Source organism: Oncorhynchus kisutch, linkage group LG3 (genome assembly GCF_002021735.2).
Source record: "Oncorhynchus kisutch isolate 150728-3 linkage group LG3, Okis_V2, whole genome shotgun sequence".
Classification (NCBI taxonomy): domain Eukaryota; kingdom Metazoa; phylum Chordata; class Actinopteri; order Salmoniformes; family Salmonidae; genus Oncorhynchus; species Oncorhynchus kisutch.
Genome location: NC_034176.2, coordinates 68,896,391 through 68,968,479, shown reverse-complemented (window position 1 = coordinate 68,968,479; position 72,089 = coordinate 68,896,391).

The following is a 72,089-nucleotide window of genomic DNA, read 5'->3' as shown; positions in this document are numbered from 1 at the left end:
CCTAGTCATATTAGCAACCCATCCTAGTCAAATAAGCAACCCACCCTAGTCATATTAGCAACCCATCCTAGTCAAATAAGCAACCCACCCTAGTCATATTAGCAACCCATCCTAGTCATATTAGCAACTCATCCTAGTCATAACAGCAACCCATCCTAGTCATATCAGCAACCCATCCTGGTCATATTAGCAACCCATCCTTGTCATATCAGCAAACCATTTTAGTCATATTAGCAACCCATCCTATTCATATCAGCAACCCATCCTATTCATATCAACAACCCATCCTAGTCAAATAAGCAACCCACCCTAGTCATATTAGACCCCCATCCTAGTCATATTAGACCCCCATCCTAGTCATATTAGCAACCCATTCTAGTCATATTAACAACCCATTCTAGTCATATTAACAACCCATTCTAGTCATATTAACAACCCATTCTAGTCATATTAGCAACCCATTCTAGTCATATTAGCAACCCATCCTAGTCATATTTGCAACCCAATCTAGTTTTTATATGTTTTTCTTCCTCCTCCTTCTATATTTCTAACCAGATTTTCATCTGTATTACATTTACATCATCTATCAGGTGGTCTGTTTAGAATGTTGCTTTCCCAGGTGCTCTGTTTAGAATGGTGTTTTCCCAGGTGGTCTGTTTAGAACGGTGTTTTCCCAGGTGGTCTGTTTAGAACGTTTTTTCCCCAGGTGGTCTGTTTAGAATGGTGTGTTCCCAGGTGGTCTGTTTAGAATGGTGTTTTCCCCAGGTGCTCTGTTTAGAATGGTGTTTTCCCAGGTGGTCTGTTTAGAATGGTGTTTTCCCCAGGTGCTCTGTTTAGAATGGTGTTTTCCCAGGTGGTCTGTTTAGAATGGTGTTTTCCCAGGTGGTCTGTTTAGAACGCTTTTTTCCCCAGGTGGTCTGTTTAGAATGGTGTTTTCACAGGTGCGCTCTTTAGAATGGTGTTTTCCCAGATGCGTTGTTTAGAATGATGTTTTCTTGGGTGCGCTGTTTAGAATGGTGTTTTCCCAGGTGCGCTCTTTAGAATGGTGTTTTCCCAGATGCGTTGTTTAGAATGATGTTTTCTTGGGTGCGCTGTTTAGAATGGTGTTTTCCCGTGAATTCCATTTGAAAATTACGTTTAATTGGCTGCTTCATTACATGAGTTGCATGTTCTTTTAAGGGCATTACCATTATTTAAGTGTGATTTCTGTCATTTTGAGCACCGTGGTTAGATGCCCTAATGAGTTATACACCCAATTCTTATAGGTCCGGTGAATTTCTAAAAATAGACAGTCACGTTGTCCAATGCCACATTTTCCAAACGGAAACCCTGGTTTAATGATATCATTGAAACACCTATGCGATTGTGCATTGTGCTTTAAAACTAACCCTAACCAAAGATTTCACTGACCATCGAGCTGGAGAGAATCTAATGTTGTAATGTTGAGCTGTGTTCCAGTTCACACACAGTCACACACTCGCATAGAGAGAGGTCCTTGGGCCATTTCCACCATTTACATGTTGAATAATGCACCCCAGCAGATCCATTCATGCATATTTTGACTCCCCTTTTCCCTCTTCCCCGAAACCCAGAATACTCCTTACAAATCAATTAGAGCAGAGCCACAGAGAAACCCTCCACTCCTAGCTAAAATGGCCACCTTTAAATGAGGGGCTTTTACAGTAGCCTGAGATCAAATGATTATAAATGGGGAATCTCTCTGTCCGCTCCACCTCCCATCCTTCCTTCTCGTCTTTATGTTGTATCCTTTTCTCTCTTATATATTTATTTTTAACCAGAGGGGGCATTTGGTCTCCAGGTCATAGAGAGTTCAAATAGAGCATCAGGGATTGTTCACCACTCTGCCTGCTTTCTGAGATGGGTCTGTTATAAGGAGCAGCCAGGGAGAAAGCCCCTTTAATTACACTGATTTATGGAGAACTTTATTGAGCTTATTACACGTGGACCAAGGATAGGAGTTTTCTGGGCGCTAGCTAGCTTGATGCTTAATTTACGTGTTGATTACATGGCAAAGAACGGGAAGCTTGATAAACCAACGTACAGTATCGGATCTCATCCTGTGGGTCTTTCATCTGCAATAATCTGTGCTCAATTAGTGCCAATAAACTCTACCTTCTCCTAGTCCATCACTCTATCACTATTGCACTTCTTCTCCATGACAACAGTAACAATAACATCAGCAACAACAAGAAGAGTTTTTATAGGACTGAATGGTCTTAATTTGTGGTGAATTTACATAGGACCACATTATTGTACAATTCCATCCTAATCTGTTTTACTGCTCTTTTAGGTAGGTTTGCAGGCGCTGCATATTTTTCTAGCAGATGCCCCGGACCATCGTCTTTTTCACACAAACACAGCCTAATGGTAGTACTTTTAATGCAATGTACTATAATGTCTCTGAGCTGCAAAGTAAGTCTTTAAATCTCACACAATTATATAGGACTCATTATGCAATTCAGCACAGGGGTAATGCTCCAACTTTGTCAAGATAAAACATTGATCTCCACTACCGCTCTGAGGTATAAACACATGCTATGTTCCCCTGGTCCTGCCTCAAACTATTAAGGTGGAGAGACTCAGAGGCATAGTTAAAGGACAACTGTGGAATTTTAGACATCAGCAGAAAAAGTATTCTTCATGGAAAAGAGGGCTGGTGTGTTGTTTGAATTATCATGATGGTTACTCTCTAAATCAGGGTTGGCCCTCCTTGGGCCCAAGGCTTGAGAGAGATGATGGAGCTTTTCCACTTGTGGCCATGTTTGTAGCTACCCACTGAGAAGACATGAAGATATTCTCATGCCTTTGATATAGGGCAAGAGTATTAATAGATAGAACCATACCTCTGAAACGTATGTATCAACCGGGAGGAGAAGAGGCTTTGCACCATTACGCCTACAGAGGCTCTTTGATCCCATAATAGTTTTCAGATGCTCCAATCATTTTCTGAAATTGAAATAACACTTAATATTGTGCTACGCATACACATTAAACCATTCAAATTAAATTTATATGTAAAAAATCCATATTTTTTGGTGTTCCTTTTGTTACACATTTTTACAGTGTATTTTCTCAGACAGGTAGTCATTTTTGATTATATTATTATTTTACGAAAGTATACATGTGAAACATAACAAGAGTTGTCTCAACAATATGTGGTTCAAAAAGCCCAGGGTGAGAGTTGGTTAATACAAGAACTGAATCCATTTCAACAATATTGTAGGATAGGTTCTAATCTCCATTGGTATAAGCAGGACCGCTCTGGCTGAGTTTGGCTTAATTGGTTTGGAGGCTCCTGGCCAGGCACACGGTGCATACGTCACATTACAGACATATACTACAGTATGTGCACTGGGGCATACAACTCTCTGATTGGATGCTGATGAGTACATCCATATGTGTTTTCCTCTCCTCTGTATTTAATTGAGTTGGCAGAACAGGCCTGGAATGACAACAGATATGAAACACATTCCATCCAGACAGCTACCAGAATGGGTTGAGTTTTATGAAATGGCATCTCTAACAATTTTTTTCCCTTTTAGGGCTAAAAACATTGGTTCATTTCCTTCCTACATGGATGAGTTCCTCAATTTTACGCCAATCTACGAAGGTAATGCCATGCTGTTTAGACTGCTCAGCTTTCAATATTATTTGCATTATTTACACACACACACACACACACATACACACACACACGCACACACACACATAGAGCGATAGAGAGAGGAGAGGAGAGGAGAGAATGAAATGTTGAAATTACATTGGAATCTACCCCCTGCTCCAGGTAATTACCCAGAGTTCTTAGCCCCGGCCTGATGATGAGAAGTGCTCATGTTTATGCACACAGAGGAGATTATGCATTCACAACAGTCAGACCACCGCTGCCGCCCCACTTCCTCACTCTGTAATTAGAAAAGGATTAGGCCACCCGCTAAAATGAAAAGAGAACCTTATTTTTAACCATATCCTGCAGCGAACAATATTGTCCATATTAATGTGTGACGTGCTTGTCTGGTGGCCTCTCCTTTTGGTGGGAATGTATGGCTAGTGACTAAATTAGTAATGATTTGTACGTTTTTCTCAGAAAAGATTTAGGTTGTACATCAGAAAGAAATGTCCCTTTCGAATACGACAACTTCAAGGAGACAGAACGAGAGTTTAGAAAAACCGAGTTCTAGAAGAAGTCAGACGGAGCTGGAGGCGATGAGAGAAGGAGAGGTGAATTAATCAAGCTGACAAAGAGAGAAGGCCCTGTGCTGACCCCTCCATGGTGTCCTCACTCCCCATTACCCTCGGAGAGCCACGCGCTCCGGAATGTCACTAATTAAGGATCAGCGGTTCACACGATTGCAGGGGATTGAGAGATGTTAGTCACTGTATCCATCCCTCCCTTATTCATTGTAATAACTCACTTCTGACACGCCCACGAACAAAGGTGGAAATCCTAATGAGTGTCTATTGATGTCTTTGCTTTGACCTCGTTTAAATTGCTGGACGTCTATGGATGGTGATGATGGCCTATCACTGCTAGAGAGGTGGAGAGACACATGCACTGTGTCTCTCATTAGTCAAAGGTTTTGAGTAAACCCTGAGTACAGTTACTTAAAGTGATTTTGTAGTCATTACTCAAAAGATAGAGTCACAGTGACTCTGTAATAGGTCCATATTTGAGTTGTATCAGCTTGTATAAGCCACACCTCCAATAAAAATTCCCAGTGTGCCTTGCCTTTTTGAGTGAAATGTAGAGTTATCACCCATGACAGTATTTGTTGGTGACAGAGACACAGTTGTTAAATTCCTTCATTTTCAGTCATGTGGCCTTCACCAAGTGAGTTCCTAGACGAATGTTATCATTATAATTAAATTCCGTATCTCATGAGGCCTTATTTTGAGGCCTAGCTTTATCAAAGTACAGTGGCCTGAAACTCATGGTTTACAGGACACATCAGGCTTGGCCATTAGGGCTGAAAAATTACAGTAACTTTCCCAGAATTCCCAAAATTCCCAACCAAGAGTTCTGGAAACCCTGGGAAATTTACCTGAATTTTGCAACCCTACCTGCATGTCACATTATGCTGGTTTGCAAAGTTAAGTGTAATTCCTATTGGAATCCAGACAGATTTATCCAACAGTTGATTTTTATTCACCCGCAACCTGCATTGACTACCTATGCCATTTAAACTGGAACAACCAGTTCTGTAATTAAATCATTGGAATAGTTTAGAAGAATTTATGTTGTTTATTTTTGTCTAGCATAAGATTAATCAATCAATCACTTAATGTATATGCAAAAGCTCAGATACGCACAGATCAAAACATCTACCTGCAGTAGAGGATGCTGGGAAATTAGATAATTTATTATAACTTTTTTTAAATTAGATGTGACTTCTCATTTAGTTTTGAATTAGTACCGCATAAACATTTGAAGTAATAATGATAATTTCATTGACTTTGAGATCAACTTACTGGAAATATTTGAGTTGATAATGCCTTAGGGTTTACAATAGAATACATGTGTTTGTGTGCAGATTAATACCAATTCAGATGTCTTTTTACAATTATTTTCCTTTGTTATGGTTATATTTACACGTACGTTGCAATTATTAAGAAATCACTGAGGGTGTGCTGTACTGTATTGTTGTAAACTGAACGCTTTACTACACCTAACAACACATGTTACACATTAAAATGTTGTAATATAAGATGTTGCCATTTGTAGCCTCGGGCACATGCAGGCACGCATGTGCACACACACACACACACACACACACACACACACACACACACACACACACACACACGAACACACACATGCACACACACATGCACACACACACACACACACACACACACGAACACACACACGCACATGAGTACACACACATATTCATAATAGAGGGCGACAATAAAAGGCTGTAATCCATCTGCTGCTTATGGAACCATGAAGAGGTCAGGGTCATATACTAGAAGAGGCTGCCATTGGAACAGCCTCCAACAGGAAATGGATTTGTCTCACAGATTCTAATACATGCAGCACAATCCCATGTGTCTGCTGTGGGGGTCCGACACTAGAATGACACTGGAGATGGCAGCACAGGACCTGCAGACCCACCTGACCAGATGATAAATGATAACAGGTAAAGAATAGATGAACAGAGGAGGGAAGGTAGACAGTTGTTGTCTACAAGAGTGGCTGGATCATACAAAACATTTTTTTTAAAGACAAAACAATTGTCTCTCCCTATTTACAGTATCATCACACCATTGCTGTAATCATCATTTTGGGGATTTTGATAATTTTCGCTCTTTGACTATTCTCTGTTCTCACTCTCCTTTTCACTACAATAAACTAGGACTACAGTAGCCCTCTCGGACAATGAGAGAAGGTGAAGCTCTAATGGCATATAAACGAGAGACCAACACATATTTTCCTCATTAAGGTACAGGAATAAATGCGTCAAAGCATGAAATTAGCAACACACCTGCACCTCGAAACAACCTGATTTGCAAACGAATGATCCGTGCAGAGCGCTAGAAATGCTGATGATTAGAATAATAGGCGGGTTTTGCCTTATTGCGTTTCCAAGGCGATTCTATTCCATAGTGTGAAATTATGTTTTTTGTAATTAGTCCTCCTCTACCTTTCTACTGTTGTTGGACTAGCCTACTCTATACTGTAATGTTAATTCACTGGTCATTTGCAAAATAGTGTTGATTCTCTTTACCTCAAATGGTAAGGTAATTGGGAGTTGTCCAATTCACAGGAATGCAAGGTGCACAGTATGTCCATTGTCTATTTTTGCCATGAACTACATTTCAGTGACCAATAAGATTCTTCAGTTTTCTATTGAGCTTGAATCAAGTTAATGTCAGCCTGAAATAATATTTGACCATATCAAAATGATACAAGTTTTGAAGCAATGATGCTATAATTACGTTTTTGGTTAATTTACTAAGAGCTGTGGTTCTTACTGTAGCCCTTCTGGAGAGTCCCTCTCCAGAACCCCATAATGCTCTGAGATGTGATATTATCGCTGAGGGAGACTCCTGCTGCATTAGAGCGAGAGCGAGGGTGAGGGAGCAGGCCTTAGTTCTTCCCACAATAAGGAAAAGTCACACTACAGACACAAACAATAACCACACTTCCTCCTCACCGGTGCCCCGATGCACCCAAATGTAGAAAAATGATGGGGGGTGACGCTCACCACTGCATTACTTTTGAGTTACGGGGCCATTTGCAATTCAAAGTGTGCAGAATGCTGACCACACCACTACCACCTCCATAGGCCCACTGAGGCAAATAAGGCTGGGGCAATTTGCAGCCCCCGACGCTCTGAAACGCACTTTTGGGCCACGTCATGTAAAAATATGATAAATATCTAAACTAATGAGGTCAAATTTGGTTTTCTGAAAACAAAAATAGAGGTGTGAGGCAAGACTTAACTTCATACGCCAAGGTTGCCATTAACTTGCTTTGATAGTGTTGGCCTTGAGGCCATGGCTACACAAATTATGTATTTGTAAATCAATTATTATTTTTACATATCTGAGGAAATATTGGACAGCACCTAATAATAATTCAAGCTAAAGCAAAGTGAATGATTGATTACTCATTGTATTATTTTTTATCGGTGAGGAGAGGACCGAATCTTGATGATTTGCAAGCACACCTGCTTGGGAGTAAAATGAGCAAAAATAAAACTAAAACAAAAAACACAGAAAGCTTGAGTTTCTTGAATCATGATCGGACATTATCCCGAAAACATAATCTCATCCGAAACATTAATCAAATAGTCAGACTCCTGTGCAGCCATATGGAGGAGCAGCATGTGAAGTGAGTCCAAACTTGCTGATCCTCAGTAACTGGGCCCAATTAAGTGTACCGGCTGCATCCAGCACATCAGGCTGCGCTCCAGCCAGAGAAGCACTAGTACAGTATTTCTCCCAGCACTGTGCCCAGTCAAAAACAGGAGCACTCCCCTAGACTCTGATTAATGATGGAGCTGTAGCACTACCAGAGAGGATTCAGGAGGTGATGGGAGAGGGAAGGGCAAAGGGGAATCAGACGGAACTTTAGGGGTTATCTGGTTATTATGGGCCTGAAAGTTATTGCTACCTGTTAAATAGACAAGTGTTATATGAACCAAGGGGCCATTTGACATTTGATTGTGGTTAGAAAGATATGATTCATATCAGATTGTCAAGATGAAATAAAACAGAACATGTTATTAACGACAGCAAGAATGAATACAAATGTGGAAAATAGGAACTTTTACTGATATATTGGCCAATTTAATAACTGATACAATTATACTGTACTCACTTATTTGGGATAATCACTCATCACAAAAGAAAGCTGATGGCTAATAATCACAAAGATGCTATCAGTGGTGTTCTTATTACCACGTCCACAATGGTTCACATGGGTGTGATCTACCCTCAGCTGGGGGTTGACATGCAGTACTTTAAAGCCATGTCTATTAAATACACCTGTATAACCACATTCTGAATAGTACCCTGAGGACCTTGAACATTTTAATACTGGTCATTAATAGAGCTGGAGCCTCAAGTAATGGAGGAGACATAATGAAACATCCCTAGTGCACAACACTTTACTAAGAACTTCCCTCACAAACCGCTCTTTCATGTGTTAATGTGGAGGGATTGTACAATATTAAAAGAAACGACTAACAATGTGTTTTAAAATTATGATAGCACATTTACTTTCCAAGCATTCAGAAACCTTTAGAGCATTTCATGTTGGCAGAATACATTTCACGAAATACCCTGCAATGTACCCTACTAACACAGCTAGCAAGCACTGATTTCCTCGATGAAAAGTTAAATATCCCACTCCACTCTTAGATCGATTTAAACATTTCACCCCCAAAAAACATGCATAACAGGTGGTCAGTGGTCGTCTGGTCTTCACAAGGAATTATCGCCGATTTCCATTGATCACTTATTGCTAAACACATAACCTCTGCATTATTGACCGATAAAGCTGGTTAATTCTGTCTCTTTTTAGTCTGAGCGACCTACTCCAGCTTTGAAGTGCCCTCATATGGATTGTGTGGTAATCCTCAGTAGCATAGTAACCGTATTGGATTTAACTCCTAGGAAGTGCCTGTGCCTGTTTCATTGATGAGATGCTATTCTTGGTCGTTTGACTGCCTTACTGAGACAGTATGGAGCTGGGGCCCAGTCTGGTTGGCTTTGTATCTGTTAAAGAACAGTTAGAGGTCTGGAAGCAGGTTCAAGTACACTCTCGAGTCCAATGTTACTGCTTGGTTTGCCAAGGTGCAGACTTCTATATAAGGTCTATGTCTGTTTAGAAATGTGACAACAGCGTAGCTAGCGACTAGCATTAGGCTAATACTAATGCGTTAATACTAATACATTAATACTAATAGGCCAATACTATAATAGGCTAATGCTAATACGTTAATACTAATAGGCTAATACTAATATGTTAATACTAATAGGCTAATACTAATAGGCTAATACTAATAGGCTAATACTAATGCGTTAATACTAATACATTAATACTAATAGGGCAATACTAATAGGCTAATGCTAATACGTTAATACTAATAGGCTAATACTAATACATTATTACTAATAGGCTAATACTAATAGGCTAATACTAATGCGTTAATACTAATATGTTAATACTAATAGGCTAATACTAATGCGTTAATACTAATACATTAATACTAATAGGGCAATACTAATAGGCTAATGCTAATACGTTAATACTAATAGGCTAATACTAATACGTTAATACTAATAGGCTAATACTAATATGTTAATACTAATATGTTAATAATAATAGGATAATACTAATAGGCTAATACCAATATGTTAATACTAATAAGATAATACTAATACGTTACTACTAATAGGCTAATACTAACAGGCTAATACTAATAGGCTAATACTAATAGGCTAATACTAATATGTTAATACTAATAGGCTAATACTAATATGTTAATACTAATAGGCTAATACCAATAGGCTAATACCAATATGTTACTACTAATAGGCTAATACTAATATGGTAATACTAATATGTTAATAATAATAGGATAATACTAATAGGCTAATACTAATATGTTAATACTAATAGGCTAATACTAATAGGCTAATACCAATATGTTACTACTAATAGGCTAATACTAATATGTTAATACTAATAGGCTAATACTAATATGTTAATACTAATAGGCTAATACTAATAGACTACTACAATACATGATACGTTATAAAGACACTACTGTGTGTGTTTCAAATCACATTTAGCTGAGCCTACATGAAGCCCAAAAGACGTCTGTATCGTGTTACTGATGGCTTACTGCCGTATCCATACATAGGCTGTCACAATATAAAAGAAAAGCAAGCTATCTTAAGACCAAGGGCAAGCTATAGGATCCATTCTGACGTGCAAGTGGTGTCTACCTGTGCAGCCAATAGATTGATTGATTGTCCTCTGCAATGTGAGAAGGAGGAAGCTACTTTCTCATGCAAGAGGATCAATCTGCACTGCAAGGTGAATCTATTGGCGCTAATCGGCTAATCACATGGCTAAAGGTGAGGTCCGCCTGCAAAGCTCTCTGATTTTAACCTTGACTAGGGTTGTATTGGAGACATGGAGCAGTTTCAGGGGGCACTTTTAAAACCTCAACACTGAACTTAGTCTGCTTAAAGTCTGGCTACGTCTTGGTCCACTGCCAGGAGTTTACTCGTATGATATGGACAAAGAAAACAGTTCTATAGAATTATGTGTGTGTTTCTGTTCCCTGTCTGTAACCAGGTTTACATCCAACCTTTTTATGCCAGTAAAGTACTGTACATGTCGAATAAAACATTTAATGACAGACCTGATGGAAACAGCAACGTCAGAAAACATTCCAAATGTCGACAAAACAAAATGCTAGACAAGGTGGGATATTTTTGTGTTGGTAAATTTAATGATGCGAGAAATGGCGGTGAAATGCCTTTATGAGGAAGTACTGATATATTAACTGTCATATCGAAGTAAACTTGGAGTCACGCGAGGACATGTGTGGTCCTCCCACTACGACTCTGGAAAGCATTAAATAAGTTATGATGAACTTCACAGGGCGGTGCTTGATGCTCCTTTCCAATAAATATTGAAGGTCTTATTCTGGTGATGTCTCTCCCTCTTTTGCCCATGCCCTGCTACAAAGTTTCTCCCTGCAGGCAGTCACTGAGTCCGAGGTGCTAAAGGAGCCCTTGAAACTTGACCCCAAGTCAGATTGTTTAGACCCTTTCTTCTTTGAGGTTGCTGCCCCTATCATCACCAAGCCTATCTCCAACCTTTTAAACTGTCTCTCCTTTCTGGGGAGGTTCCCATTGCTTGCAAGGTTCATTCTTTATTTAAAGGAGAGATGAAGCTGATCTTAACTGTTTCTATTTCTATTTTTCCCTGTTTATCAAAAGTGTTGGAAAAACGTGTCAATAGTCAACTGACTGGCTTTCTTGATGTCTATAGTATTCAATCTGGTTTCCGCTCAGGTTATGGATGTGTCACTGCAACCTTAAAGGTCTTCAATGATGTCACCGTTGCCCTTGATTCTAAGAAATGTTGTGCTGCCATTTTTATTGACTTGGCCAAAGCTTTTGATACAGTAGACCACTCCAAAATTGTGTGCCAGCTAAGGAGTATTGGTGTCTCTGAGGGGTCTTTGGCCTGGTTTGCTAACTACCCCTCTCAAAGAATGCAGTGTATAAAGTCAGAAAATCTGCTGCTCAGCCACTGCCTGTCACCAAGAGAGTACCCCAAGGATCAATCTTAGGCCCCACGCTCTTCAATTTACATCAACAACATAGCTCAGGCAGTAGGAAGCTCTCTCGTCCATGTATTTCTAGATGATACAGTCTTATACTCAGCTGGCCCTGACCCGGAGTTTGTGTTAAATGCTCTACAACAAAGTGTTCTTACTGTCCAACAAGCTTTCTCTACCCTTAACCTTGTTCTGAACACCACCAAAACAAACACATTCCTCTTGTCCAGATGGGTTAGGGCGAATTGGAGTGGGTCTAGGGTGTCAGGTAGGTTGGAGGTGATATGACCCTTGACTAGTCTCTCAAAGCACTTCAAGATGACGGAAGTGAGTGCTACGGGGCGATAGTTGTTTAGCTCAGTTACCTTGGCTTTCTTGGGAACAGGAACAATGGTGGCCCTCTTCAAGCATGTGGGAACAGCAGACTGGGATAGGGATTGGTTGAATATGTCCGTAAACACACCAGCCAGCTGGTCTGCGCATGCTCTGAGGACGCGGCTAGGGATGCCGTCTGGGCCGGAAGCCCTGCGAGTGTTAACACGTTTAAATGTTTTACTCATGTTGGCTGCAGTGAAGGAGAGCCCACAGGTTTTGGTAGCGGGCCGTGTCGGTGGCACTGTATTTTCCTCAAAGCGAGCAAAGAAGCTGTTTAGTTTGTCTGGGAGCAAGACAGCGGGGTCTTCAACCGGGCTGGTTTTCTTTTTGTAGTCCGTGATTGACTGTAGACCCTGCCACATAACTCTCATGTCTGAGCCATTGAATTGCGACACTACTTTGCCTCTATACTGACGCTTAGCTTGTTTGAATGCCTTGCGGAGGGAATAGCTACACTGTTTGTATTCGGTCATGTTTTTAAAAGCAGTGGTTCGCACTTTCTGTTTTGCGCAAATGCTGCCATCAATCCACGGTTTCTGGATGGGGAAGGTTTTAATAGTCGCCGTGGGTACAACATCACCTATGCACCTCTGAGGGTTTAGAGCTTGAGGTAGTCACCTCATACAAGTACTTGGGAGTATGGCACACAAATCTCTGGGTTGCTCATATATTCAGTTTGATGCAGCTAGCAACTGGAATGAGCTGCAACAAACACTCAAACTGGTCAGTTTTATCCCAATCGCTTCATTCAAAGACTCAATCATGGACACTCTTACTGACAGTTGTGGCTGCTTTGCGTGATGTATTGTTGTCTCTACCTTCTTGCCCTTTGTGCTGTTGTCTGTGCCCAATAATGTTTGTACCATGTTTTGTTCTGCTACCATGTTGTGTTGCTGCCTTGCTATGTTGTTGTCTTAGGTCTAATTTTATATAGTGTTGTGTTATCTCTCTTGTCGTGATGTGTGTTTTGTCCTATACTGTATATTCATATCAACATATATACACATATATTTTTTAATCCCAGCCCCTGTCCCCGTAGGAGGTCTTTTGCCTTTTGGTAGGCCGTCATTGTAAATGTAAATGTCAGTTGTAAAACTGAGTTGCATAGTTAAAAAAAGGTTAAATAAAATTAAATGAATTAAACATGATGATTTCGGGTAGCCTTCCAAGAGCTTCCCACAATAAGTTGGGTGAATTTTGACCCATTCCTCCTGACATAGCTGGTGTAACTGAGTCAGGTTTGTAGGCCTCCTTGCTCACACACACTTTTTCAGTTCTGTCCACAAATTTTCTATGGGATTGAGGTCAGGGCTTTGTGATGGCCACTCCAATACTTTGACTTTGTTATCCTTAAGCCATTTTGCCACAACTTTGGAAATATGCTTGGAGTCATTGTCCATTTGGAAGACCCAATTCCTGACTGATGTCTTGAGATGTTGCTTCAATATATCAATATTCAATTTTCCTACCTCATGATGCCATCTATTTTGTGATGTGCACCAGTCCCTCCTGCAGCAAAGCACCCCCACAACATGATTCTGCCACCCCCATGCTTCACGGTAGGGATGGTGTTCTTCTGCTTGCAAGCCTCCTCCTTTTTCCACCAAACATAACGATGGTCCTTCTATTTTTGTTTCAATGTACCAGAGGACAAAACCTACGATCTTTGTCCCCATGTGCAGTTGCAAACCGTAGTCTGGCATTATTATGGAGGTTTTGGAGCAGTGGCTTCTTCCTTGCTAAGCGGCCTTTCAGGTTGTGTCGATATAGGACTCGTTTTACTGTGGATATACTTTGTACCTGTTTCCTCCAGTATCTTCACAAGGTCCTTTGCTGTTGTTCTGGGATTGATTTGCTCTATTCGCACCAAAGTACGTTCAACTCTAGGAGACAGAACGCATCTCCTTCCTGATTGGTATGACGGATGCGTGGTCCCATGGTGTTTATACTTAACCTGTTTATATCTAACCTCCAAACAAGCTTCAATGCCATACAACACTCCTTCCGTGGCCTCCAACTGCTCTTAAACGCTAGTAAAACCAAATGCATGCTTTTCAACCGGTCGCTGCCTGCACCCGCATGCCCGACTAGCATCACCACCCTGGATGGTTCCGACCTAGAATATGTGGACGTCTATAAGTACCTAGGTGTCTGGCTAGACTGCAAACTCTCCTTCCAGACTCATATCAAACATCTCCAATCGAAAATCAAATCAAGAGTCAGCTTTCTATTCTGCAACAAAGCCTCCTTCACTCACGCCGCCAAGCTTACCCTAGTAAAACTGACTATCCTACCGATCCTCAACTTCGGCGATGTCATCTACAAAATGGCTTCCAACACTCTACTCAGCAAACTGGATGCAGTCTATCACAGTGCCATCCGTTTTGTCACTAAAGCACCTTATACCACCCACCACTGCGACTTGTATGCTCTAGTCGGCTGGCCCTCGCTACATATTCGTCGCCAGACCCACTGGCTCCAGGTCATCTACAAGTCCATGCTAGGTAAAGCTCCGCCTTATCTCAGCTCACTGGTCACGATGGCAACACCCATCCGTAGCACGCGCTCCAGCAGGTGTATCTCACTGATCATCCCTAAAGCCAACACCTCATTTGGCCGCCTTTCGTTCCAGTACTCTGCTGCCTGTGACTGGAACGAATTGCAAAAATCGCTGAAGTTGGAGACTTTTATCTCCCTCACTAACTTCAAACATCAGCTATCTGAGCAGCTAACCGATCGCTGCAGCTGTACATAGTCTATTGGTAAATAGCCCACCCTTTTTCACCTACCTCATCCCCATACTGTTTTTATTTATTTACTTTTCTGCTCTTTTGCACACCAATATCTCTACCTGTACATGACCATCTGATCATTCATCACTCCAGTGTTAATCTGCAAAATTGTAATTTTTTACCTCCTCATGCCTTTTGCACACATTGTATATAGACTCCCCCTTTGTTTTCTACTGTGTTATTGACTTGTTAATTGTTTACTCCATGTGTAACTCTGTGTTGTCTGCTCACACTGCTATGCTTTATCTTGGCCAGGTCGCAGTTGCAAATGAGAACTTGTTCTCAACTAGCCTACCTGGTTAAATAAAGGTGAAATAAAAATTAAATAAAAAATAAATACTTGCATACTATTGGTTGTACAGATGGATGTGGTACCTTCAGGCATTTGGAAATTGCTCCCAAGGAGGAACCAGGCTTGTGAAGGTCTACAATGTTTTTTCTGACGTCTTGGCTGATTTCTTTTGATTTTCCCATGATGTCAAGCAAAGAGGCACTGAGTTTGAAGGTAGGCCTTGAAATACATCCACAGGTACACCTCCAATTGACTCAAATTATGTCAATTAGCCTATCAGAAGCTTCTAAAGCCATGACATAATTTTCTGGAATTTTCCAAGCTGTTTAAAGGCACAGACAACTTAGTGTATGTAAACCTCTGACCCACTGGAATTGTGATACAGTGAATTATAAGTGAAATAATCTGTCTGTAAACAATTATTGGATGAACTACTTGTGTCATGCACATAGTAGATGTCCTAACCAACTTGCCAAAACGATATTTGTTAACAAGATATTTGTGGAGTGGTTGAAAAACTAGTTTTAATGACTCCAACCTAAGTGTTTGTAAACTTCCGACTTCAACTGTATTGTTTAGGTAATTTTAAAAAATCAAATAACTGTTTAAAATGGTGTTTTACTGGAATAAAAGTAGCCTAAGTTACTGCAGGAGATAACTCTCATCTGGCTATATGTAGGCTACGTGCTGATCACGTCTTAAGTTAGATTTGTTTTGTTTTTTTCAGGTTCACCATCAGCAATAGTTTTGGTAATTTAGCTTGAAACAATCAGTTGACTGAGTAAACTTGGCACTTACTACCATACCACATTCAAAATCACTTAAATATTTTGTCTTGCCCATTCACTCTCTGAATGGCACACATACACAATCCATGTCTCAATTGTCTCAAGGCTTAAAAATCCTTCTTTATCGTGTCTCCTCCCCTTCATCTACACTAAACGCAAAAGTTAATTTTATATGCACTACGTCATCATGCACAGCCTTATCTTTTATCTGCATGTCAATTTGATGTAAATCCATCTCTGGTGGGAAAATGCGCATATTGTTTTTATGTGGATTTTAAGAATATTCACATAAAAAAAATTCTGCAATTGGATGGAAACCTAGCTAACATTAAAGGAATTAGTGTGTGGTTTTTATTGCTTGTGCTAACAGTTGATCTTATCAGAATACAGAGCACACCCTCACAACTGTGTGGCTTTTCGATTCAATTCATAGAAATAAATATATGTATGTGCATGTGTGATGGTGTAGACTTATAGAGATACTGTATGTTACTCTTCATGTTTCAGACATGTTTGAACCTAGAAAATAAATAGTTAATATTATCTTTGGCACCGAACAGACACATCTATCGTTTTGGTGAAAACAGCAGATTTTAAGGACTTGGCTGCTCACGACAAACGACAGAACCACATAACTGCGGATAATTATCCCAACATCCATAACATTTAGCAACTCAGCATTTCATTAAGGTCCTGCTCATATTTTCTTTAAAGTCCCTTTGATTGTGTTTGACTTGAGCAATAACCAAACCCGTTGGACCGCAGTCTATCTGTGCTCGCCTGTAACTCAAACCAACACTGCTTACGTTCAATGCGGCATCTGGCTTTCACATTACATTTGAGGCTGGCTTTTTGAGGTGCCTCTCAAATGTGATGGAATTAAATTAAAACCTGCCTAGGCGAACTGGACATTTTCCAAGACTGCATTTCACACACCATAAACACTAGAGAAATGTTTAAAAATATCATAACCTAAAAGGCTGTAGCCAGGCTTTTCAGATTTGCCGGGCAGCATCGTGCATTTAAAGATCCCCCCCAAAAATAACAAGCTGTTTTGCATTTGAAAGAAAACGGGAGGCACTGAATTCCCCTGAATTTATGGTTGTGGAAATCAAAAGTTGTATTTTTTATTATTTTACATCTTCACAATATTTCAAATTGACTTTAAGATTGCTTCAGTCGTGCAGACTAGATAACTCTCTGGATGCGTGTGAATACATTACTGTAAATGATGACTGCAATGATTAAAATCCACAGAAATGAGAAAAGTAGATATTTCTCATAGGAAAGTAATTGAGATGTAAATGCAGAGTTAATGTATACAGTAGTCTGACTTCCTTGCATATGATTCAGGACCCTGTTATTGGAACATTGTCATAATCCTCTGTTTCAATTAACACCACAGCTTACGTGGTGCGTTGCACACCAAACATCTGATTACATTTCTTCAGCTTGTTTATGCTATGTACAATTCAATCAGATGAACTAGACGATAGTAGGATGAAAACAAGATTAGCGACACAGCATCTACAAAACCGCCGTAGGTGTTCACACACAATGGATTCATGTAAAGTGGAAAAGCAAAAAAAGCAAAACAGGAAATGTCTACGAACCACAAAGCACAGAATGTTTTGAGGTACATTTCTCAACAGAGAGGCCCCGATCTGGCATCCAAATCCTCCAAATCCATTCCTAATGCCATAATATCAAATAGAGTTATCAAATTGAGGTTAACATCAGGTTTGCCCTCTGGCTAAGTCCTAAAAACAAATGCTTCCTAAGCCCCAAACTCCATGTCAAATAACCACAAGCTGTGCCCAAGCCATTTTACAGTAAAACCATCATCTCGTTTGCGGCTCAAGCAAAACTGGTGTACGATATGTGAGCAGAAATGATTACATAACATAATAAGATAACAAATCTGTTTAAACTAAAGCAGGGGGGACAGAGAGCCCATTCAGAACCGTGGCCCGTCTTATTACTCCTCTCCAAATCTAATCCTGTCGGACAATAAACAACATAAATGCTTCTAATAGGATTAAAGGCCTGTGAAATATGTCTGGAAGGGAGGAGAGAGAATAGAAAGACTATTTTACTTAAGCAGGGTTAAACACACAAAGGCAAAGCATCCATAGAAAGTGAGTGTGAGGCTCTCGGCTGGAGGTGTCCACGCCCAGTGGTTCTCCAAATAGAGGCTCATGGATAACACCTCGGCTTGGCTGGGTCAGGGCTAAACACTGGCATGTGGCTTGAAATATCACTGCAGGGTTTACTTGGTGGGTCACTAGAACATTCCTGAAGATTAAAAAGGGTCAAAACACAGGGTCAGTGTTTTAATGGCAAATACTAGGAAAATCTTTTAATTTCATCTTTCCCTGTGTTCGTGTATTTTCTAAAAATCACACAACTGCCACTTTACAGTACAGCGTTGGATATGGACATATTACCATATTTGCCTTGGCAGTAGACCTGCCTCTCCATGTGAGGTTATGTGGCTCCTTGGAGAGTTCCAGAATTACTGACAGCCAGCAATATGCGGATACAGTCATATTTACACACATTGGAATACAGTGTGTGAGTAAAATAACCTTTTACAGTTAGCAGGAAAGACAAAGCTGAAAGCCTAAATGAAAGAAATAGAGAGTACAACCATAATTCTAGCTGTCACTTTACATTAGGGCAGATATTACTCCACAGTAGACACACACACACAACACTTCCCTGTAATGGAATACAGACCAGGCCGGGGTGTGTGATGAACGGTCTCGTGCCTCCCCTCCACAGGACCACCTACCCAGCCTGGAAAACAGGTCACGCACCTGGAAGTGGTCAGAGTGGCTAACGCTAACAAACTATGGGTGATTAAGAATGGCCTTTAGCCAAGACCTGGGCCAACACCACCAGGGCCAAGAGGAAGGGAGGTGTGTTTTTTTGGGAGGGGGGGGGGGGTTGATATATTCACATACCACCCCTCAACCCTTACCTACCACCTTGAAATATCCCCCCACCCACAGACTAACTCCTGTTTGCCTAGGGGATACAGAGCCAAGATGAGGGAGGACAGGAGGGATACTTCCCTTGTGTCATTACAATAGTCTTGACAAGTAATATACTGGATGAATTCACATTCTGTGAAGTACATGTCGGTAAAAATGAAGGCCATATGATATGATGTGAAATAGCAGCTTTCCAGATTTTTCCACAAGGTATTACAGACATCCCCCCTTCCCTAAATGTACTGTGCTCAATGATGTGTTTCCTCCCCAAGGAGGATTCTTTGTTCTCCACTGAAAGTCAACGATGGATGTACAGTATGTGAAGGTCTGCTATTCCTGTGGTGTGGAGGAGTGCTCAGATGATTGAGGCTCAGACCAAACACACACACCCAGACATGCATAGACACACACACACCCATACGCACATGCACATGCACAAACACAAGCACACACAGTAGGTCCCCCCCCCCCCCCCCCCCCTGGGGCGACTCGCCACCTGCTCTTTAATACCTGTGACTGATCCCCAAAAGGGCTCTCCCTGCCAAGAGGAGGAAGGGAAGACCCTGCATGTGTGAAATATATGCTCCGTTCGTGGACATTCACCCTATATTGAGTTAAATCCTGAGGCGTTACTCTATGGAACCTATGTAATACAAGGGAGTCTTAACCCTCACACTTTAGAAAATCCTGCCACTTGCATAGAAGTCATATTATCTGCCATCCAAGCCCCTTCTGGTATTGTCTGTGCAAGTTGTGTTCTGCAAAAAAAAGTACATTTCTGAGAAGAACTAGAGGGATGCGTTGAAAAACGGAGGAAAGATTGCCTTTCAGGTTTTTGGACAGCGGACAAACATGTTTCCAATTGTTTGTGCTGTAGATCACATTGTGCTCCACAATGCCTCCCCTCCCATCAACCTGCAGTCTACTGACACCTCCCACTGTGACACATTCATTATAAGTTCCTGTATACAGGCCTATCCCTGGCCATGAATACATAATGCCCAAAATGAGTCATATTCACAGAACCAATGCCCAGCAGTGAATAAATACAACCTATCCATCACACACAGACCAGTGAAAAATGTATGAGAGTCCACAGAGGCTGGAGAGGGGAGGGGGAGGAGGGTGGCAGGGGTAGGGCTAGCCAAAGGGGTGACGGGAAATGATTAGGCTTTATTTTAAGAAAGTGGGTGGGCAAGGATCATCACAATGCCACACTAACGTCCTCCATGGCTGAAGAGAGAGGGACAGGCAGTAACAAAAGCATCAGATGCATATCAACCTGCAAGGTGGCAAACATACTTGATAAATACATGTTTGATAAATACATGCTTGATAAATACTTGATAAATACATGTTTGATAAATACATGCTTGATAAATACATGATAAATACATGTTTGATAAATACATGTTTGATAAATTCTTGATAAATACATGTTTGATAAATACATGCTTGATAAATACATGCTTGATAAATTCTTGATAAATACATGTTTGATAAATTCTTGATAAATACATGTTTGATAAATTCTTGATAAATACATGTTTGATAAATACATTCTTGATAAATACATGTTTGATAAATTCTTGATAAATACATGTTTGATAAATACATGCTTGATAAATACTTGATAAATACATGTTTGATAAATTCTTGATAAATACATGTTTGATAAATACATGCTTGATAAATTCTTGATAAATACATGTTTGATAAATACATGCTTGATAAATACTTGATAAATACATGCTTGATAGAAACATGTTTGATAAATACATGCTTGATAAATACGTGCTTGATAAATACATGCTTGATAAATACATGCCTGATAAATACATGTTTGATAAATTCTTGATAAATACATGTTTGATAAATACATGCTTGATAAATGCATGCTTGATAAATACATGCTTGATAAATGCATGCTTGATAAATACATGCTTGATAAATACATTCTTGATAAATGCATGCTTGATAAATACATGCTTGATAAATACATGCTTGATAAATGCATGCTTGATAAATACATGCCTGATAAATACATGTTTGATAAATTCTTGATAAATACATGTTTGATAAATACATGCTTGATAAATGCATGCTTGATAAATACATGCTTGATAAATGCATGCTTGATAAATACATGCTTGATAAATACATTCTTGATAAATGCATGCTTGATAAATACATGCTTGATAAATACATGCTTGATAAATGCATGCTTGATAAATACATTCTTGATAAATACATGCTTGATAAATGCATGCTTGATAAATACATGCTTGATAAATGCATGCTTGATAAATACATGCTTGATAAATACATGCTTGATAAATGCATGCTTGATAAATGCATGCTTGATAAATACATGCTTGATAAATGCATGCTTGATAAATACATGCTTGATAAATGCATGCTTGATAAATACATGCTTGATAAATGCATGCTTGATAAATACATGCTTGATAAATACATTCTTGATAAATGCATGCGTGATAAATACATGCTTGATAAATACATGCTTGATAAATGCATGCTTGATAAATACATGCTTGATAAATACATGCTTGATAAATACATGCTTGATAAATACATGCTTGATAAATGCATGCTTGATAAATACATGCTTGATAAATACATGCTTGATAAATACATGCTTGATAAATACATGCTTGATAAATACATGCTTGATAAATACATTCTTGATAAATACATGCTTGATAATAAATACTTGATAAATAGTACATAAACTCTTGGAAATAATTAATTGCATGAAGAAATATTCATGGGAATATATAATTTTCAAAAAAGAACAATAATAGTTATTTATTTAGAGTCAAGGATATGTTTTGTATAGAAAAAAACATAGCCTATAGCCTATTGTGTTTCCCTAACAATAAAAACATGACAGTGCAATCCATTTGATCAACTTTACATGTAGATTTGATTAGTAATATAGTTGTAGTAATTAAAAGTTACAGCTTCTTTTGACAAAGTAGAAAAGATGATAATAAATCAATTATTAATTAATTATATAACCAGCCAGGTCAGAGGTGAAATGATTTGCTGTATTCCTAAACAAAAGCACCAGTGCATGAACAATTGTAAAGGATGAATTGCATAAAGAAATATTAGTGGAACTATATTCTTGTCAAGAAATAAAAACAGTAATTTGCTGGTTGCACCAGACACTTGTGTGCCTTTGTACTTGTGCCTTTATGCATGAATCAATCACATCTTTGACTCTGAAGGAGGATTTGATAAAGCCATGCCCCTTTCCTTGCATCTGTCAATTACAAGACGCGCCCATCTCTTCATGTACAATTTAACAAATGTAAGGCTTAATATTGTCCCTCATCAGATTAATGTCAATTTAATCTTGTCCATAGGCTAACTCTTATTATGTGTGAAATTAGTTTTGCTATAATTTAGGTGTAGTTTCGATGAGCTGGCTGTGCAGGCTGATTGGCATCGTTTGTTTCCCGCTCATCAACTTGGATAGAGTCAAGGATATGTTTACATTATTCTAAAGGCCTACTGCAACACATAGCATGTTCTCGTTTCCCTTGCAATAAATTTGATCAGTGATAGTTACAGTAAATAAAACAGTCCTGCTACAGGTTGAAAAATGGTCCTGCTGAAACTGTTTCAGATGTCTGAGTAATGATAGCCTATAAAAGATAAGCTGTCTATAAAGTCACCTAATCAGAAATCAAGCAACATAATTGGCTGTGTTCCTACAATGGGAAGCAGTTAAGGTTTTAGTAAGTGGAACTGCCATAACAATATGTAATACAGGGTCCTAGAGGACTATTCTGAACTGTCATAATCTTCCTTCTTTTCTCCTTGTCTTGAAAGACAACCTTTCAACCTGCCTTTAGATGAGTATTCACTGTCAGGAATACAAGTTCATCCATGCATTGTATCTTCTCACCTCTCTGGTTAGTTGTTACGTTTAGCTTACCTGTCTGGTGTAATGTTCTGACTTTCCAGAATCCAATTGTCACTCTTGAATTGAGCTGTTTTATCCTCTGCAATGTCAGGTGAGTTTGACCCCAGGGATTCATGGGCATCTGTTTAGGGTTGTCAGTTTGGCTCAAACCTGTGGAGGAGAATGAACCAGGAGGTCATCAGCAGTGTAACCAGAAGAAGAACATGAAGATGAAAAGACATTAAAGCCATGCACTGGATATACAACCCACATGTAAAAATACACAGGAGACCAAAAACCTACTGAAGCAGGGATCTCCTGGGAAGAGGCAAAAACCCTTGAAGAGAAGAGGGTGAGGTGGAGAGCCATGGTGGACAGTCGATGATTCCAAAAGGCCCCTAGAGGACTAAGCCGAAGTAAGTCAAGTCATCCCTACATTCCCTCAATCGTTTTCCATCGTCATCATCCAAGCATACACTACCCATCCCTCTCTACTAAAAACAGCCCACTACTCCTCTCCATCATTCCCCGGCCTACTCACCGCCACCGCACTCCACCGTCCTTCTTCATCTATCTATTTGGCCAATACATCCCCACCCAGCCCCCCCAGAGCTGCTTCCCCCTCACTCTGTTAATGCTCCTCCTGCTCCTCATGTCTGTTAAGTCAGCATGACATTTTATGACACCCGGTTATTAAAAAACAGTTTCTATTATGTGCAAGGGGAAGTTGAAATAGCTATGCTCATACAAGGTAATTAGGGGCGAGCAGGAGAGGGGATATTTATGAATGCAGGGGGAGAGCAGAGGGAGAGAGCAGGGGAATTGGTGGGTAATGTCCTGCTGTCAGTAACACTTTTCCCCTTAACTCCTAACACAACACAGTTAAAGTGGAAATGGCTCTAAATCTCATTTGTAATTCACGATTCCCATGAATCATTTCCCATTCATTTCGCTCATTTGGGAGTTAAGTGAACAATGCACCTTACGAGGCTTCTATTCATGAAAGTAGTGCTTGTCACGACTTCCGCCGAAGTTGGTGCCTCTCCTTGTTCAGGCGGCATTCGCCGGTTTTCTAGCCACCACCGATTTTCTAGCCGCCACCGATCTACGTTTCATTGTCCGTTTGTTGTACACACCTGGTTTCCATTACATTATTATTTATTCCCTATTTAACCCTCTGGTTCCCACATGGTTTTGTATGTGTTTGTTCTGTGTTTAGCAGTCGCTACTATTTTGTGAGCTGGATTGTTTTCCCCTTCGTGGAATTTATTTTGTTGTCGTCTAGAGTAAAAGTCTGTTATTACTCATCCTCTGTGTCCTGCGCCTGACTCCGTCCCACCTGTTACACATCGATCGGGGGAGAGAAGCCACATCGTTGGTCCACTATGAGGATTTCACCCGCCGCTTCAGGGCGGTCTTCGATCATCCACCTGAGGGGAGAGTGGCGGGGGAACGTTCTTAGACAGGGGATGAAGAGCGCACAGGACTTTGCACTACTGACGATGCGCTCCCCAAATTTCACCAGGCTCACTGTTCATGAACTATTGGAAGTGCTTGCACAAAGGATAGTAACATCTCATCCTGTGTTCTTGGAATCAAACTGGACTTCAGAACCCTGGCAGCCAGCGCGGGATGGAATGAAAGGGCCCTGATTGACCATTACCGGTGCAGTCTACGGGAGGATGTTCGTCGGGAGCTGGCATGCAGGGACACCACCCTTACCCTCGACCAGCTGGTGGATTTAACCTGTTGGCCACCCGTGGACGTCCATATCGGGGCCCGTCCATTTCATCCCCCAGCACCTCCGATCCTACACCTATGGAGCTCAGAGGTGCTGCTCTGAGGGTGACCGGAGGGGGGGCCATTTCCTGCACCACATGTGGCCGCAGAGGGCACACTGCTGATCGGTGCTGGGGAGGTTCCCCAGGGAGTCGAGGCAGCAGGCAGGGAACTGGTGGATCATCCCAGGTGAGTAGGCACCCTACTCACCCAAAGCTCCCTGTTGCACACGTGTGTGTGTATAGAATTTCCTGAGTTTTCCACGGGGGGGGGGGGGGGGGGGGGGGGGTGAGTGGAAGACGGCATTTAGTACCACCTCTGGGCACTATGAGTACCTCGTCATGCCGTACGGGTTGATGAATGCTCCATCAGTCTTCCAATCCTTTGTAGCAAGATTTTCTGGGACCTGCACGGGCAGGCTGTAGTGGTGTATATCGACGACATTCTGATATACTCTGCTACACGCGCCGAGCATGTGTCCCTGGTGCGCACGGTGCTTGGTCGACTGTTGGAGCATGACCTGTACGTGAATGCTGAGAAATGTCTGTTCTTTTAACGGTCTGCCTCCTTCCTAGGGTACCGCCTTTCCACGTCATGAGTGGAAATGGAAAGTGATCGCATTTCAGCCGTGCGTAATTGGCCGACTCCAACCACGGTAAAGAGGTGCAGCGGTTCTTAGGGTTTGCCAACTACTACCAAAGGTTTATCCGGGGCTTTAGTCAGGTAGCGGCTCCTATTACCCCACTGCTTAAGGGGGGACAGGTTCGACTGCAGTGGTCGGCTGGGGCACACAGGGCTTTTAGTCACCTGAAGGCTCTGTTTACCCAGGTTCCCGTGCTGGCTCATCCCGATCCTCCTTGGCATTTATAGTGGAGGTGGACACGTCCGAGGCTGGGATAGGTGCTGTGCTGTCTCAGCGCTCGGTACGCCACCCAAACTCTGCCCCTGTGCTTTCTGTTCAAATAAGCTCAGCGCATAACTATGATGTGGGGGACAGGGAGCTACTGGCTGTCGTAAAGGCGCCAGGCAAGGTGGGCAATGTATTTCACCCGTTTTGTTTTCACCCTATCCTACAGACCAGGTTCCCAGAACGTTAAGGCAGATGCACTGTCCCGGATGTATGACACATCCGGGACACATTTTTTAATACCAAGGTGGCATAGCAGTTCAGACGTCTTTTGTCCTCGTCTTGTCGTGTCCTGTATATATATATATTTACAACTTTTTTCACATACATTTTATTTTTATTTTCCATCAACTCATCTTCAAAACACTCTACTGCAACCCGCCTCACCAATGTATATTTATAAAAAAGTATTATTTACCTCAAATCTGTAATCCTCCAAGAAGCTAGCCAGAAACTCCAAGAAGCTAGCCTGAAACTAGTCAGAAGCTAGCCAGCTCCGTCAATCACTCCTGGGCTGCAGTCACCTATCCGGACCCGTTTTACTGCCTACGCGGAGCCCCACCGGGCCTTCACAACTGGACTGCCGACGTTATCTACCCGAAGGAGTTATCCGGCTGGCTCCTCCGTCGCGACGTTACCTGAACGCCCATCTGCGGCCTGCTAACCGTTAGCTGTCTTACCGGCTGCTATCTGAATAGACAATCGGACAATTTATTTATTTTTATTATTATTATGTTTTCTTCTTGGGCCTCTATAACTATATCTATTGTTTTTATTTTTGTTGTTGTTGTGTGATTTGGATTAATCCCCTCTACCACACGGAACCACACTAATCTACTGACGGAACGCAAGAGGTGGCTAACAACAGACCTCCATCCTATGCTAGCTTGCTACCAATGGCCTGGCTAGCTGTCTAAATCACCGTGATCCCCAACCAACCTCTCCACTCACTGGACCCTTTTGATCACTTGACTAAGCATGCCTCTCCTTAATGTCAATATGTCTTTTGCTGTCCATTGCTGTTCTGGTTAGTGTTTATTGGCTTATTTCACTGTAGAGCCTCTAGTCCTGCTCACTATACCTTATCCAACCTATTAGTTCCACCACCCACACATGCAATGACATCTCCTGGTTTCAATGATGTTTCTAGAGACAATATCTCTCTCTTCATCACTCAATACCTAGGTTTACCTCCACTGTATTCACATCCTACCATACCTTTGTCTGTACATTATACCTTGATGCTATTTTATCGCCCCCCAGAAACCTCCTTTTACTCTATGTTCCAGACGTTCTAGATGACCAATTCTCATAGCTTTTAGCCGTACCCTTATTCTACTCCTCCTATGTTCCTCTGGCGATGTAGAGGTGAATCCAGGCCCTGCAGTGCCTAGCTCCACTCCTATTCCCCAGGCGCTCTCTTTTGACGACTTCTGTAACCGTAATAGCCTTGGTTTCATGCATGTTAACATTAGAAGCCTCCTCCCTAAGTTTGTTCTATTCACTGCTTTAGCACACTCTGCCAACCCAGATGTTCTAGCTGTGTCTGAATCCTGGCTTAGGAAGACCACCAAAAATTCAGAAATTTTAATTCCAAACTACAACATTTTCAGACAAGATAGAACTGTCAAAGGGGGCGGTGTTGCAATCTACTGCAAAGATAGCCTGCAGAGTTCTGTCCTACTATCCAGGTCTGTACCCAAACAATTTGAACTTCTACTTTTAAAAATCCACCTCTCTAAAAACAAGTCTCTCACCGTTGCCGCCTGCTATAGACCACCCTCTGCCCCCAGCTGTGCTCTGGACACCATATGTGAACTGATTGCCCCCCATCTATCTTCAGAGTTCGTGCTGCTAGGCGACCTAAACTGGAACATGCTTAACACCCCAGCCATCCTAAAATCTAAACTTGATGCCCTCAATCTCACACAAATTATCAATGAACCTACCAGGTACCTCCACAAAGCCTTAAACACGGGCACCCTCATAGATATCATCCTAACCAACTTGCCCTCTAAATACACCTCTGCTGTCTTCAACCAAGATCTCAGCAATCACTGCCTCATTGCCTGCATCCGTAATGGGTCAGCGGTCAAACGACCTCCACTCATCACTGTAAAACGCTCCCTGAAACACTTCTGCGAGCAGGCCTTTCTAATCGACCTGGCCGGGGTATCCTGGAAGGATATTGATCTCATCCCGTCAGTAGAGGATGCCTGGATATTTTTTTTAAATGCCTTCCTAACCATCTTAAATAAACATGCCCCATTCAAGAAATTTAGAACCAGGAACAGATATAGCCCTTGGTTCTCCCCAGACCTGACTGCCCTTAACCAACACAAAAACATCCTATGGCGTTCTGCATTAGCATCGAACAGCCCCCGTGATATGCAGCTGTTCAGGGAAGCTAGAAACCATTATACACAGGCAGTTAGAAAAGCCAAGGCTAGCTTTTTCAAGCAGAAATTTGCTTCCTGCAACACTAACTCAAAAAAGTTCTGGGACACTGTAAAGTCCATGGAGAATAAGAACACCTCCTCCCAGCTGCCCACTGCACTGAAGATAGGAAACACTGTCACCACTGATAAATCCACCATAATTGAGAATTTCAATAAGCATTTTTCTACGGCTGGCCATGCTTTCCACCTGGCTACTCCTACCCCGGACAACTGCACTGCACCCCCAACAGCAACTCGCCCAAGCCTTCCCCATTTCTCCTTCTCCCAAATCCATTCAGCTGATGTTCTGAAAGAGCTGCAAAATCTGGACCCCTACAAATCAGCCGGGCTAGACAATCTGGACCCTTTCTTTCTAAGATTATCTGCAGAAATTGTTGCCACCCCTATTACTAGCCTGTTCAACCTCTCTTTCGTGTCGTCTGAGATTCCCAAAGATTGGAAAGCAGCTGCGGTCATCCCCCTCTTCAAAGGGGGGGATACTCTTGACCCAAACTGCTACAGACCTATATCTATCCTACCGTGCCTTTCTAAGGTCTTCGAAAGCCAAGTCAACAAACAGATTACCGACCATTTCGAATCTCACCATACCTTCTCTGCTATGCAATCTGGTTTCAGAGCTGGTCATGGGTGCACCTCAGCCACGCTCAAGGTCCTAAACGATATCTTAACCGCCATCGATAAGAAACATTACTGTGCAGCCGTATTCATTGATCTGGCCAAGGCTTTCGACTCTGTCAATCACCACATCCTCATCGGCAGACTCGACAGCCTTGGTTTCTCAAATGATTGCCTCGCCTGGTTCACCAACTACTTCTCTGATAGAGTTCAGTGTGTCAAATCGGAGGGTCTGCTGTCCGGACCTCTGGCAGTCTCTATGGGGGTGCCACAGGGTTCAATTCTTGGACCGACTCTCTTCTCTGTATACATCAATGAGGTCGCTCTTGCTGCTGGTGAGTCTCTGATCCACCTCTACGCAGACGACACCATTCTGTATACTTCCGGCCCTTCTTTGGACACTGTGTTAACAACCCTCCAGGCAAGCTTCAATGCCATACAAATCTCCTTCCGTGGCCTCCAATTGCTCTTAAATACAAGTAAAACTAAATGCATGCTCTTCAACCGATCGCTACCTGCACCTACCCGCCTGTCCAACATCACTACTCTGGACGGCTCTGACTTAGAATACGTGGACAACTACAAATACTTAGGTGTCTGGTTAGACTGTAAACTCTCCTTCCAGACCCATATCAAACATCTCCAATCCAAAGTTAAATCTAGAATTGGCTTCCTATTTCGCAACAAAGCATCCTTCACTCATGCTGCCAAACATACCCTTGTAAAACTGACCATCCTACCAATCCTCGACTTTGGCGATGTCATTTACAAAATAGCCTCCAATACCCTACTCAACAAATTGGATGCAGTCTATCACAGTGCAATCCGCTTTGTCACCAAAGCCCCATATACTACCCACCATTGCGACCTGTACGCTCTCGTTGGCTGGCCCTCGCTTCATACTCGTCGCCAAACCCACTGGCTCCATGTCATCTACAAGACCCTGCTAGGCAAAGTCCCCCCTTATCTCAGCTCGCTGGTCACCATAGCATCTCCCACCTGTGGCACACGCTCCAGCAGGTATATCTCTCTAGTCACCCCCAGAACCAATTCTTTCTTTGGCCGCCTCTCCTTCCAGTTCTCTGCTGCCAATGACTGGAACGAACTACAAAAATCTCTGAAACTGGAAACACTTATCTCCCTCCCTAGCTTTAAGCACCAACTGTCAGAGCAGCTCACAGATTACTGCACCTGTACATAGCCCACCTATAATTTAGCCCAAACAACTACCTCTTTCCCAACTGTATTTAATTTTATTTATTTATTTATTTTGCTCCTTTGCACCCCATTATTTTTATTTCTATTTTGCACATTCTTCCATTGCAAAACTACCATTCCAGTGTTTTACTTGCTATATTGTATTTACTTTGCCACCATGGCCTTTTTGCCTTTACCTCCCTTCCCACCTCATTTGCTCACATTGTATATAGACTTGTTTATACTGTATTATTGACTGTATGTCTGTTTTACTCCATGTGTAACTCTGTGTCGTTGTATCTGTCGAACTGCTTTGCTTTATCTTGGCCAGGTCGCAATTGTAAATGAGAACTTGTTCTCAACTTGCCTACCTGGTTAAATAAAGGTAAAATAAAAATAAATAAAAACAGAGGAGCGGACCATGGATCCCACTGCCATACTTCCAGCTTCTTGCCTGGTGGCACCGGTGGTGGGGGAGCAGGGCGTTGAAATCGAGCGGGCATTACGTACAGAGCCGACTCCCACCCAGTGTCCAGCTGGGCTGGGCTGGGAGCATCTGCTGTCCGCGACCATTTGCTCAATTGGGTCCACACGTCCCCCTCCTCTGGTCACCCTGGCATCGGTAGGATGGTGCGCTGTTTTAGTGGGAAGTACTGGTGGCCCACTTTAGCTAAGGATGTGAGGGTTTATGTTTCCTCCTGTTCGGTGTGCGCCCAGTGCAATGCACCTAGGCATCTGCCCAGAGGGAAATTACAACCCCTAACCATTCCACAACAGCCGTGGTTACACCTATCGGTGGATTTCGTGACGGATCTTCCTCCGTCACAGGGAAACACCACGATCCTGATCGTTGTGGATCGGTTTTCTAAGTCCTGCCGTTTCCTTCCTTTGCCCGGTCTCCCTACGGCTCTACAGACTGCGGAGGCCCTGTTCACCCACGTCTTCCGGCACTACGGGGCGCCTGAGGATATAGTTTCTGATCGGGTCCCCAGTTCACGTCTAGGGTCTGGAAGGCGTTTATGGAACATCTGGGGGTATCGGTCAGCCTCACATCAGGTTTTCACCCCAAGAGTAACGGGCAGGTGAAGACCTAGAGAGGAACCAGGCTATGTGGGGTGGCCAGTCCTCTTCTGGCTGTGCCGGGTGGAGATTATAACAGAACATGGTCAAGATGTTCAATGTTCATAAATGACCAGCATGGTCGAATAATAATAAGGCAGAACAGTTGAAACTAGAGCAGCAGCACAGTCAGGTGGAAGTTGAAACTGGAGCAGCAGCATGGCCAGGTAGACTGGGGACAGCAAGGAGTCATCATGTCAGGTAGTCCTGGGGCATGGTCCTAGGGCTCAGGTCAGTTGAAACTGGAACAGCAGCATGGCCAGGTGGACTGGGGACAGCAAGGAGTCATCATGTCAGGTAGTCCTGGGGCATGGTCCTAGGGCTCAGGTCCTCCGAGAGAGAGAAAGAAAGAGAGAAGGAGAGAATTAGAGAACGCACACTTAGATTCACACAGGACACCGAATAGGACAGGAGAAGTACTCCAGATATAACAAACTGACCCCAGCCCCCCGACACATAAACTACTGCAGCATAAATACTGGAGGCTGAGACAGTGTGTACTTTTCAGTGTGTACTAGGTTATCAGCCGGTCCTGGTACCATGGCATCAGAGCCAGGTGCTGCCTATGCGCACCTGCAACGGGCCATCAGGTGGCAGATTGCGAGCGCCTACCGCCACCGCAGTGAAGCCCCGGTGTATGTATATGGGGACTGGGTCTGGCTCTCGACCTGAAACCTGCCCCTTTGCCTGCGCTGCCGGAAGCTGGGTCCGCGGTTTGTGGGGCCATTTAAAGTCCCGAGGAGACTGAACAAGGTTTGTTATAGGTTACAGTTCCCCCTGATTACCGTATTAACCCCTCGTTCCATGTGTCTCTCCTCAGGCCGGTGGTGGCTGGTCCGCTCCAGGAGGCTGAAGTGCGGACATCGAGGGGGCCCCGGCGTATATTATTCGAGCCATCATGGACTCAAAGCGTCGGGCGAGGTGTCTTCAGTACCTCGTGGAGTGGGAGGGGTACGATCCGGAGGAGAGATGCTGGGTGCCGGTGGAGGACATCCTGGACCCTTCGTTACTGCAGGAATTTCACCATCTCCACCCGGATCGTCCTGCGCCTCGTCCTCCGGGTTGTCCCGAGGCCGGTGTCGGCCCTCAAGGGTGGGGGGGGTACTGTCATGACTTCCACCGAAGTTGGTGCCTCTCCTTGTTCGGGCGGCGTTCAACGGTCGACGTCACCGGTTTTCTAGCCACCACCGATCTACGTTTCATTGTCCATTTGTTTTGTCTTTATTGTACACACCTGGTTTCCATTACATTATTATCTATTCCCTATTTAACCCTCTGGTTCCCACATGGTTTTGTATGTGTTTGTTCTGTGTTTAGCAGTCGCTACTATTTTGTGAGCTGGATTGTTTTCCCTGCATGGAATTTGTTTTGTTGTCATCTTGAGTAAAAGTCCGTTATTACTCATCCTCTGTGTCCTGCACCTATCTCCGACCCACCTGCTGCACATCGACCCTTTACAGTGCTACTAATGTTTAGGGGAAATAGGACCACAATTGATTCGGCCTGATCAAAAACATCAACTAGGAAACATAATCACATGTAAAGATATTGTATTATTAGGCTAACTGTGCAAACAGACACATGTGTGTCCTCATCATTGTTTATAGTATCAGGTATGTAGGTAAGACCCAGATGCAGAAACATTGAATTAACAATGGTCTAATAATCCAGCAGGGGCAGGAAATAGACAGGTCAAGGCAGGCAGGGATCAGTAAACCAGAGGTGGGGCAAAGGTAGCGGTGGGCAGGCAGGCTCAGGGTCAGGGGCAGGTAGAGTGGTCAGAGTCAGGACAGGCAACGGTCAAAACCAGGAGGGCGAGAAAAAGAGATACTGGGAAAAGCAGGAGCTGAGAACAAAACGCTGGTTGACTTGACAAACCAAACGAACTGGCAACAGATAAACAGAGAACACAGGTATAAATACACAGGGGATAATGGGGAAGATGGGTGACACATCGAGGGGGGTGGAGACAATCACAAAGACAGGTGAAACAGATCAGGGTGTGACACATAGTCAGTAGAATTACATTGTGATGGTGACAAATATGAAATAGAACTAATGTATTTCCCCAAAAACAGACAACATTCACAGGCAGACAGAACCAGGCATATTATACGTGCAGATTTACTTCAATGTCCAACAAACAACCCAGAGAAAATGTTTTTGTAATATCCTGCTTCGTCAAAAACGACATTAGCTTTTTACAGGGTGTGTTTGGCGCCATTGGCAGATCTGCAAAGCAGATACATTATAAACCCATTCTGTTATAGACCCATGATGTGGTCTGATGTGGTCTGTGTATCTGGTTCTGAAATTTGGTGCAGAACGTTGATCCGCTTAGTGACCACAAACCGAGAAAAGTAATCTTCATAGAAACCAAAACTGCATAATAAGTTGACTTAACCGGACTTGAAAAACATGAAAGGAAAGGCTCACTATTTTATGCTATTCAAAGACAAACAAGTACCTTTAAATATACTGGCCAAGTCAAATAATTGCTGATCAATGTGTGCTGGCTCATCTGTGTTGACTTAGTTCATGAACACACACACACACACACACGCGCGCGCGTTAGTCTTGGCTCTGTAGGCCCTTATGTTCAGAGTTGTGGCTTTTGGCTGTGTCTAGCTGTACTGTGTCAATCCAACTCTCTGTTCACAAGCATTCAACAATATCTCTGGGCCATCCCCAGTAGGCTTGCAGCTCAATGAATGTTTGAAACGAGTGGAGGTGGTTCAGACACCTCTGAGGAAATAAGGATCTGAGTCTGACACCTCTGGGCATTATGGGGCCCAGCTCTTCCAGGGACCACAGATCATCACAGGTCACTGAGAAGTTATTTTCTTTTTTTTGCCAAGCCCAGAGACAAAATGAGGCCTTAACCTCGTAATCTACACAGCGCATGCCCTGGTAGCACTTCTGGATTTAGTGCTGGGAAATTAGAATTGGGCTGGACTGGGCTGAGAGAGAAAGACAGAAAGAGAGAGAAGTAGAGACAGAGAGAGAGAGACTTCCCCCCCTTTTCCTCTCTCTACCCTACTGATGTTACATTTGCAAAACCCTTAGTTAACATAGAGATTCTGGGAACATCAGAAGGTGGGAGGAAATGAACTATATTCTGGTAATCCGACCAATTGAACATATGCGGTGGTACTTAATGAATATGATGTCAGTTCGGTTGTCATCTGAGACATTCTCATCAATGATAAGATGACATAAACTCTACAGAGGAAAGTCTACACATCAGAGTTATCGGATTCACATGGAATTGTTGTTCAATTTAAATGTTTGAATATGAAATTATTTGTGATGGGATAAAATGTGATTTTAGCTTCTAAAATGTGAGATTTCGGTTTTCATAAGGTAGGGCTCTGCTCAATCAGTGGCCCGCCCCTGTGAAGGGACATGGGCTATAAAACTTTTGAGACACGCCCTCCTTTCCCTTCCTACATAAAGCCTTGACGACAATATAACCTCCTGTTCCAAGGACGTGAGGACGACGCTCCGATGTCAGAATGGTTCAGATAATAACTACAGAACGAAGCCAACATCAGCGTGAGCATTGGTTGCGAATGATATGAACGTTGAACTCTTATTCACTACAGCAGTGATACCTCCTAGCTGTTGAGTTAGCAACAGCCGCTGCAAACGAGGGTTAGGAAGGAACAGACAGAGTACCCCGTCTACCACACAACGACGTTACTACAACGTATTCAATTTACCAACAGAGACATTCTTCAAATGACAAAGGACTCGGTTGGGCAACATGGCCTTCCATCTACCACCAACCGACCGAAGTGCAGCTCAGAGTAAATATTTATGCATTTTCCTTTTCCAAATGGGAGGTAATTTAGAATGCATAAGATACTGTATTTACGATAGCACAGCTTCGCCCTTTGTTCCTCAGTCTTCCCGCTCTTTCGCTCGAACCCAGACCCTTTTCTTTTGTGTAACCAGCTGTCATATCTGTTCCGCCCGCTAAGGATGTTTTTCTTTATGACATAATTTGTCATCAAGTTATAATTTAAATATGTGTATGTGTAATTCTGTGTGATTAGTTAGGTATTTAGTAAATAAACAATTAAACCCAATTTTGTATTACTGATTCAACTTGTTAGCCAGGGTTCGTGCAGATAACCAAGAATTTACAACTTTCAGATGAGACTGAATTAAGATGACGATTAATATTGACTGCTATTGATGTAAAATATTACGAGGTCTTTAAGAGTTTATTCGGAAGATCTTAACTCTATAAATATTATTTTGTTGTGCCCGACTCTCTAGTTAATTACATTTACATGATTAGCTCAATCAGGTAATATTAATTGCGGAGAAATTATTTTATAGAATAGCATGTCATATCACTTAATCCGGCATAGCCAAAGACACGACAATGGTTTCAGGTTGCGTGGCAGGAAGGGATTTAATGTGACACTTCTCCCACTGCCACCTGTCATAGTGTGGCTTTAGAGGGAAAATGTTCAGCGCTGCACCTCCACAGAGAGAGAACCTGTCCTCTCCTCTAACTGCCTCACAATCAGCCCCTTGTTCCAGGCACAGGGTGGGTCCTACTCCCTCCAACTATGAAAACAACCTAAGCTCACACACCTACATTCAATCACACACACACACACACACACCTCCCACGGCCCTCAACCCGTTTCCAAAACCACCGCCCAACCACGGTGCAACAGGACCTACGGAGAACCTTACCCCGCTCCTGCCACTTACCATTACTCCCCTGGCCTATCTGCCCCATTGAAAACACCTGTGTGTGTGTGTGTGTGTGTATGTGTGTGTGTGTGTGTGTGTGTGTGTGTGTGTGTGTGTGTGTGTGTGTGTGTGTGTGTGTGTGTGTGTGTGTGTGTGTGTGTGTGTGCGCGCGCGCGCGCGTGCGTGTGTGCGCGCGCGCGCGCGTGCGTGTTTGATGCAAAGGCTATATTATGGATGTAAATGTGGGTCTGCGGCACCCTCCCTCCATTTCTGGATGTGATTGTGCATATGTAGTTCAGCTTCATCAAAGGGCTGAGGAGGTCTGGGTACACCATTCCTGCTCTTTCATGACCCCCCCCCCCCCCCCCCCACCCCCCACTCCCTCCTCTCCATTCCTCTCCTCCCTTTGCTTTTTTCAGGTCTATTTTCACAAGCTGTGGAGTTGAAAGATCTTGACGTAGCTACGCTCTGAATATTTATGCCCGGCCATGTTAATAATGTAGCTACAATCAAGGAGCCATCAAGTATCACTACAGGACAGAATACATTGGCTCTCAGTAACTACAGCCAGACTAGCCAGCCTTCCTGGTGCCACCAACACTACGGCAGCTCCACCACCAGATTAGAACAGAGAGGGGTAAAGATCACCTGGAGAGAGAATAACAACCTTCTCCCATTGTCTGTAATGACATCTAATGCATAATGATGAAAATGCTCTGCCACGGTAACATCTCTGACAAGGTAACATCTTTGCTCCAGTGTAAGAGGCCCATGAGCCAACATATTGTTTGGTGAATTGTGGCCGACATTGACATATTGCGTGTGGAGCTGGAGCGGGACTCAAATCGAGAGGAGGCTCATCCAAACCACTTACTCTATAGATCATCAGAGACAAGAGAGCTCTCCCTTTTGCTAGTAGGATCTCCCACAGTGAGGCTAGCTCTGTTACAAAGGAACATAGGAGGAGAGTGTGTGTAAGAGGTGACAGGAAGTGTGTGTGTGTGTGTGTGTGTGTGTGTGTGTGTGTGTGTGTGTGTGTGTGTGTGTGTGTGTGTGTGTGTGTGTGTGTGTGTGTGTGTGTGTGTGTGTGTGTGTGTGTGTGTGTGTGTGTGTGTGTGTGTTATTAAACTAATCTGCACAGGGACCCTCAGAGTTGGCTTAAGAGGTCTTTCTTAGACCACACACATACCGGTATACACACACTTAAACACACATACACACTTAGACACACACACACACCGACTGGCACAGGCCAAAACACAATGTTGCCATATCCCTTTTCAGCGACAGAGAGACCAAACAAGCCTCAACATTTTCCACGGCTGGGTGCGCTGGCTAAACGCTCTCAGAAGTGACGTCTCTTTGATGAGCTGTGTTAAGTGATATAATAATCACAGTGTGCCTAGCGCTAGCTAGCAGTGTAGTGCTATACGCTAGTTCCATGCTGCCCTGCCAGGCCTACACCCTCAGAGGAGCTCAACTCAAATAAACAGATCTCATTTCTAAAGGCAGAGACTGGTAATGAGGCTACTGCCAGCCAGAACCCCTCTCCTCCTCTACTCCTCCTCTCCCCTCTCCTCTCCTACGCTAAAGTGCTCTTCCTGTTAACATTCATGCTCCACAACAGCCGTATCATTGCTGTTGGAGGGGGTTCTAAAGTTTACGCTAGCTGCCTCCGACGAAGGCCGTCCGTCGTCCAGACTGGAGCACACTGGAGGGCTTTGTGTCACTGCTACGTTCCAGACAGACAGACAGATGGGAGGGAGGGAGGGCGGGTCACTGTTATGAACACACACATGCACACATAGAGGCACACGTGCCAAACGCTTTGATCTTTCACTGTCTCTCCACCACCATCAGTCACTATTGACCTGCACCTAAACTACACCATGCATATCAATAATACACATGGTTAAACTCACTCACTCACACACACAACTACACCACCCCAGACCCAGATATAAGCCTACTGTACCAAATCTCTCTTTCCTCTCCCAGCTCAAACTCTACAGTGGATTGATAAACCTGTCAGGCTGATCAGGGGCTCAGAGGTTGAAATGTGTGAATATCAAGTCACAAACAAATGAAGATGATGTTGTGGTCCGTCGCTTCCAATATTGACATGTACATACAGAGTACTCATCTCTCACCATCTCTCACCATCTCTCTCCATTTCTCCCTTGTTCTTTCTCCTGACACCTGCTCTCCATCTCCGTCTGTCTGGATCCATGATGTTCCCATTTCCTCCTTCATAATAAATACCTGAATACAGAAAAGATGCTCCTCAAGTCCTTCCTCTTTATATTCATGTTTTATTTAGTGTTTTGTATTATCATAATCAAAGTACCAATAAAAATAACAAAGTAGAATAAAATATACATATCAAGTGTCAGGGTAGTTCTGTAACCTGTCCCACGTGGAATCTTGATGTTAACAAACAAATTAGCATTTAAATGAGTCCTGCATTTTATCCTTCAAGGTTATGTTGTTATGGATATTCAATTAGGGTGTGTGTGTGTGTGTGTGTGTGTGTGTGTGTGTGTGTGTGTGTGTGTGTGTGTGTGTGTGTGTGTGTGTGTGTGTGTGTGTGTGTGTGTGTGTGTGTGTGTGTGTGTGTGTGGTCCATACACTTTCAACTGACTGGTCCCCCAGAGAGGTGTTATAGTAGGGTTTGTGTAGGCAGGGATGAAAGAGTTGGGTCGGTGGGTGTGTATGTGCGTGCGTATGAGTGTGTGTGTGTGCACGTTTGTGGTTATTGATACTGAATAGGGTTTAGCAAAACATGGAAGACCATGTCCAGAAGGAACAGAGCACAATAGTTTCTGAGTTATTTCAGAGATATGCTGAGCACTTCATACCATAGGAAGAGATATCTCAAGAAGACATCCTTTAAGATTTTTGAAGAACAACAAACAGTGAGTTTCTCTTAAACACACAGAGGGACAAGGAGTAGTGCCGGTGATTTCTCTGTGTAGGTTAGGATTGTTATCATCTTGGCCCATCTCCTAAAGCAGCAGTACCAGGGATGAAAGTGTGAGGCCTGGTGTTATTTCAGGCCTGCTACACAGAGACTGTTTAAACACCAAACAGCCTGCACACACACACACACACATTGCACCCGCCGGAGGCCTCAACCAACAGTTTATAAAATAAATTCCAAAATACAGACTTTTAACTCAGTCTATTCCGGTGCAGGCGTTAGTGCCAGTCACCATGGGGAGAAGGGAGGTCAAGATGGAGTGTGTTCCTCCAGCTACATAGAGCTATCTCAAACCTGTTACTCTCACAGTGCTCTGATCTGATAAGATGCCTGCTGTCCAGCAGAGTACTGGACGGTATGTCTCTTGTGGAGTATCACTTACATTTTGACTCGTAATGAATTGAGTGCCTATAGTATTCTGAATACTTTCTAGACCTTAGTGTGATGTGTCTCAACTCTGTTCATCATAACCCTCCAAACACAAGCCACTTGTTTCTTAGGAAAGGGGGTGGTCTCCCAGCCCATAGTAGTGTTGATAGAACCATGTCATCCAGAGAGTGAAATGATGGTAGTTCTCTCTGAGAGCAGGCCAAAAGCTATTTATTTAACCCTGTACTGGGAGCTCCCACACCAGTCAAATAAAGAACTATGTACTTTAGCTGAATGCTTGTGAACCAGTGCTTCCAAATGTCTACAGACAATGGTGTACGCAGTACGGGCATGAGGTAGATGAAGAATAGGTGTTTGTGTGAGGGAGAGTGCTGTGTACTGTGCAGTACTGTACTGCACTCTTTTGTGCATTTTTTAAACCTCCCAATGATATTGTGGTGAGTTGACCATTAATCTCTAAGGCAAACTAATCTCCCTTTAATATAGTTGATTCATGAACCTGCTCAAAAACATGTTGTTTTTAATGAATCTACCCCTCGCTGACTCACCAGCGATAATAACATGTGGATTAACTTGTGAGCTGGGTGATATGTGGAGTTTTTTACGGGTTCTTATGGCACAGCGTCTCCTTCCGTCTATTACAGTAAATATGTATGCTAATATACTAGCTCATGTAGTCGTTAAAAAACACCTCGGCTCATATTATTGAGGAAGGGAACACACACAAACGTCAAGCGCACACGCATTGATGACTTTGCCTAAGGAAGTTTATGTCTGTAAGGCATATTAACTCCAGGCTTGTTGTTATAAATACATTTCCCCAATTATTCAGCCTGTTTTAAGACTTCAGATGATGTCATATTGTGGCCAGGGGTGTGATGGCTGGAGGACTGGTGAGTGTGTTGATTGCCAGGCCCAGGGTTGGAAAGATTTTATGGCCCTTTTTGGGTAGGTGTCTGTCCCTCTCTCTGGACTTCACGTGTATACAGTACATATGAAACATTTTCCTAAATATAAACTATCAACTTAGTGAACACCAATGGTGTTAATATGAGGGTTTCAGCATGAAATACTATTGTTTTACACACTTTCAATTATTTTACAATGTCATTATATATTCGTAGTCAATGTTTTCGCGTCAAACTTGTGGCAGTTGTGTAAAAAGTCAATAGTGTTGCAGAGGTAATGAAACATAATGCAATTTTTGATTAGATGCTTTTTCATTGATTTGGCCATTTTCTCTTGAACCATACTGTCACGCCCTAACCTTAGAGCGCCTTTTTATTCTCTATTTTGGTTAGGTCAGGGTGTGACTAGGGTGGGCATTCTAGTTTTGTTATTTCTGTGTTGGCTGGGTATGGTTCCCAATGAGAGGCAGCTGTTTATCGTTGTCTCTGATTGGGGATCATATTTAGGCAGCCTTTTCCCACCTGTTTGTTGTGGGATCTTGTTTTTGTATAGTTGCCTTGAGCACTGCAATACTACATGTTTGTTATATTCTTTGTTGTTTTTGTTGTAAGTTTCACTATGAAATATAATGTGGAACTCTACGCATGCTGCGCCTTGGTCCACTCATTTCAACAAGCGTGACACATACGGTCCATCTACAAGAAACGCATGGACAATATGGACCCAGATATAAACAATGAACATATACAGTACCAGTCAAAATATTGTACTATTTTCTACATTGTAAAATAATAGTGAAGACATCAGAACTATGAAATAACACATATGGAATTATGTAGTAACCAAAAAAAGTGTTAAACAAATCAAAATAGATTTTAGATTTTAGAGTCTTCAAAGTAGCCACCCTTTGCCTTGATGACAGCTTGGCACACTCTCAGCCAGCTTCACCTGGAATGCTTTTCCAACAGGAAGGAGTTCCCACATATGCTGAGCACTTGTTGGCTGCTTTTCTTCACTATGCGGTCCAACTCATCCCAGACCATTTCAATTGAGTTGAGGTTGGATGATTGGGGAGGCCAGGTCATCGGATGCAACACTCCATCACTCTCCTTCTTGGTCAAATAGCCCTTACACAGCCTGGAGGTGTGTTGGGTCATTGTCTGGTTGAAAAACAAATGATAGTCCCACTAAGCGCAAACCAGATGGAATGGCGTATCACTGCAAAATGCTGTGGCAGCCATGCTGGTTAAAAATTCTTCGGGATCAGTGTCCCTTCCACGGAACAGTTGAGCTAACGTAGGCTAATACGATTAGCATGAGGTTGTAAGTAACAAGAACATTTCCCGGGACAAAGACATATCTGATATTGGCAGAAAGCTTAAATTCTTGTTAATCTAACTGCACTGTCCAATTTACAGTAGCTATTACAGGAGAGTGCACAATTATGAACATGAAAAGTTATTAATAAACAAATTAGGCACATTTGGGCAGTCTTGATACAACATTTTGAGCAGAAATGCAATGGTTAATTGGATCAGTCTAAAACTTTGCACATACACGGTTGCCATCTAGTGGCCAAAATCTAAATTGCACCTGGGCTGGAATAATACATTATGGCCTTTCTCTTGCATTTCAAAGGTGGTACCAAAAAAAGGACGGTTGTTTTTTTCTTTGTATTATATTTTACCAGATCTACTGTGTTATATTCTCCTACATTCGTTTCATATTTCCACAAATTACAAAGTGTTTCCTTTCAAATGGTACCAAGAATATGCATATGCTTGCTTCAGGGCCTGAGCTGCAGGCAGTTAGATTTGGGCATGTCATTTTAGGCAAAACATTTTTAAAAAGAGGCGGATCCTTAAGAGGTTTTTAAGTGTGCCTTGAATTCTAAATAAATCACAGACAGTGTCACCAGCATAGCACCCCCACACCATCACACCTCCTCCTCCATGCTTCACGGTGGGAAATACACATGCAGAGATCATCCGTTCACCTACTCTGCGTCTCACAATGACACAGCGGTTGGAACCAAAAATCTCAAATATGGACTCATCAGACCAAAGGACAAATTTCCACCGGTCTAATGTCAATTGCTTGTGTTTCTTGGCCCAAGCAAGTCTCTTCCTCCTATTGTTTTCCTTTAGTAGTGGTTTCTTTGCAGTAATTCGACCATGAAGGCCCGATGTTGAGATGTGTCTGTTACTTGAACTCTGTGGAGCATTTATTTGGGCTGCAATTTCTGAGGCTGGTAACTCTAATGAACTTATCCTCTGCAGCAGAGGTAACTCTGGGTCTTCCTTTCCTATGGTGGTCCTCATGAGAGCCAGTTTCATCGTAGCGCTTGATGTTTTTTTGAGACAGCAAATTTTCCAAATTGATTGACCATGTCTTAAAGTAATGATGGACTGTAGTTTATCTTTGCTTATTTGAGCTGTTCTTGCCATAATATGGACTATCTTCTGTATACCACCCTACCTTGTCACAACACAACTGATTTGCTCAAATGCTTTCCTACTTTTAACAAGGCACACCTGTTAATTGAAATGCATCCCAGGTGACTACCTCATGAAGCTGGTTGAGAGAATACCAAGAGTGTGTAATGCTGTCTTCAAGGCAAAGGATGGCTACTTTGAAAAATCTCAAATATAAAATATATTTTGATTTGTTTAACACTTTTTTGGTTACTACATGATTCCAAATGTGTTATTTCACAGTTTTGATGTCTTCACTAGTATTCTACAATGTAGAACATAGCTTTTTTAAATGTCTGGTACTGTATACAGTATGTTCATTGTTTATATTTGTGTCCATATAGTCCAGGAGTTTCTAGTGGATAGAAAAACCCTTGAATGAGTAGGTGTGTCCAAACTTTTTTGTACAGCATATGCTGTCTGGTTATATTTTTTCTATATTATTATTTTACTTAGTATTATTACTATTATTATTTTAAATTATTGTTTCACTCACTTCTCTTTGACCTGAATTGTTGGTCAAAGAGGATTCCACTGTACACTGCAATCTGCGACCCTGTGCATGTGACTAATAAACCCTGATTTGAGGTCAGGAAACCTAATAAAACTCTTTGGAATGCACCTTGATACCAAGAACCCCTTATGGTGGTCTGACAGCGGTCTGACTGCACCCTACAATCCTTAAGTGGAGCTGCGTGTTAGACACTTACATGCATACTGTACATAATATGTCGTCCCTGTGATGAGGGACATGTGTGCAGGGTTGGAACTAGAACAGGTTCACTCTCCAGCCGAATAATCCCGCTGAAACCAGAGCTCAGCTTCAGACTGTCACATCAACATTCCAAGGCACACAGGAATACAGACTTGGAAGCATTCTGATTCCCGACCAAACCAGCCCTAGGTTTGCTGTTGCCTTTTCCGCCTCACCCCACACAGGCATTTATTTAACCATGGTATGGGATCATATTCCCGTGCCATTGAAATTTGGGATTGACAATTTGGGAATTTATGGTAGTTTCTTGTATTTTGACTAGGAGGTAGGGGTGGTACACTTTGTTGCCGAATTTGGTCGTATCCAATGTTTTGTTATGTGCCACAGGGGCAGGGGAAGGGACAGAAAATAAAGATTTTCTAGTCGAATGGTCCCATGGCATGCTATGGAAGGGTGGGTTTCTGTTATTACAACAAAGTCTGGAGAGCCTGTCTCCACCCCAGGAACACATATACTGTAATGCCGTATCCACAAACCAGCTAGGTAGGGGTCAGAACTAAAACCGCAGGCCGTATCCTTCGTCTAAGAAAACAAATATTAATAACAATGAGACTTTCTTATTCACATGAATAAAGTACAAATGATGAAAGTGAATAATCAACCATCGCCTCACAGAAGGCAGATAGCTCCATTGTCGGCTGTGTGAACAGCTGTGTTCACACACGTTGTGGTTTAAAGTTAGTGACCTTTAGAGTCTAGAACAGGGGTGTCATCCACGGAGGGCCGTGGGTCTGCGGGTTTTGGGTTTTTCCTTTCAATTAAGACCTAGACATCCAGGTGAGGGGAGTTTCTTACTAATTACTGACCTTAATTCATCAATCAAGTACAACGTTGGAGCGGAAACCCACAGACTCTCGTCCCGCCGTGGAATGAATTTGACATGTGGTCTAAAAGGTGAAAACAATAAGATTACATAATCACTTTAGGCCAGCACTGTGTGGGAGTTCAAAGTTCACAACCTCTGATGTCAGAAAGGTTCCCACCACCTGGCTTCAGTGGGTATGAAGCCAACAGCTACTGTACTATATCTGAGGACTCAAACACAGGGAGGAGAGAGAGAACAGGTGAGAGCATGGGTCACCATTTACAGTACTTTTACATTACAGAGAGCTAGCGCTGTATCTGCCAGTCAGCAGTCCCTTAGACCTCTCTTTCATTAGAGAGATGCACAGGCCCCTTCCTGGCATGGACCGCAAAGAGAGAGCCAAGCATGCACCCACACACACACACACACACACACACACACACACACACACACACACACACACACACACACGTGCACACACACACCAGATAGGGGAATTAAAAGACCTCTCCCAGGTGTTTGAACTGGGTTCCCATCATTACCCCTTCAGCCTGGGGAGCTCTCCCTCTGACTGCCTTGTTGATCGATTGTAATTGTACAGTCCTAATTGATTGACTGCACTTCACTCAATGTAATATGCATTTGTTGGAGGTGACAGGTAAAAGGAGGGGGAATGTGGGTAATGACCTCCCTTCATGTCCTTTGGTGAATGACCCCACACGGTAGAACTCACGGACACTTCACCATCTTGAGGATGGAAAGAGGAGAGAGACTTTAGCTTTTCACTCCTCTGTGTTATATTCTGCTGACCCAGGCAAAAGAAGGCTTCTGCTTCCCTTTTAATCACATTTCAGTTATTCTGATGGAGGATGGGAAACACACTGGTTTTGCGGTGGCTCTCTCTATGTTCTTTAAAATCTACTATTTTCTCCCAGCTGGTCCAGGTAATTAATCATCCATACATGTTTTAAAACATCAGCGACTCTCCTCTCCTCCTCTCTCCGCTCCCTCACTTCTTTCCCTCTGTTGTCGAAATGTGTGAGTGATTACCACCAACCCAAATATATCACATATTCCAAAGTGTGGAAAATACACATATGGTGCCGCGTGCTTTGAAACAGCTCTTTATTTGAAGCATAAGCGGAAAAGAGAAAGCAAGCTGAATGGAGTGTGACTTCCATTGCACAGGTGCGGCTAATGAACTAGCAGGAAAAGGGAGACGTACAGAAGCAGGTCAACACTTTTACTTTTTACTGTAACAAGCCAAGGAACGGCAAAGGGCTCTTTTAGTTCTACTGCTGCAGTCAGTTTCTCAAATCAAAGAATGAGCACAGGTCCATCCAGTCCAGGGGACAGAGAGCACATTAATAATGTATAGGCTATTTCTGAGGAGGAGCGATGGTATCCTGCAGTTTAAATATTAGAGTCCAATTGGGGGCTTTGTGGCCTGGCATGTACAGATCAGGCTGTGCATTAAGTGGCAGTATATCCCTCCCTGGGTGTGTTATGTAGGCTCAGCATGGAGCCTTTCACTACCTGAACAGGCCCGGATGTACTGTACTGTACACCCGTCTGTCTGCAATGAATTTGATTCAGACATGTAACTAGACTGTCATAGGCCACATGCATAACGATGTGAGGTCATGAATAGATAACCCATACTAGACAGTATGAGTCATTCAGTTAAAAAAACTGAATGAAATGAAATATTCACTTTACAGTGTGAAAAGTAACTGTTTTGTTCTTTCTCTCACAACGAACAACTTTGAAAGGAAAAATGTATGACTATTTTCTATATCTCTTTCACCCAAAAAGCCCAAACAGTTGAGTTGACCCAGGAAAACAGTTGACCAAGGAAACTGTTTTTGTGGGGAAATATTTCATTCTGATGGGTTCTGTTTGCTCCTGAAAGTTTCATCATCCTTTGCTATAAGGTCGTAGGGCCATACATAGGTAGGGTCAGCAATTCAGAGATGGCACCAACCTTATACCACACTTACACTCTCGCCCTCCCTCGCCCTCCATGGGCCTACGGTCACTGCAGTCATAAGAACAGTTGCACGTTCCGACCGCTTTGGTGAGGTGACACCGGAGGTTATTTTAAACCCCAGGAGGGTCCACCAAATGCGCTCTCTCTTCAGAAGTTAGAAACAGCCCCTGCAGCATATTGTATGACCCTGGACTGTCTACTGCATGCCCATACACACACATACAGTATTTATGCACACACACACTGTGTACATACACATCCATGTGTCTCACAATTCCTAACGTAATTATTTTGATTCATAGGGGCAACTGTCGAGGTGGCCAGCAGGCAGAACTGTAAATATAGCACCAAATCTACCCACTTAAAGCTGGATATGAGTCTAGGACGTTTCCTGAGTCTATCTGACAAAGTCAGAGACAGATCGGTTTCAGACTCATTTACCCCTCCTCCTCCGCCATCCTTCCATCCCTCTCTCTCCTGCCTTTCCGAGACACAGTGGCCCTCTATTCAGGCCTATCTGGCTGTGCATCTGGATCATACGAGGCCTGTCGCATCCCACCAGAAATAGAGCGCCGGGAAAAAACTCCCGCCTGTCTACGTCACCTTATCGAGAACAGGGGACGCTGGGGAGAGGGAGAGAGTAGATTACCGCCGACTAAAAATAAATATGAAATATGGCTTCTGTTCTGCAATCTATATCTACCTCACTCTTCCTACCCCTCTCTTATCAGGGTCTCACTCTCTCTCTCTCAGATAGGGGTCCCCTTGAACCAGTACCAAACCTAATGCCTGGACACTCATTTGACTGTGTGTCATCTGTGCATTTACATGAAGCAGGCCCATACTCAATAGGACAGGGGCTCTATTCAGTCATTATAACAAGGACACACACACCGCACAGGAGTGTCCTGACTTAATGTAATTGTTCTAAGCATCGGCTCTCGCTCTGGTTTTAGCAGTCTCTGAAGACAGTAGGCATTGAGTCCTAATTGGGTCCAGAGCGAACCCTAAGTCTGCGGTCTCCGTCGGCGACCACTCGTGTTCATCACTGCACAACCATAACGAGCGTTTTGCCAACAACACAGAACAGCTGATAAAAGGCCAGGTGGGTAATTGATGTGGTTACTAAGTGGCTCATTTGCATCCTTTACGCATATCAAACTAAGCAGCGGGTGGGGTGTGAGAGAGAGGGGGGTTTTAGATGGGGATTAGGGGGGCGGGGGTTCGTTAAAAGGCAACATGGATGTTATATTTTACTCAGGAGAGCTGAGAAACCTTGGAGGACGCTCCAATTGTTAATTGAGCTCTTTTGGGGGTTCTTCTCTCTTCTCTCTTTAATTTTCCATCCATCCCTTTATTCCCCCTTTCCTTCCATCTACCCCTCCTTCTATCTGTCCATCTCTAGGGAAAGGGAATGAAAAGATAAGCAGAGACCTTACAGGTAGTAAGGGATATCAGACATGCACGCTGCCGCTGTGGCTTCGGTTGTTAATCATCAGCTTAACCTGCCTTTAGAATAACTACAGCTCCTCCCTTAGGGCATTGGACAGAGGAGTGATGGGCAGCACCACAGAGGCCCCTACCATTTCCTTATAACTCCAGTATGACAACTAATGCCATGTACTACGTGACAGAGAGAAATTTGGCATATTAAAATTCCATCCATTATCAACAAGGTTGATTTCTCAAGGTCTTCAGGGTTCATTTACTTTTCATAACACAAACCAGCAGAGCTCCAGACCTGAGTCTGATACAGGCCTATTGTGGTGGATATGTTAGTATTACACCTCTAATACTGCACACTAAAAGCTCACAGCTGTTCCCTAATTCGAGAGGTACAACAAACCGGCTGCCAGGCAAAGTGGAACCACAAGGCCCTGGGTGTTGTTCCCCGAAGTCAGGGAGCCCTTCCAAGATGTAACACAAGAACATTCCACGCATGAATGGAGCGTATTCTTCAGCTTGTTTCTCCACACACGTGGGGAGATTTCCATTAAAATAAATAAGAGCCATATAAAGGCAACACAGACGCAAGACATTTTCATGAGAGGAGAGGATAGACGGGAGACAGCTGTAGTTTGATCACACATTGCCTGTGTCTGTCGGGTGTGAGTGTTTTTCGGTAGGTATCATTGGAGAGTTGGATGATGACGGATGAGGATGAGGATGAATGATTGGCAAAATGTTTGTGATGAAGGCATCACTCAGTCCTGCTCCTGGCGGTTCCAGTGTTGTGGAGATGCTCTACTGTACTGGAGCTGCTATTTGCCTTGAGGAATAAGGCATTATGGGCAGTAAGAATACCCACTTCAAAGCCGTACAAAGCCAGATTTCTTATGTGTTTGTTTATCTGTCTGTCCGTCCGTGCGTCCGTACGGTTCCATCTCTAAGTGATCCACCCTATGGGATCTCCCTCTCTGTGTGTCTTTGAAGAGGGGATAGAACCATTACCCTCTTAACACTGCCCTAAAGACAGGCAGGCAGACTGGTGAAACGTAAGAAGCATCCCCCTCCCTCTTCTCTCCCGTCTTTCCAGTCCAAGTCCCAGTCCCTGGCATGAGGTGTGTTAGTTGGATGGCTAATGCTGGTCTCTGAGGAGCACATCTGCTGTTTTAACGCTCCACTGTGGTTTATGGAGGTCTCAGCGCTGAGCCATTAGAGCTGCACCTGCGGAACCATCCAAACAAGAGGAACAGCGCTCGTATTGTAAAAGGCCCTCGTAACATAAATATTTCTCCTCTCTTGACTCTAAACTCACATAATGAAGCTGACAAAACTCACCACCTGTGTCTAGGATGTGGTGCTGAGGGAGAGAGAGGAGGGAAAGATGGGGAGAGGAGGGAAAGATGGGGAGAGGAGGTGAAAGATGGGGAGAGGAGGGAAAGATGGGGAGAGGAGGGAAAGTAAGAGGAAGATGAGAGGAGGAGAAGAAATTAAAAAGAGTGAAAGTAAGAGAAAGATGGAGAAAGAGAGAGTGAGGGGTGGGGAAAGAAAGAAAGTCAGAGAGAGAGGAGAAAGTTAACAGGGAGAAATAAAGACAGAAAGAAAGAGAGAAAGACAAAGAGAAAGTTTGAAAGAAAGTGAGAGAGTGAGAGGTTAGAAAAAAAGAGGCCCTTTCCCTGGATGTCAATCCATCTCCAGCATGAAGAATCACTGGGGCCACCTGTGCCAGATGCTGGCTGCGATCATTAGGCGTGTGGCTGGAGGAGAGGTGCTTACCCAAAGAGGAGAACTGTGTACCCGGCCCACCTGCCCGGGGATAACAATCTCCCTGGGACCCTTAAGCTGAAAGGAAAAGAGTGGCTAGTCTCTCTTATGCAGATGAAGCTAAATAAACACAGGCTATTCATCAGTGTGCAGTCCCTGCAGCCTGTCATCCCACCGCCTGCCTCCGCTCCATTCACCCATTCATCCACAGCACTGCAAGGGACCAACACAAAGGAAATCTTATGCAGGGAATCAGGGAAGGAGAACGTTATGGCTGAAGTAAGCCAAAAAATGACATCTCCAGCTGGCCAAGAGGGCAAATTAATATACAGAGATTGGACACTACATTAGTGCAGATGCTTGTGCTTGTCTTTCGGTGTACTTTGGTTGAAGTTGCAACTCGAGAAGTATCCTAACTTTGACACGTTGTTGTTATTGTTGTGTAGGAGGGCATTGCAGCCATGGTGTACAGTATAGTCAGAAGAGGACTCATCGACCACATTACAACCACACCACGACCACACATGACCGTCGATCCTTCACACAGGGAAAGTCCCTGGGTTTTCACCCTGGGATCAAACGGACCCTCAAAAATCACACATCCATTCTCAAAACCCTGTCATGTTTGCTAAACGCCAACCACAGGTGTTTCCCCTGCCCCTCGTCCCTCTTTTCTGTGCACCCTCTCTCTGCTCCGCCGGGCGATTTCCACGCTCGATCCGTCATGTGTGGAGCTCCCAGTTTAATCCCTGTCGGAGCGCGGAGAAGCGTGGTGAGCGATTCCTGCTGCTTGGTTGCATCTGTGAGGTTGCTCCCCTGTGGCACAGTGAGTTTCCCAACGTACACACAAACTAGGAGACTGATTATCAATGCCACACTCCCTCTCTCCAGGGGCTATCTGTCTGCGTTAAGATGCCCTTAGTCACAGGAGTAGGAGGATTGGGCTCAGCTCAAGTATTTGTTGAGCTCCTCTCTCTTTCTGTTGCTTCCATGATGGACGAATAGTGTTCAAGGTATCACGATTCGAAGTTTAACTCTTTGTATAACTAGTTAGATTTGGACTATTTTTCTTTAACTAGCTGTATTTAGACTTTTGGGATTACTTCACAACACTTTGTGTTGAATACATATCATATAATCTGGCATGGTTATGAAGGAAATTAGCCAATGAGAAATATCGAAACGGACAAAAGTGTGATACATTATAAGCACTGTTTGGGGCTCTGACTTGGGCATTTAGTCATTTCGGCATCAGACTTAGTTGTTTTAATCAGCACCATTACAACCTGCATATCCACAGCAAACTGCTGAAGAAGGTTAATTAAGTGAGTATTACTTCTTGACTTTCTACTGAAATGTCCACCTGGCCAATGAAATCTCTCTACCAACTTTCACCCTTGAGTAATCCTAACGACCATCTCCAACACAACGGCTTGCTCTTAAAATAGATGTACCTTGTTACACTGCTGCCTAGGTGTTTGTTTTGCCAGGCATCCTATAATGGGGTCTGGTATGGCCTATTATGGAGATTCTATGGGTCTCCCCGGTTTCACTCCAGTCCTAATAAGTGATCATTTGGAGGAAGACGTATCATTCTGAGCGGCAGCCATATCTAATTAGAGCCATAATGCTGGGTGGAATGGCTCTATCAGCTGGGGAGAGGCAGCCTGCTTATCAGACCCTCAGGCCAATCGCCTCAGGTTTATTTCTCAGGAAATGATTAAATGTTTCATAATTTCAGCATTTAAATGCTGTGTTTTGATCACTGAGCTGTGTGATTAAGGGTGTTTTTAATGGTTACTATCCCGCCCGGTAAGATGCAATTAAAATGTTTCAAGAGTGGAGATAGAGAGAGGAGTTAGGGGCAAGTGTTTGATACCTCTTGTAGTGACAACACAGAGTCTGAAGACTTTTCATCAGCCATGAGTGTGATTTCTAGGAGCAAAGCTTTCTCAATGACATGGTCAAGAATGCACATCAAATGTAATATCCACGTTATTCATTTAAAACGCAATGCGCAGCCTACTCTCTGCAAACATACAGTGTTATAGATAGATCATGCAGAAATAAAAGCCAAAAGGTTTAATGGGTGTATTGTTGAATCCTTCTCAAAGAAAAAATGTGTAGCTCCAAAGCCGTCATAGATAAACGTGGGGAATGACTCCTTTATTTCATTTGATTTTGTTCCTTTATTCGTGGTGCGCAGGTCTCTGAGGAGTGCTGGCATCGATTGCTGATTTAATGAAAGCGTCTGTTTCTCCTGGCTTCCCTCTCGCTCGCTCTCCCATTCCTCACTCCTCCGGGTCACTCCGCTTAAAATGCCTCCGTTAATCAGATTTCTGTTAAAAGCCGTAAATAGAATCAGAGCTCCGTTGCCAAGACACCCTTCTCTCCCTCCTTCTTCTATTCTCTTTCCCTCTCTACCTCTTTCTCTCTACCTCTCTCTCTAACTCTCTCTCCGTTCCACTCCCACAGCCTGTTCCAACTCCAGCACCAGGGCCCAGAGTCTCTCAGAGGCAGGCAGTGGACCAGCAAGTGTTCTGCAGCCCTTTCTGGGTGTCTGATTGGGATAGAGATCTGGCCAAGTGGCTGGGTGGTTCAAATATTGACGGCTCCAAAAGGCTCCCATGGTAGAATCTGATAATGCTGGAAGGTCAAAGTTAATGTGAGTCTGTACTGTTATAACCGAGACAACAGGTCAAAAAAGGGTTCTTAGACACATCAACCAATAAAGAGTACTGCTTGTTGCACACTGTGCCCCGTTGAATAGTACTCAAAGTCATAACAGAGTGAAAATCCATTTTTACAACATTCTCCAGTTGTTCAGTGTGTCTTCCATATGGAAGTGATCAGCACGTCAAATCCTCCCACATTCATTTTGGCACAGCTCTGTTTCTGCTCTGTCAGAAGTCTATAAAATATGGCCTGTTTCTAGCCCTGTACAGGACGTGCTGAAGCGTGGAAGACTCGACTTTGCATTTACCACAAGTTTGGTTTACGTTGGGCCTATTTAAACTGGAGGCACTACTGTGGAAGGAAAACACAAACTGAGAAAATAAAAAACAAACTGCCATATTATCCAAGCTAATATCACTGTGGGGTCCTGAGCGGCACTGTTGATTCTTTAAATATTGACCCATGAAAGGGAATCTGAATGAGGATCAGAGTCCTAGGCCCGGGCCAGACAGGGTGGTACGTTACAGTGCAGGGTGAGTGTCTCCTGTCCTATGGGTTTCTCTAACTTCTCTTGGCTTCTCCTACCCTGGATGGATGAATGGATGGGTGGAGAAATGTTTATTTTTAACATCACCACACCAGGAGAAATCCTGGCAGAACCACAGACAGTCTGCCTACAACTGTAACTCCTTTCCATTGAGTTGATAACTTTGAATGATGATGTTTCACGGCTGCATCACAGCAAGGTACGGAAACTGCTCTGCTTTCGACCGCGAGGCCCTCCAGCGGGTGGTGAAGACGGCCCTGTACATCACTGGAGCTGTGCTCCCACCCATACAGGACATCTACGCCAAGCAAGGGCTGAGGAAGGCTCCCAGCATCATCAAGGACCCCACACACCACCCAGCCACGGACTATTCACTCCATTGCCATCTGGCAGACTGTATCGGTGCGTCAGGTCTCAGACCAACAGGCTCTGAGACAGTTTTTTTCCACAAGCCATCAGACTACTGAACTCTTGAAACGGGACTGACCACCAGCACACAAACAGTCTAATACACTGACTCTGCACCTCCCTCTGTACTTCACCACACACTCATGGGCTCAAGCACACACACTAACACACTCGCACACACACGCACCCACACACACTCCGTGACTGCTACAGGACTCCTATTTAGTATTACTGCCCAATGGCTATATATTATTACACAATATTTTTTTTCAACGGCCAACACACAATACCCCATAACGTCAAAATGGATTTATGTTTACATTTTTACAAATGTACTAAAAATGAAAAACTGAAATGTCTTGAGTCAATAAGTATTCAACCCCTTTGTAAGGGCAAGCCTAAATATGTTCAGGAGTACAAATTTGCTTAACAAGTCACATAATAAGTTGCATGCACTCACTCTGTGTGTAGTAATAGTTTTTAACATTGATTTTTGAATGACTACCTCATCTGTGTACCCCACAAATTCAATTATCTGTAACGTCACTCAGTCGAGCAGTGAATTTCAAAGACAAATTCAACCAGAAAGTGCAGGGAGGTTTTCCAAGGTTTTCCAAGAAGGGCACCTATTGGTAGATAGTCGAAAACAATATCCCTTTGAGCGTGGTGAAGTTATTAATTACATTTTGGATGGTGTATCAATACACCTAGTCACGCAAGCATCCTTCCTAACTCAGTTGCCGGAGAGAAAGAGATTTTACCAAGAGGTCAATGGTGACTTTAAAACAGTTACAGAGTTTAATAGCTGTGACAGGAGAAAACTGAATGTTCCTGAGTGGACTAGTTACAGTTGTGACTTAAATCTACTTGAAAATCTATGTCAAGACCTGAAAATGGTTGTCTAGCAATGATCAACAACCAATTTGATAGAGCTTGAAGAATTTTGAAAAGAATAATGGGCAAATGTTGTACAATCCAGGTGTGGAAAGGCCTAAAGGACTCAGACCATGAGAAACAAGATTCTCTGCTCTGATGAAACCAATATTGAACTATTTGGCTTGAATGCCAAGCGTTACGTCTGGAGGAAACCTGGCACCAACCCTACGGTGAAGCATGGTGGTGGCATCATGCGGTGCAGATGTTTTTCAGCGGCAGGGACTGGGAGACTAGTCAGGATCGAGGGAAAGATGAACGGAGCCAAGTACAGAGAGATCCTTGATGAAAACCTGCTCCAGAGCGCTCAGGACCTCAGACTGGGGGGTGAAGGTTCACCTTCCAAAAGGACAACGACCCAAAGCACACAGCCAGGACAATGCAGGAGTGGCTTCGGGACAAGTCTCTGAGTGTCCTTGAGTGGCCCAGCCAGAGCCCGTACTTGAACCCGATCGAACATCTCTGGAGAGGCCTGAAAATAGCTGTGCAGCGACACTCCTCATCCAACCTGACAGAGCTTGAGAGGATCTGTGGAGAAGAATGGGAGAAGCTCCCCAAATACATGAGTGCCAAGTAAATTAGTGTCATACCCAGAAAGACTCACAGCTGTAATCACTGCCAAAGGTGCTTCTACAAGATATTGACTCAACTGTGTGAATACTTGTGTAAATTAAATATTTCTGTATTTCATTTACAATACATTTACAAAAATGTCTAAAAACATGTTTTCACTTTGTTATTATTTTATTATTGAGTATTGTGTGTAGATGGGTGAGGAAAACATGTTTTCATTTTGTTATTATTTTATTATTGAGTATTGTGTGTAGATGGGTGAGGAAAACATGTTTTCATTTTGTTATTATTTTATTATTGAGTATTGTGTGTAGATGGGTGAGGAAAACATATATTTAATCCATCTTGAATTCAGGCTGTAACATAACAAAACGTGGAATAAGTCAAGGGGTATGAATACTTTCTGAACGCACCCGCACCTTATGTGTATATTATGACAAATAAACCGACTTGAAATTGTTTCACTGGCCCATGAGGGCAATCAGTATACAATAGCACCTTTTCTATGGAATATAAGTCCAAAATGCTGCAAGGTCTAATAACCACATTGTTCCTGATGAATAGCGAGCCAAAATGATTATGGACTCGACAAAAACTCTTAATTAGCAAAGCCCCCCCTTTTATATCAATTATCTAAATTACATTTATACAGTTCAATGATTACTGACCAAAAGGAGGATTCTTGAGCTGGGAAGAATACGTTCTGCCATAAATGGAGCCATTTAATCGGTGACCAGTCGATGAGGGAATCATGTCGTGATAATTAAATTGTATGGCATATCGAGAGTGTTAACTTCACTGGGTGCACATTGGACTGCCCTGCATTTTCAATAGGCTTTTAAGGCAATTATGTGATGGGCTTGGACAATCATTCCTCTTTTCCCGGTCATTGATCTTTCTTCTTTTTGGCACCCTCAGACCCATTCCTCTCCTCGGCTGGAGACTTGTGTTCGATGCTTCCTTCCCGATTACTATAAATCCATATTCAAGCCACAGAGTGGAGGGAGAGGTTTGGAGCTGTCAAAAGAGTTGCACTGATATTTCATCAACAGTGGACAACTTTTACCTCCCTCACTTCCCCTTCACTTCAAAGTCTTCAAAGTTATTACATTAATGGTGATTCATTAATGAGTTAAATTGAACAATTTTCGTGATTTAGTGCATAATCTACTGCAGTGGCACCATTAAAATAATAATTTGTTTTAAGATTAGCTTGTTGCACTCATGGTCCACTTATTGTTATCGATAACGAGAATGATTATTCCAGATGAGAGGTTATTTGCCATGATCAAGCCATGCCATGTTAAAATCAGAGACTGGCTAAATGTAGCCCCCATGTGTGGTAGGAGGGAGAACACTACCCTCTAGAGCACAAGTCTGAGCAAGTCCTCATCCAGACAAGGTGAGTGGCAATTCAGGCATAAGTACTATTTAACCAGGGCCGATACATTCAAAACCAATGTCTGGGTTTCCAGGATAAGTCAAAAGCTGCCTTTGTTTTAGGCTATGCTGCAAAAATGAATGTTTTCAATTATATATTCAACTCAACATACAAGACAACAATCATTTTTCACAGATCCCAGGTGTTACTGGTTTGGATTAGCAGTGATAGGATAGGACCTTCAGACTTTTCCCTGTCTATGTTACTTTCCCTGTCATATACCGGTATGTGCTATGCAACAAATACAGATACAAATACAGATCATGTTTGGTCCTTCTATCAGTAGGGTACTGATCCACATGTATCCGAATTGGTGGCATTCTGTTGTTTTTTGGAGTTGTACAGTATAATTGAACGATGAGGTTGGAATACAGCCACATCACAGATTTTTTGCATGGATGGAGTCACTTTATCCCTTCAAAACCTCCATGATGTGTTTTCTGTGTTTGTGAAAAAGCTTTAATTTGTGGCTGGTTAGTGTACCAGTAGACATGGCAAGCATGGCATCCATTTTCTCCATCCCCAGCTATTGCAGGCTAGTGTATTTTGTTTTAGAGTGATGGATTATAAGTGGCTGTTACCTACCCCACTTTAAAGAGTTTAAATGACTATAATTGCAGCAGAAATATACGAAAGTCTGGATTATGCCTCCTTTCCAGAGGCAGGAAGCAGAAACAAGCAGCTGTCATGGGATCTGAAATCTCATTATTTCAAACAGCCCACTCCAGTCCCTATAAAGCTCCTCGCAGTCACCAGAACATTTGTTAAACACACCAATGTTGTCGCGAGGGCAAATTAGTCACATCATATAGGTTTTTTTCTTTGAATGCTTGAATTTTTCTCTCTTCGTTTGACTTTAGAGAGCCAACAATTTGCTGTAATCTATTAGCATCCGTCAATTAATCAAATGGTTGCCGTGGCGGCCAAGGGGAGTGTTGTGATTTAAGGGCCATAACAGCATCCTCTCTCTCCGCTCAAGCACCTGCATTCCATTTGTTTCTGTTTCCCCAAGCCGTAAATCTGGGCGACCTGTCAGCGTGCCATAATATTAGGCCAATAATCAAAGTCAATTATCGTCCTCACTCTCCCACCTCCCCCTCCTCCCTCCCTCCCTTCCTCCACCCCTCAAAACCACTCTCACTGCTATTGAAAACAACAGCTATTAAGGACCTCGCTCTGTCTTTTTCTTCCTCTTATTCCCTCTCTCACGCTCTGCCTCTCTCTCTCTCTCTCTCTCTCTCTCTCTCTCTCTCTGGGTCTCACCAATACCAGCTTTTATCCTTATTACCTTATTACTGATACAGTATTATTACTCCATAGTGAGAGTACCCCTCCCTCATATCCTCTCTCTCCGTCTTGTGCACGTCATCAAAAAAGTGCTTCCTGGTGTCAAACGGGTGTATGATAGACGAGCGTTTCTCCAGCACGAGGCCACGTTGGGTATTGTGCCGTGAAGCCGGTTTTATAAGGTCCATGATAGATGTTGTTTAGAGTGATTTAAGCGCCCCTTATGTTGGTGTCAGCATCTGACCCACAGCAGTGATCAAGCTATCAGATATAGAGAACGGAAACAGACGTGAAATATGAAGGGAGGGATCGAAAGAGGGAGGGAGGGATAAATTCCTGCAGGCCTGGCACCCTGCCAGGTTTAAGAGGGGGGAAGCCTATAGCCGTATCTGCCTGAGGGGCTCACTGAGGGTCCCCTGGGTACAAGGACCTCTCTGCCAAGTCATGCATACTGTAGATATGTGGTTGGAATGCAGCACAGTACATCAGAGATACAGATGCATTGGTCATACCTAAATGACCCTGTTGATAAACTGATTTTAATCCATCTCTAATATGAGCAGATGATTCTACTCTGAACTAGTTTGACCCAGACACACACTAGGGCTGTGAATGTTTCAACTTTAAAACATTTAAAAGAGATCGGGATCCTTAACTTAAAGAAAAACCCCTAACCAAAAACACAGAATGAAAATCACAGTGCAGTTATCACAAAACATATTATTTTCCATTTTTTGGCCTAACTAAGCTATACAGGCCTGGGGAAAGTTGTGTAATTGAAATACAATCAGAGAGGAAGAGGTGAACTTTAGGCTACTTTGGTGAATTTGCAAGGCACGCAAGACACTGCGAGATTCAGATTACCTAAACATATGCACATCACGGTTCTTTCTGTATGCTTCCTCCTCTCTCTCCCTCACGCTGGCTCAGCCTGGGGCATATTCATTATGCCGATTCTGGAGGAAAACGTTTCGGAACCGAAGCAAACGGAATGAAATGGGGAGGGACCTACCTGAGTTTGTCAAATAGAAGCAGGTGCAAACTGTTTGGACTAATGATTACACCCCTGCTCTTTCTCTTCTCTAATGGTGAGACTTCCGTCTGTTGAGTGTACAATACAAGACTCCCCACCACTACATCATCATCAGAGAAAGGCAAGCGACATCAGTGAAGTCCTGTATGGCAATACTTTGAGAAGATAAATGAGAAGGAAATGCTAACATTGTGAGGTGGAATTGACAGTAATGGTAGTGCATGTGCAATGTTTTAACCATCTGAAAGGGACGCTCTGTGAGACCCAAACCGTTGCTGACAGCAGCACAGCTTCATTGTGAATTCACATGGAATTTTATGAAGTATTTTTATCGTTTTAACGGAAAACCGATTCAAATCAATTCTGTTTAAACATTTGCCACATCCCTAACACACATACACCTGAGCACCGTGGCCTGGCTCTTGACGTGCTGTCCAAGTGTCCAAAGCTCCAGAGTGCAGCTGTGTAAACAGAGGTCTGACTCCCTCTCCTCTACTCGCCATGCCCTGGGCCTGTACTGAACTATACTGTACCTGTGGGCTACGGCCATGCCAGAAACACAGCCAGACCTGCCAAAACCTGTCAGTCTGCAGCCCAACCTCTCCTGTACCTCTCACTATACTGGCCAAGTAATCCAGAGCACTGGAGATGTAGGTGTGTGTGTGTGTGTGTGTGTGTGTGTGTGTGTGTGTGTGTGTGTGTGTGTGTGTGTGTGTGTGTGTGTGTGTGTGTGTGTGTGTGTGTGTGTGTGTGTGTGTGTGTGTGTGTGTGTGTGTGTGTGTGTGTGTGTGTGTGTGTGTGTGTGTGTGTGCATTCTTGGGAGGTTTTTGTGGTTCATGCAGTACTTCCTGATGCCCTGGGTACTCTCCCCTGAGCCCAGTGGTCGTTTCCTGAGGTATTCCAGCTGACAAACACCTGACCCTAAGCAACAGTCAAACACAGAGGTCCAGGTGGGGTATATCAAAGACTCTGCTGTCTTAACTACACTCTACAAGTTCTCTACATGTCCTCTCATCAGAGAGATGCTTTATTGAATGTGAACATGATGAACACACTTCAGTGTATGTTTGTATTGTGTATTAATCATAAACTACAGTGATACTACTGATGTATGATTTGGTATTTGAATTGATTAATATTTGTTTTAATATTTACTCAAATGTAAACACATTCTCTGAATGTTATTATGCAGCCATGCACCATTTTGCATTCTGTTTTACAGCTAACAAAGGATGAATGCACTTTTGACCTGCCAAAATAGAGGATTGTACAGTACCACTTTCACAGCAAAGCATACACATTTGAAACAGTTTTTGGAGTATGTTTGTTTTGTTGATTCAATTAACTTCTTGGCAACGTTCCCCCACCATGAATTCATCATCAAATAAATCTGATTTCCCATTCAGTTTTTCAAAGACCTTGTGGAAGAAAATAAAAAGGTCTTGCCAAGCAAAATTGAAAGACAGCCATTTCATGAGACTGAAACATATATGATTAACTCATATTTGTTTTAGAAAAACTCAAGTCATATCCAAATAAAAACAGGCACAGTTAAATGATTTTGTTTGTCAAGGACTTAAGACAAGTTTCTCTACCAAAGCCGACATTACCCCTCCCTATGCTATAGACCAGTGGTTCCCAAACTTTTTATAGTCCCGTACCCCTTCAAACATTCAGCGTCCAGCTGCGTACCACCTCTAGCACCAGGATCAGCACACTATCAAATGTTGTTTTTTGCCATCATTGTAAGCCTGCCACACACACACTAACATAATAATGAGTGGGAGTTTTTGTCACAACCCGGCTCGTGGGAAACAGTTCTAATAGGACCGGGGCACAAATAATAATATAATAATAATCAATCATTTTGCTCTTTATTTAACCATCTTACATATAAAACCTTATTTATTAATCGAAAATGGTGAATAACTCACCACAGATTAATGAGAAGGGTGTGCTTGAAAGGATGCACATAACTCTGCAATGTTGGGTTGTATTGGGGAGTCTCAGTCTTAAATAACTTTACACACACAGTCTGTGTTGTCATGCGAGTGAGAGCCGAGAATCCACTCTCACATAGGTATGTGGTTGCAAAGGGCATCAGTGTCTTAACAGTGTGATTTGCCACAGAAGGATACTCTGAGCACAGCCCAATCCAGAAATCTGGCAGTAGATTCTGATTAAATTACATTTTCACAGAACCGCTTGCTGCAATTTCGATGAGGCTCTCTTGTTCAGATTTCGGTAAGTGGACTGGAGGCAGGGCATGAAAGGGATAAAGAATCCAGTTGTTTGTGTCATCCGTTTCAGGAAAATATCTGCGTAATTGCGCACCCAACTCACTCTGATGCTTCACTATATCACATTTAACATTGTCCGTAAGCTTGAGTTCCCTTGCACACAAAAAAATCATACAATGATGGAAAGACCTGTGTGTTAATGCAGACAGAGAAGAGCTCCAACTTCTTAATCATAACCTGAATTTTGTCCCGCACATTGAATATAGTTGTGGAGAGTCCCTGTAATCCTAGATTCAGATCATTCATGTGAAAAAAAACATCCCCCAGATAGGCCAGTCGTGTGAGAAACGTCATCATGCAAGCGGTCAGACAGGTGAAAATTATGGTCAGTAAAGAAAACTTTAAGCTCGTCTCTCAATTAAAAAAAGCGTTATATAGTCACTGCCCATATTATTGCAAAATGCAGAAAATACACGAGAGTTCAGGGTGCCTTGCTTTAACAAAGTTAACCATTTTCACTGTAGTGTCCAAAACGTCTTTCAAGCAGTCAGGCATTCCCTTGGCAGCAAGCTCCTCTCGGTGGATGCTGCAGTGTACCCAAGTGGCATCGAGAGCAACTGCTTGCACGAGCGTTACCACTCCACTATGTCTCCCTGTCATGGCTTTTGCGCCCATCAGTACAGATACCAAAACATCTTGATCACCAAAGTCCATTTGATGTCACAAAGCTGTCCAGTACTTAAAAAATATCCTCTCCTGTTGTCCCGGTTTCCAGTGGTTTGCAGAAGAGGATGTCTTCCTTAATTGACCCCCCATGAATGTAACAGACATATACCAGGAGCAGGCCCGCCACATCTGTTGACTCATCCAGCTGTAATGCATAGAATTCACTAGCTTGTATGCGAAGCAGTAATTGTTTCAAAACGGCTCCTGCCATGTCACTGGTAGGTCATGAAACAGTGTTGTTGTCTGTATAGTTTTTTGGGTCTTTTCCCCCAGCATTGTCCCAGCCATATCCGCGACAGCAAGAAGAATTAAGTCCTCCACAATATTATGGGGCTTGCCTGTCCTAGCTACTCGGTAGCTCACCATATAAGACGCTTCTAGTCCCTTCTTATTAATGGTATCTGTTGCTTTGATACATGTCTTACTACTCGAAAGTCATCTAAATTGTCGCTCAAAAAACTCCCATGGATTATTTTTCAAATTGGCATGTTTTGTTTCTAAATGTCAGTGCAAGAGTGTAGGTTTCTTTTGCACATATAACACACTGTGCCTGAGGAGAGGCACTACTCCCAATATAAGTGAACCCCAAATCAATGTAGTTCTCATCATATTTACGCTTCTTTGATAGTCCAACGTCCTGTCTGTTGTTCAGTATTTTCCTGGGTAAGGGGGCAGTAGATTTTCGGCTGCATCAGTGTATCAGATTGCCACTGTCCATGCTAGCTTGGCTAACAACAAATGTAGAATTACTGATGCTAGCATTAGATGGGCTCGTAGAAGCAGAACAACTTGTGTTGTCGACAGGTGCAGGTGTAGTACTGCTGGTAGTAGCAGTACTACCAATAGAGCTGGTATGTGTCCCCATCGACGAGGGCCTTATGTTTTTAACCATTTATCCATTTTCGAGCAAACGGAATGAGCAGCAGCTGCGTTTGGCTAAATACGGAACATTAGTGGAAATCCCGCAAGAGAGTAATGGTTAATGTGATTGGATGTTAATTATTTGACTAGGCTACCTGTATTTGACATTGTGTTGTTATTTCGCTGAACACTAGATGGTTTAATTTTATTTTTGGCAGTGAAATGAGGCTACTCAGGCGAGAAAAAAACCTCATGCAAACGTATAGCCCGTTGGAAAATATAAATGGAATGTTTGAAAATGTGAAGAAAAAATATCTATTTTTTGTGAATCACATTTTTATTTGGTGTACCCCGATGGCATTGTGCATACCCCCGTAACCCAGTTTGGGAATACCTGCTATAAATTAATATTTGTAAATGTGTTGGGAACATTCTAGAATAACGACATTACTGTATACATACATTACCGGTCAAATGTTTTAGAACACCTACTCATTCAAGGGTTTTTCTTTATTTTTACTATTTTCTACATTGTAGAATAATAGGGAAGACATACAAACTATGCAATAACACATATGGAATCTTGTAGCAACCAAAAAAGTGTTAAACAAATCAAAATATATTTGAAATTTTAGATTATTCAAATAGCCACCCCTTGCCAGTCAGTTCTCTTGTGACAAGGTAGGGGGGTATACAGAAGACAGTCCTATTTGGTAAAAGACAGAACATTTCAAGAACTTTGAACGTTTCTTCAAGTGCAGTCGCAAAAACCATCAAGCCCTATGATGAAAATGGCTCTAATGAGGAATGGAAGACCCAGAGTTACCTCTGCTGCAGAGGATAAGTTCATTAGAGTTACCAGCCTCAGAAATTGCAGCCCAAAGAAATGCTTCACAGAGTTCAAGTCACAGACACATGTCAACATCAACTGTTCAGAGGAGACTGCGTGAATCAGGTCTTCATGGTCGAATTGCTGGAAAGAAACCACTACTGAAGGACACCAATAAGAAGAACAGACTTGCTTGGGCCAAGAAACATGAGCAATGGACATTAGACCGGTGGAAATTTGTCCTTTGGGCTGGAGTCCAAATTGGAGATTTTTGGTTCCAATCGCTGTGTCTTCATGAGACGCGGTGTCACGCCCTGACCTTAAAGAGCTTTTATGTCTCTATTTTGGTTTGGTCAGGGTGTGATTTGGGTGGGCATTCTATGTTCTATTTTCTATGTTTTGGCATTTCTTTGTTTTGGCCGGGTATGGTTCTCAATCAGGGACAGCTGTCCCTTTTTCCCTCTGTGGGTAGTTAACTTTGTTTGTGGCACTTAGCCCTGTGAGCTTCACGGTTGTTTCTTTTGTTTGTTGTTTTATTGCCAACATTTTAAAATAAAATTAAATGTACCCTTACCACGCTGCACTTTGGTCCACTTTTGACGGCCATGACACGCGGTGTGGTTGAACAGATGATCTCTGCATGTGTATTTCCCACTGTAAAGCATGGAGGAGCAGGTGTTATGGTGTGGGGGTGCTTTGCTGGTGACACTGTCTGGGATTTATATAGAATTCAAGGCACATTTAACAAGCATGGCTACCACAGCATTTTGCAGTGATACACCATCCCATCTGGTTTGGGCTTAGTGGGACTATCATTTATTTTTCAATGGGACAATGACCCAACACACCTCCAGGCTGTGTAAGAGTTATTTTACCAAGAAGGAGAGTGATGGAGTGCTGCATCAGATGACCTGGCCTCCACAATCACTCAACCTTAACTCAATTGAGATGATTTGGGATGAGTTGGACCGCAGAGTAAAGGAAAAGCAGCCAACAAGTGCTCAGCATATGTGGGAACTCCTTCCTGTTGGAGAATCATTCCTGGTGAAGCTTGTTGAGAGAATGCCAAGAGTGTTCAAATCTGTCATCAAGGCTGTTTGAAGAATCTCAAACATAACCTATTTTCTGATTTGTTTAACACTTTTTTGTTTACTACATGATTCCATATGTGTTATTTTATAGTTTTGATGTCTTCACTATTATTGTACAATGTAGAAAAAAGTAAAAATAAAGAAAAACCCTTGAATGTTCTAAAACATTTGACCGGTCGTGTACATATAGAAAATAATCTGACTTGCATAAGGTCAAAGCTCTCCCTCCCTCCATCCCTCCCTCCCTCCCTCCCTCCGACACCTTACAAGTGTTTTAGGAAACAGTGTATTTTCTGTTAGTCATGGCATCTATGGTTCACTGTAACACTAAGAGGGATCTTCTCTCCATGGGTGTTAAGACAGAAACAGCACCCCACAATGAGATAGAGAGATGATATCTTCTTCCTGTCCCTGTCTAAGACAGTCACACAACGTACTGCACCAGCAGGTGACAAGCCTCAGGAATCTCACTGTCTCTTTCTGGAACACATTACATTAGATAACATCACACTCTCACCCTATACAGGTAGATAATGTCACAGACTCAAACTGTAACCAATCACATCATAGGCAGATGTTGTCATAGTATCATTCTGTGATCAAGTACATTTTGAAGGTTGATAATGGCACTGCCGTACTCCTATAACAAGGTAAATTGAGTAAACTACATTGTACAGGACAATTGTTCTAGTCAAGACTTTGCCTGAGAACTGCGGCACAAAATATTGCACAGCTGGGTAAACAAGGACCTGTGTCACAAACACACTGTATACCTATGTTAGAAACATCTCAACTCTCAACATGCTCTCGTACAAGCAATCGAAGCAACACGCTTCACAGTCCCACAGAACAGAAACTCCCGTTCAACATCTTCCTCCCCTCATTCATCCATTGAAATGACTGTTACAGCGGCCAATTTCATGGATGTCAAAGTATTCCTGAATCCCTCCACTTCCCTGGAGTGAGGAGAGACTTCTAGGCCTTCATAACTCATATTCTCTAGCCAACAGGCAACATTTCAACACCATCATTCACATTTGCTATTACAGGGATAGCGTGAGCTGTTCTCTATGTCTCCCTGTTGGGTGAAATATGAGCAAATATCTATTCGTCATGCTGGTTATGGATGGGTGTGTGCTCAAATGTACACTAAGAACCGGTCATTTATAACCACACTGCTACAAACAATCATACGTATATAAAACATGTATGACTAATGTACAGCCTTTATTTCCCTGGTGGGTTATTGACAACAATCTCCTTTTCAAATAAGACCTGTAAGAGGTGTACCCGACAGACAATGATTATTTCACTAATAAATAGTCCTCTTCTTCTCTAGACTCAACCTTTGACCCTTGAACTGGTTCTCTGTTTCTTTGAAACATTTCCCAATCTGGTGCAGAGATTGTGGCTAAGGGATCTGGGCATGTTTTGGTTCCAGAGGAAACTGATTTAGTGTTGCTTTACCAGTGACCCTCTCTCTTTTCTCAGTCCTGGCTGTGATTGAAGGGGTCAAAGGTCAGCTGTTAAGCTGCTCATGACACATCCCTTGAGAATGATCCATGTGCGTGTATGCTCACAGGCATTGGCCAGAGTAGCCTGCAGTCATAAAACTTATTTTCATTAATAAAATAAACCTTACCTCAAAGAGATATATTGTGGTCGCTTTAGTTATATTAGATACAGAATTATGTAATTATGTAATTATGTCATAATATTTTTTATATTTTTTTTTCTAATAGCTGTTAGGAAATATTGCACTTTGACATGTTATGGTAAGTCTGTCAGTGGCAATACTAACATAAAATGAATTGGATCAGTATTTCAACAGAGGTCAAGAAAGGTCAAGAGAATCTTACTCTGTTGTATGGAGTGCAAGGCCTATATTTACTTGTTGAACATCCTGCAAAGGGAAAAACAGCTAGTTCCAGGTTTTTACTGACAATGTAAGTTGACCGGAATTAACTCTGGGCCTTAGTCATATGACCAGGACCAACTCCTGTCCCTACACACAGTACACTAACCCAGGCCTGAGTGCCATGGCTGCTGTTAGCCTGCCTGTCTTCATGTCTCCGTGTTAGTCATTCTATTTGAGTCACATTAACACTGCATGATGAGGTGTTAATGTTTGCCTGAACTCAGAGGGGGAGATATTAGGGCCTTCAGCTATGGCTGACATCTGGTTCCCATTAACTCTCCAGTCACACAGGCTGCCCCTCTCATCCACTGGATGATCCCCTCATTTACCTACTTGGAATGATGGATGGAATGGTCCTGGATAAAGGGCTACCACAGTCTGAGACTTCTGTGAGTAGTTGACAAGAGTGAGGCCTGTAATCTTCAACGATGAAATGACAAACAGCCATGCTCACTTTGCGGACTCAACATGTGACTATAAGCAAGATGAATTGACAGTCATGCCTAAGCATCAAATTGTATCATGACTTTAACTGACACAACAGTGTTTTTCCACCATGCACATCTGCTTACTGTTAATGCCCACAGTGCCCACAATACACCCATTTGCTACTCTGTGGCGGTTCCCTTACATAAGCAAGACATTCCGAAGTCATGACGGGACGACCCTGGGCTGTCCCTCTTCTCCCATGTTCATCAGTACGGTCATTGAACCACACAGGATTTCCCCACCACTGGCATAGAAATCTGGCGCCTGGCGATTAGGGCTTACGCCTTGTGAAATGTGATATTATATCATGCTCTGGATGTATCTCTGACTCTGACCATTAGGTATTAACACCAGACTGAAATGTTGTCCTCAGTACAGTTTAAAGAAAATGTGTGGTCCTCAGAGCATCATGCTAACACACAGATGGGAAAGACATTAACCTTGTAGTGTTCTGTAAGACCATCCAGATAGACTGCAGGCATTACGGCTACAGGTGATGACATCTAATCTCCTGCATGTTCTAATGATGAACATGGAACATGAAACAAACTAACACGGACACTTTCTGAGATGTAGAATGCCAATGCACATACATGAACTACACGACAGTAATGCATAGAACACACACACACAAATAAAAGTCCTACCAGCTCATGGAACATGTAAGTAGAGGGGAGCACAAGAGATTTCAGAATTACCACTGTAACCCAGCAAGAGGTTTTCCTAAATCTCCTCTTACAGAATGGGTGGCAAGACACAGGGCACATAGCCAGACTGTGTGTGTGTGTGTGTGTGTGTGTGTGTGTGTGTGTGTGTGTGTGTGTGTGTGTGTGTGTGTGTGTGTGTGTGTGTGTGTGTGTGTGTGTGTGTGTGTGTGTGTGTGTGTGTGTGTGTGGTGGTGTATGTGCATGTGTAGAACTTAATCCAGTGTTCAAGACTATTCAAGCCCAGCATGCTGAGACTTCACACTCTCCACCCCAGAAACCGGTTCTGGTCTTTCTGAGGGGGGCTCTCACTCTCCCGTCACGCTATATACCACATCCTGGCAGCTGCCCCTCCCAGTGGGAAGAAGGAGTGAAGGAAAGAAGGAAAGAAGGAAAGAGAGAGAGAGAGAGAGAGAGAGAGAGAGAGAGAGAGAGAGACTGTTGATGTTGGAAGCCACCAGCGGAGAAGGTGACAAGCCAAACTCCAGGAGCTGGGCTGAGGTGCGGGCCCTCCCCCATCCTACCCTTCTCTCTTCTCCTCTCTCCTCTTCTCTGTTTTTAAACCACTCTGTTCCCCTTCTCCATTATGGTTCATTCTTCTACCCAGCTAACTATCTCCTCTCTTCTCCTCTCCACTTCTGTACCACTCATATATTCTACTCCTCCCTCTTCCCACTCATATCAGCTCTTCTCTTTCCTCCTTTCATCTAAACATGAACGTACACATCCTTTCTGCACAACATGTTTGGGTTTGGGTTTTTACGCAGACATCACCCCAGTATTCACCCCAGACATCACCCCAGTATTCACCCCAGACATCACCCCAGTATTCCTGCCACCGGAACAAGACGGAAACGCAAAAAAACAACATGACTTCTTTTCCCTTCTGCAGTCAAGCAGTCGTTTGCAGCTGATTCTGACTGGGCCAAATAAAATACAAGTGCGATAGGTATCTTTATAGCCACGGATATGCACCCATTCTCAGTGGTTGAGAAGAATAGTGGGTGTCAGCACCTCGTGAAAATGCTCGAGCCACGTTACGAACGCCACCCTCGAACACCCATTACAGCTAACATGTAGTACCCGCTCTATGCAAGCTAAAGCCGAAGATGTCAATGAATTGGCCAACGCACCCTGAGTTGCGCTTACTGTAGATGGATGGACCAGCAGGGCTACAGAGAGCTACTTATCAGTGACAGTCCATCACATTACCCTGGAGGGGGAAACTAGAGGTACAGTGCTACAGACACGCCCCCTTTATGAGAGTCACACAAGTGTGCATATTATTCTCTTTGTAAGAAAGCATGATAGGTCTATACAGGTCTGAGCCATGTTAAATATTGATTGCACAAGCATATTGCACTTTATCTTAGTGTTGTTGATGAGTAACTGTGTGTTTTCATTGAAGAAAATACAAAGTGTTGTTATTCCTAGTTGTACTCTCATCAGGGATTATATGACTCATGATCATATGGAATCAGGAATACCAAACAGTTTCTATTTCATTTTCCCACTGTACTGAAACCGAACCATGGCCCCAAAACTGCCATACGTGTCACGGCCGTCGAAAGAACTGGACCAAAGCTCAACAGGGTGAGCGTACATTTTTCCTTAATTTAAAATGACGCCAACAAAACAATAAACCATACAAAACGACCGTGAAGCTTACGGGCTATAGTGGAACAAACAAAGACAACCTCCCACACAGAAAGGAGGGAAAAGGGCTACCTAAGTATGGTTCCCAATCAAAGACAACGATAGACAGCTGTCCCTGATTGAGAACCATACCTGGCCAAAACAAAGAAATACAAAAACATAGAAAATACAACATAGAATGCCCACCCAAATCACGCCCCCCCCCCCCCCCCCCCCCCCCAAAGGTGCGGACTCCGGCCGCAAAACCTGAACCTATAGGGGAGGATCTGGGTGGGCATCTATACGCAGTGGCTGCTCTGGTGCAGGACGTAGACCCCGCTCCACCTCTGGCTCACCCCACTTTGGTGGCGCCTCTGGTGCGGGGACCACCGTCACCAACCTCGGATTGGGGACCCTCGTAGCGGGCCCCGGACTGGGCACCCTCGTAGCGAGCCCTGGACTGGGCACCCTCGTTGCGGGCTCCGGACCGGGCACCCTCGTTGCGGGCCCTGGACTGGGGAGCGTCGCTGTGAGCTCCGGACTGGAGACTGTCGCTGGAGGCTCCGGACTGGAGACCGTCGCTGGAGGCTCCGGACTGGAGACCGTCGCTAGAGACCGGCGCTAGAGACTCGCTAGAGACTCCGGACTGGAGGCCGTCGCTGGAGGCTCCGGACTGGAGACCGTCACTAGAGACTCCAGACTGGAGACCGTCGCTGGAGACTCCGGACTGGGGACCGTTGCTGGAGACTCCGGACTGGGGACCTTCACTGATGGGAGGAGACGTATAGACAGCCTGGTGCGTGGGGCTGCCACAGGGCAGCATACAGGAGGCCTGGTCCTTAGGGAGACATACAGGAGTCCTGGTCCTTAGGGAGACATACAGGAGGCCTGGTCCTTAGAGGCACAGGATAAACCGGGCTGTGGGGGAGCACTGGAGATCTGGTGCGTAGCCTTGGCACCACTCCTCCAGGCTGAATTCCCACTTTAGCCCGGCACCTCCCGAGCGCAGGCACAGGTCGAACTGGGCTGTGGGGGAGCACTGGAGATCTGGTGCTTACCACGTGCACCTCTCCTTTTGGCTGCATGCCCACCTTAGCCCGGCACGTGCGGGAAGCTGGAACAGGCTGCACTGGGTACTCCTGGCGAATTGTGCGTAGAGCTGGCGCAGGATAACCCGGGCCGAAGAGACGCACCGGAGACCAGGAGCGCTGAGCCGGCACAATCCCTCCTGCCTGAATGACAACTCTAGCACGGCAACTGCGGGGAGCTTGCAGAAAGCGCACCGGGCTATGAGAGCGCACTGGAGACGATGAGAGCCGCATAACCTGGTACCTGACTAGTCACTCTCTATAACCTGACTCCTCCAATCTCCCCGTGTGCCCACTCCCCGTGTGCCTGCTTCGCTGACTTGCCTCCTCATATCGCCGCCGCTCTGCTTTAGCTGCCTCCAGTTCCTCCCTTGGACGGCGATACTCCCCGGCCTGCCTCCACGGTCTCTTACCGTCCAGGATCTCCTTCCATGTCCAGAAGTCCCTTTCACCACACTGCTTGGTCCTTTGGTGGTGGGAAGTTCTGTCACGACCATCGAAAGAACTGGACCAAAGCGCAGCGTGGTGAGCATACATTAATCAGAGTGGGTTAAATAAATAACAAAGGGGAAAAGGCTGCCTAAGTATGATTCCCAATCAGGGACAGCTGTCTATTGTTGTCCCTGATTGGGAATCATACTTCGGCAGCCTTTTCCCCTTTGTTATTTGTGGGAAGTTGACTTGTGTTAGTGGCACTTAGCCCTCGTAAGCTCACGGTTGTTTTTCGTTTGTTGTTTTGTTGGCGACATTCACTAAAATATAAAGGAAAAATGTACGCTCACCACGCTGCGCTTACCACGCTGCACTTTGGTCCAGTTCTATCGACGGTCGTGACAATACGTACCAAACCATGGGTTTGGTGAACCATTACATCCCTAATGATTATGATTCTCGTTAGTTCACATTTAAAATGTGATAATGTGTTATGTCCACCTCAAACTCTCAATCTTTAAAACTATTTGTCTTGCATTCAATATGAAATAAAGAGCATTATAGAAGGTTACATGAGCCAGTCATGTTAAGGCCAATCCCTCTTCCATGAAGCCATATTGGACAAGTGGATCATGTTCTTATATAATATGTCTTTAAAAAAGACGTCTCTCCAGTGCCAGGGTCTTGACACTCTTGGATCTCAGAGAGGAAATGGAACTTAAAAATAAAAAATACTGAATGGCCGCAGAGGAACAGGTCCAAAGCCAGATTCTCCACAACACAATGAGCTGAAACCCAACCTACCACACCACAGGATGGAGAGAAGGAGTGATGGAGAGATGGAGAAGATGAAGAGAAGGAGCTATTGAGAGTTTCACTATATGTAATGGTATGTTTTTATTCGGCCTCAACATTTTGTTCTCTACATTATCTATTTTGAGGGAGACAACATTAACCCATGGGAGCTTTATATTCCATCCCATGACACTGATGTTACCCCAGTTGAATTAGTTCATGGTGTTGTCATGAGAAATGAGAAATTGAGACATACAGTTTGTAATCAGTCTACAAAGGCCCTGTCCCCTTCAGAGGTGACCTCTAGTCCCACTCCTCATCCTCCTGTTCTCTCCATCCTCCTCTCCTCCTTAGACTTCACAACCTCCACCCTTTATCCACCACGTCCTCTCTCTCTCTCTCACTCACACACACAAACACACACCTGCCATCCCATGTAGTTTTTCACCCCACTGCTCTGATTACTGGTAACACTGTCTAGCCTATTTCCACTTACAGCACCTTGTCTTCTCTCTCTTTATGATATTATTACATATCTTTATCACCACCATCAATACTCCTCCACCACCCTGTGTGTGTGTGTGTGTGTGTGTGTGTGTGTGTGTGTGTGTGTGTGTGTGTGTGTGTGTGTGTGTGTGTGTGTGTGTGTGTGTGTGTGTGTGTGTGTGTGTGTGTGTGTGTGTGTGTGTGTGTGTGTGCGTGCGCGCGCGCGTGGGTGCGTGGTGTGTGTGTGTGTGTGTGTTGCACCGTATGATGGTCCTAGTTGGCCAAAGCCCTAAAGCGTTACTTAGAATTGTGTAAATACAGCATATGTTACAATCCAGCTTGTAGTTTATGTATTCTCTATCCCACATCGTCACCACTTCAGTTATATGGGGAAGATAATCAGTATTGATCACTGGGCTTGGATGTAATTTTCTTGCATGTTAATACTGGTTGGCTGCTCGGTGTTGTCCTCTGAGGAACGCAGAGGTTCGATAATTTGACTAACCAAGCATGTGGAGGTTTTGTTACAGGCCTGATAAACAAATGAATCAAAAGGAGATTAAATAGACATCA